General features: G+C 36.9%; 7 protein-coding genes and 2 long non-coding RNA genes across 15 annotated transcripts in view; 7 read left to right on the plus strand and 2 right to left on the minus strand.

The window, feature by feature from the left end:
• LOC18777631 (vacuolar protein sorting-associated protein 51 homolog) lies at positions 325-9,393 on the plus strand. The gene is made up of 21 exons (XM_007210831.2): positions 325-722; positions 1,300-1,439; positions 1,612-1,666; positions 1,810-1,917; positions 2,013-2,111; positions 2,217-2,294; positions 3,203-3,280; positions 3,654-3,794; positions 4,296-4,396; positions 4,486-4,553; positions 5,257-5,330; positions 5,474-5,540; positions 6,029-6,144; positions 6,634-6,900; positions 7,016-7,132; positions 7,273-7,344; positions 7,693-7,743; positions 7,890-8,117; positions 8,198-8,374; positions 8,817-8,945; positions 9,049-9,393. Exons 1-20 carry the CDS (start codon positions 543-545, stop codon positions 8,934-8,936), a joined length of 2,337 nt encoding a protein of 778 aa, XP_007210893.1. The 5' UTR covers positions 325-542; the 3' UTR covers positions 8,937-8,945; positions 9,049-9,393.
• Positions 10,117-13,419, plus strand: LOC18777702. Its single transcript, XM_007209638.2, has 5 exons — positions 10,117-10,391; positions 11,162-11,294; positions 12,215-12,311; positions 12,634-12,720; positions 13,001-13,419. The coding sequence occupies exons 1-5, from the start codon at positions 10,331-10,333 to the stop codon at positions 13,133-13,135; spliced, it is 513 nt and encodes a 170-aa protein (XP_007209700.1). The 5' UTR covers positions 10,117-10,330; the 3' UTR covers positions 13,136-13,419.
• On the plus strand, positions 13,636-16,425 carry LOC18776538 (glyceraldehyde-3-phosphate dehydrogenase B, chloroplastic). Its single transcript, XM_007211123.2, has 9 exons — positions 13,636-13,835; positions 13,919-14,032; positions 14,383-14,544; positions 14,654-14,821; positions 14,970-15,130; positions 15,249-15,310; positions 15,395-15,444; positions 15,629-16,035; positions 16,177-16,425. The coding sequence occupies exons 1-9, from the start codon at positions 13,737-13,739 to the stop codon at positions 16,310-16,312; spliced, it is 1,359 nt and encodes a 452-aa protein (XP_007211185.1). The 5' UTR covers positions 13,636-13,736; the 3' UTR covers positions 16,313-16,425.
• LOC18777993 (serine/threonine-protein kinase/endoribonuclease IRE1b) lies at positions 18,579-23,103 on the plus strand. 2 transcript variants are annotated; one of them, XM_020563791.1, is made up of 6 exons: positions 18,579-18,908; positions 19,009-19,225; positions 19,511-20,970; positions 21,549-21,721; positions 22,001-22,247; positions 22,486-23,103. In XM_020563791.1, the coding sequence occupies exons 1-6, from the start codon at positions 18,751-18,753 to the stop codon at positions 22,934-22,936; spliced, it is 2,706 nt and encodes a 901-aa protein (XP_020419380.1). In that variant the 5' UTR covers positions 18,579-18,750; the 3' UTR covers positions 22,937-23,103. The 2 variants fall into 2 exon arrangements, with proteins under 2 accessions (XP_020419380.1, XP_007211306.1); XM_007211244.2 differs by having other exon boundaries at positions 18,580-18,908; positions 19,023-19,225.
• Positions 23,482-25,745, plus strand: LOC18778110 (glucan endo-1,3-beta-glucosidase 12). Its single transcript, XM_007209923.2, has 2 exons — positions 23,482-24,997; positions 25,422-25,745. Exons 1-2 carry the CDS (start codon positions 23,602-23,604, stop codon positions 25,451-25,453), a joined length of 1,428 nt encoding a protein of 475 aa, XP_007209985.1. The 5' UTR covers positions 23,482-23,601; the 3' UTR covers positions 25,454-25,745.
• LOC18776809 (glutamate receptor 3.3) lies at positions 26,612-31,673 on the minus strand. 3 transcript variants are annotated; one of them, XM_020564322.1, is made up of 6 exons: positions 31,044-31,673; positions 29,571-30,919; positions 29,168-29,445; positions 27,872-27,903; positions 27,363-27,664; positions 26,612-27,251 (listed from the first exon to the last, which is right to left on the minus strand). In XM_020564322.1, the coding sequence occupies exons 1-6, from the start codon at positions 31,330-31,332 to the stop codon at positions 26,772-26,774; spliced, it is 2,730 nt and encodes a 909-aa protein (XP_020419911.1). In that variant the 5' UTR covers positions 31,333-31,673; the 3' UTR covers positions 26,612-26,771. The 3 variants fall into 3 exon arrangements, with proteins under 3 accessions (XP_020419911.1, XP_007210370.2, XP_020419912.1); XM_007210308.2 differs by having other exon boundaries at positions 27,363-27,772; positions 31,044-31,672; XM_020564323.1 differs by lacking the exon at positions 26,612-27,251 and adding an exon at positions 27,762-27,772 and having other exon boundaries at positions 27,505-27,664.
• On the plus strand, positions 45,092-46,688 carry LOC109949098. Its single transcript, XR_002271575.1, has 3 exons — positions 45,092-45,300; positions 45,407-45,475; positions 46,531-46,688. It is a non-coding gene; the product is annotated as an uncharacterized LOC109949098 (long non-coding RNA).
• On the minus strand, positions 54,937-57,759 carry LOC18776948. The gene is made up of 2 exons (XM_007210164.2): positions 56,852-57,759; positions 54,937-55,537 (listed from the first exon to the last, which is right to left on the minus strand). The coding sequence occupies exons 1-2, from the start codon at positions 57,757-57,759 to the stop codon at positions 54,937-54,939; spliced, it is 1,509 nt and encodes a 502-aa protein (XP_007210226.2).
• LOC18777049 overlaps positions 64,211-69,670 on the plus strand; it is a 6,172-nt gene continuing 712 nt past the window's right edge. Inside the window, exons 1-7 of one of the 4 annotated variants that reach the window (XR_002271721.1) lie at positions 64,211-65,167; positions 67,420-67,516; positions 67,736-67,916; positions 68,094-68,201; positions 68,285-68,440; positions 68,560-68,680; positions 68,903-69,670. The exon at positions 68,903-69,670 is cut by the window's right edge and continues 712 nt beyond it. This is a non-coding gene — a long non-coding RNA (uncharacterized LOC18777049). Of the gene's footprint in view, positions 65,168-67,419; positions 67,517-67,735; positions 67,917-68,093; positions 68,202-68,276; positions 68,441-68,559; positions 68,681-68,897 lie in introns of all 4 variants that reach the window. The other 3 variants (XR_002271719.1, XR_002271718.1, XR_002271720.1) reach the window with 3 other exon arrangements.

Below are 69,670 nucleotides of genomic sequence, written 5' to 3' on the forward strand. Positions count from 1 at the left end.
TATTGTTGACTCTCTATAATTAAATACTGCTTTATTTTATTACTATTTTAAATATTTATTTAATATTAATTATTTTATATGAAGAGGAAGCATTTATGCTAAACTAAATATATATATATATTTATAATTTCCTAAACTAAGGAGTATATTTGGAGTTGAAATTTTACAAAGAGCTCTTAAAATAACTTTACAGTGAATGATTGTGGATGCTCTTAACTCCTGTAACTAGGGACTACAGTACAAAATCAGGAAAATTGAAATTAGGGACCAAATTTGATTTTGTGCCAAACTCAGTGACCAAAAAAGTAATTAACCCCATTTTTTTTTTTTTTTTTTCATCATACGCCTTCTTCTTCTCCTCTCTCGCTGTCTCTCGTCTCCTTTCTTCTCTGTGTGTCTCTGTCTCGCTCTCTATCTCTTGTCGTGTTCCTCTTTTCTTCTCTGTGTCTTTGTCTCGCTCTTTCTCTCGTCGTCTTCCTCTTTCTTCCTATTCTAGCCGGAGTCGAATCCGTTCAGATAGTGAAGAATAAGAAAAATTAAGAATGGAGGTGGACGATGTGCCACTGGACGACAAGGCAAAGAGAATGAGGGATCTGCTATCGAGCTTCTACTCCCTAGATCATTCAATGTCCTCCCCAGACACTAGTTCCTCTTCCAAGTACGCCACTCTCGACGCCATTAACACCACCTCATTCGATCCCGACCAGTACATGCATCTCCTGGTACGATCTCTTATTTCTCACTCCCTTATGTTTTGCAAATGGAGGATTCACTTATTTGTTTATTTAATTTTCAAACAAACTTTACTGGGATACCAAATGACTGGTAATTAGGGCAGATTTAGTGCTATGCGAAGAATTTGATGTTTGTAGCTCTGTTAGAGACAGATGGTTTGGAAGATTTTTTATGTTTGTAGCTAATATTTGTAGAGTTAAAAAGAGGTATTACTTGCGATTAAGAAGCAGAGGTCTAGTGCTGAGCTGGGAACATGGGCAAAGGAAAGAAGCTGTTTTTTTTTCTTATAGCACAAATGGAAATGGGCATTTGGTTTAGAATCAGGCTAGTGGACTTTATATGAACACAGATGTCATACAGTAATCTACTCCTTTCTCAGATAACATGATTGCATACTTTGATCCATTTATTTGATGGAATGTATGATAGATAATTAATTATATGAGATACCATGAGTTATGATATTCGTAATTTCAATGATCATAATAGATTAAATTTTCTTATTGAAGATGAGGCAGAAATTTGAACTTTGAATCATAATTATCAGTTGTATGAACTATGCAGGTACACAAGTCAAACTTGGAAGGGCTTCTACAGAAACATGTTGAAATGGCTGCTGAGATAAAGAATCTTGACACTGACTTACAAATGTTAGTATATGAGAACTACAACAAGTTTATTTGCGCGACAGATACAATTAAACAGTAAGTTTTTACTTTTACTTATTTATCTGTGTTTACATGGTTGGCTAAATCTCTGCTACTACCATATCATTTATCTATTTTTGCTTGTTGTGTATCAGCTTCTAGATAACATAACCAAAAGTCTCTTAAAATGTTTTGGCATTAACAATTTTATTGTTATTTTTTCCAACAGGATGAAAAGTAATATTGTTAACATGGAGGCAAATATGGAACAGCTCCTTGAGAAGGTACATCCAATTTTTTTCTTTTTACCCAGGTCATGCGGAAACTGTGTTTTCATTCGAAAGTAAATATAGGGAAGAAAGGACTGTAAAGGAAAGAAACTGTGTTTTCATCCAAGTGGCTTACTTTCACAATGCAATCATTGCAGATAATGTCCGTGCAATGTAGGAGTGATGGAGTCAACACTTCTCTTTTTGAGAAGAGAGAACACATAGAAAAGTTGCATCGCACACGCAACCTTCTTCGTAAAGTTCAGGTTTGAAGCAGTATATATTTATGGTCTTATGATGCAAAGGGTTTTAAGTTTAGGTGTTGGCAGTTACATAAATTTCATTTTCCATGGAAAGGCAGTTCATATATGATCTACCTGCTAGACTTGGAAAGTGTATTAAATCAGAAGCATATGCTGATGCGGTCAAGTTCTATACCGGAGCAATGCCAATTTTTAAGGTAATTTCTTTCTCCTATGATCTTTTGCACGTGGGACCAATTTTCACTTTGTGGAATTTGTTTTCAGTTGTCTTGTTTCTTTTTGGTTGGACTCTTTACTATTAGGCATATGGAGACTCGTCGTTTCAGGATTGTAAGCGAGCATCTGAAGAAGCAGTGACCATAATTATTAAGAATTTGCAGGTTTATCTTTTTCTTCCTATTTTCTTTTCGTTTTATACTATGGTCAGGCTGGTTTTTCTTTCGACCAATGTCTAACCAGGAGCGATTAGATGTCTTTGCAATTTTTCTTTGGTAGGTTCTTGTTAAGTTTCTACAGTTGAGTTAGTGCCACTGTGTTGGATGCTGTCTTAGTTTATGTGTTTAGGTGCACACAACATAGCCCTGCATTTGCATTAATACATAGATTGGTGTTAGAGGCAGTTTTCTTGTGGAAGTAGTACCATCACTATTTGAAATTCTTAATTAATTATGCAGTATGTTAGGTATTATGCCTATATCTCAGATGTAGGATTAGCTTTAGGTTTGCTAGTCCGACATTCTATATGTACTACGTAGCAGTCTGGTATTATCCTTTGTGGTTGATAATTTCTTTTGGTGAAAGGGTTCTGGTTGAAATGTTTGGGTAGCATTTCTTTTGGATGAATACAATGTTTCAGTAACGTGATGCATGGGTCGACCTAAAAAGCTCTTCGAGTGCATGGGCTTGGTGTGAGTCTTGTGATTGAGATGTTCTTGCTGGGTCCTATAAGACAATAAGTAATAGTTATGAATCAAGGGACAACATGTTCACTATCTGTCAAAGTTATTACTTATTATCCGTTACTTGTGTTTCTGGGGACTATTACAGTACTATCTTAAGCATACTTTCACAGAAGAATGGACATTCACCTTCTGATGTATGACTTTTATCAGCATTAATGTAGTGCAGGAAAAATTTAGACATTTTTGTCTCGATCTGTAGTCCACCAGATTTTTAGAAATGCCAAGTGTTTAAAATCACAATTTCATGCCAAATAACTTACTGACTGTAACTTTATCTAGGTTTGTTAGGAAACATATCTTATGATTTTTCATATTATTGTCTTCAGGGAAAGCTGTTCTCGGATTCTGAATCTATACAAGCAAGAGCTGAGGCTGCTGTGCTTCTTAAGCAATTGGATTTCCCAGTTTGTACTGCACTTTTTATTTATTTATTTATATAAGTTTGTCAGTTCAGATTATAATTTACCTTATTAACAAGTTGTTGGTCTAACCAAAGAAAGAGTATTCAATATTTTATTGTTAGTAATGGTGTAAACATATTGCTCAAAATGAAATGGGTAGACATTTGAAAATGAGGTTATTCTCTTATTTTTGTTGTTATTTGCATCCTAATCATTGTAAGTTTTGCAGTAATTGAGGCATAGATGTGTACTGCTTTTTATTGACAAGTGGAATCTTAACAAAGCAAATACATTAAAAAGGAAATTCCAATAAGTTTTCAAGTGTTTTGTATTACACTGATGTGCCTTTGATGACATATTGCCAACATTTTGGCAGGTGGACAGCTTAAAGGTGAAACTGCTTGAGAAGTTGGAACAATCTGTTGCCGGCCTTCAGCTTAAGATAGAAGATATAGGTAATGCTTCAGTGGATTCTAATGATACTTCTACTGACTCAGTTCCTGCTACTGCACATGAGGTGAGTACTTATTTACATTGGACATCATTTTGGTTTGTCATCTTTGGCAAGTAGTGTATGACGGCTTGAACTGAAAAGGAACCTTAAAAAATCATTATGTAGAAGCATCTTTAGATAAATTTTCAATTAACTTGTGCATTAGGGTGATTTAAGTCAATTTATAATCAGTCTTTTAGATTGGAAAATCAAGTTCTCTGGAGACTGATTGGTTTCGGTTACAACTAAGTAATATCTTAAAAGATTTGTTTTTCCTTGCTGGAGAGTGCTTCAGACTTTTAAAGATATTTGGATAGAGTGCAAGAGCAATAAGTTAAGTTTAGAAGAACATGGTACCTGTATTGTACTGAAAGTTTCTATTAAACTTAAATGGGCATTCAAGTGCTTTTCCCCTTGTGCTTCATGATTACTCCCCGCTCATGGTTACATATTCCCTCTTTCTCTTATATATCTGTAACTCATAACTGCACTAATGAATCCCTGACTTGTTCACACAAAATTTAGACTTCTGTTCGTGAGTTTGCGGAGGCTATCCGTGCTTATCGTGTAATATTTCCTGATTCGGAAATGCAACTAACCAAACTTGCACAAGACTTGGTTAGCAGGTAAGGGGGCATATCTTTTTGTTAATTGAGATACTTTGTTGTATGGTAGCAATTTTCTGATGGAGTGTACTTGATGTTTGTTTCTCTAGGCACTTTGAAACCACTGAGCAATACATAAAGACACAAATTTGGTCGGCACACCTGCTAGGTGTTCTTCGTAAGTATTAACAATATGTTATCACACACACCATCCTTAACATTGGTCTACGTCTACCCCACCTTTGGAAAATGGAAATTTTAACTCTTAAGTATCCGTCAACTCTTCAGCTTTTGGTCTATTTAAGTATGTGCTTGGGCATCATTATATTGCAAGAATGTGTGTAATTGTTGTTTTATCCTAAGAAGTTCCAGTGACATGATCTGTGCTTTCTCTATTTTGGTACCCTTTTTGCACTATAATGCCTTTGGCCCATCTTTTGGAAAAATCCAATTAAATTTTACTTAATTAAAAGGAAAAAAAGATTCTCTTGTAGATGAATCTTTTTATACTTGCATCTACTATGCAACAAATGTGAAGGTTTCCAGTGACTACCAGAAGACTACTGACAAAAGCGGCCACATTTGGCAGTGACCTTTGTGTATCAATGTTTTTCTAACAGAATCTTTGGGCTAGCTTTGCTATGCTGCTACTAAGCTAGTCTTTCACTTGGGTCTTCCTAATTGTTAGCATTTAAGAGGCAATTTTCACCTTTCCACCCATTATTGCCCATTTAGATGTCATGTAAGATTAAACTATTTAATGTTTGCAGGAAAGAAAAAGAATCAGACCCTTCCTGTTTTAAATTTGATGTCAGTTCCTTGTCAATTTAAACCTGAAAATCTTCTCTTGAAATGCTTAACCAAAATCCCTCTCCATGCAGGGATTATATGGAGAGATGTACTTCTGATGGATGATGTGTTACATGAGGCTGCTCTCTCTGACTATTCTCTGGAGGTCTCCCTTAAATAAATTTCAATTCTTTTTTTATAATACTGTTTGCAGCATTTCTTCCAAATTCTCAAGAACTGAAAGTAGATTCTTAGTTTTTTGGGTTGAAGAATGGTTCTAAGCGTAGAGGGTAATCTATGTTCTTGCAGCCTGCTCGGGTTGCTGTGAAACTGTATGTTAGCAACAAATTCTCTCATCTGCTAAGCAGTATTTCAGGTTATTCATTTGTTGCAGTTCAAAGTTATTTTTCTTCATAAATTCTTTCAACTCTTAAGCCATAATCTCAACTAATTGGGGCCAGAGACATGGATACTTTTTGGCCAACATTTGGCCCTATCGAAGGCCATATTTTCTGTTAAATCCGTATTATTCCTGCCCCTTTTCAGATTTTTGACTCATATAATTTTAGACTTGCTAGTCAAATCAACTGAAAATGGAAAAAATGAAAAGATTTGAAATTAAATTGATAAAGCAGTTGACCCATTGTAAACAACAAGAGTATAATCTTCAATGGACGAATCTTGTAGAGGAGAATACCTTGATAGGCTTGGAATGGTGTACGTTAACCTAGTCACAGATTTGGAAAAATTGTCATTTGACCTTTAACAACTGAGGATCACACAGACACCCACACTCTCTCTCTCGCGAGTTTTATTTTTTGATGCTAGTGACACAATTTGAGCTGAATTTGTTTGAACTGGCAGATGCCCTCACAAAAGCCCACACTAGACAGAAGGATAAAGGAGAAGAGTATTCCTTGCAAGTTGCTCTGGAGGGAGGCAAAAAAGCAGTGCTCCAAGGCAGCATGGATGTGTTACTGGTACTATATGAGATACTATGTAGTCAATGTTACTGCACTTAAAGTATGCTTGCATTGCATAAATCTACAGCTTCATCTCTCTCATGTCTTAAAATACGCATAACTGATGGAACTGTTCTCCATATATACTCATAAAGTTAGAGCCCATGTTTGTTTGAATGGTGGCTATGTGCTTGTGTGTTTTACACATGCTTCCCGGAACTTATATTTGGATATATGTGGGGGTGACTACATAAATGCAGCACATACATTTTTTTTTCCGTTTTCGGACTATGGGTCTAACAATTTGGCCATTTTTTGTTCAAGTCTTCCTACAGTATTCAAGAAAAAACTCTACATATATTGTTGGTTTCAAACTTTTCATTTCTTTAAAAAAAATTTCCCCTATTGCTGTTGGCATATTAACCCCTTTACAAAAGTGCAGGATTTCTTACTTATCAAAAGAGGGACAAAATGATGCTTATCTCGTCATTCTATCATTTGTTTCAGGACTTCCGCCAACTTCTGGATGATAATTTGGGCCTACTAGTTAAACTGAAAGACTTGATTATTGATTGGGTCCAAGAAGGATTTCAAGACTTCTTCAGGGCACTTGATGGCCACTTTCTCTTGCTTTCTGGCAAGAATAGTTCGGCCACTCAAGATCAGGGTTTGACAGAGGGAATACAAGATGACAAAGTTCTGGCTGGGCTTGTCCTTGTGCTGGCCCAAGTTTCTATTTTCATTGAACAAAATGCTATCCCGAGAATCACTGAGGCAAGTAGCCAACTATAAGAATTATGTTTCATGCTAAAAAAAGTGTCAATACTGTAGTTATATTTTCCCCCATATCCTCAGGGCTTGCATTGAAGTTTCATCTTCTAATTGTCAGGAAATAGCTGCTTCCTTTTCTGGTGGTGGTGCCAGGGGCTATGAATATGGACCTGCTTTTGTACCTGGAGAAATCTGTCGGATTTTCCACTCAGCTGGTGAAAAGTTTCTGCACATTGTATGAATTAAAAAATTTCTGAATTCTGAATTTTAGGTTATTCAAATGCATTTTATTCCTTGGGCCATGATTAAACCACTTTTATCTGTTACTTATACATTCATTTGATAACAAGTAATGTTTTGATCTTCTCTTTTCAGTATATAAATATGAGAACCCAGCGGATATCAGTTCTCTTAAAGAAGAGGTTTACCACCCCAAATTGGGTCAAGGTAAGCTTGTTGTAGGGCAATATTTCAATAATAGGAAGTAGTTAGCATGTGGACTAAACCATTAATGGCATGTTTACTTATCAGTAATGGGTATCGGAATGATTCCAATTCCTTCTTCCCATGTGTGGGTATTGGAATGATTCCAATTCCTTCCCCTGCGTTTACTTATACATACGGGATAAAGAATTGTGCATGGTAAAACCCTTAATCAAATACCCTGAACACGGAATCAGATCAACTTAGGGGGAGTAGTTGATCCGATTCCAATTCCTTATTCCCAAATTCTTAAGTTCCCCAAAATAAATTTACCTACCAATGTAAATACTTTTGATTTTTACATTTTTGCAGCACAAGGAACCCCGGGAAGTTCATATGTTTGTTGATTTGTTTCTTCAAGAGGCAAGTACATTTTTTTTATGCTCCCCCATATATTGTTCTCTCTTGGAATAACAGTAAAGTTGAGGAGAAAATTGTTTGGTGCCTGATTTCTTAAATCTATTTAATGTTGTCAGATTGCATAAACTTTCCTTTCTTTCTTGTGTTAGTTGGAAGTAATTCGAAGTGAAGTTAAGCAGATTTTACCTGAAGGGATTCGTAGACACCGACGGGCTGATAGCACTGGAAGCACTGCCTCATCACGGAGCAATCCATTACGAGAGGAGAAATTGAGTCGGTCAAACACCCAAAGGGCCAGGAGCCAGCTGTTGGAAACCCATCTAGCAAAACTGTTTAAGCAAAAAGTTGAAATTTTTACGAAAGTTGAGTTTACACAGGTAATGAAGTACTTTTTGCTCAAACGAATATTGGTACTGGTTTAGGAACAACATGAACTGTGTCTGCTTGCAAATTGCAGGAGTCTGTGGTAACAACCTTGGTAAAACTTTGCCTTAAAAGCTTGCAAGAATTTGTCAGACTCCAAACATTTAATCGAAGTGGATTCCAGCAAATTCAGTTGGATATTCAGTTCTTAAGGACTCCTTTAAAGGAAATGGCAGAAGATGAGGCTGCCGTTGACTTTCTGCTGGATGAGGTATTGAGAAAACCGTCTAGGCTCTGCATCCTGGACTCTTAACTTTGTATAGCTGCTCCACTTGAGTTCATATCTGTATATTGGCTTTTCTTTTGAATTGTTAATGTTGGAAACCTCTAAGTTTGTATAGCTGGTCCGCTTTTGTTATATCTGTATATTGCCTTCTCTTTTGAATTGTTAATGTTGGAAACCTCACTCTTCCTCTCTAAACCTTTTAAGGACTCATTTCAAGAGGTGAGGGAGAGGGAAGGCGTTCCATTGCTCATGATTCAGAACTTATGTTATTTTTAAAGACCTTTCCTATTGAGAGGGGTGATAATATACTAAACTCACACACACTACACGGATGCTAAGACTTGAACTCAGGACCTTGCCTAGAGGAGCAATTGCTCCATACCACTTCAGGAAAAAATAATTGGTTTGGGCTTCTTTTATTGAGCAGGTAATTGTTGCCGCCGCAGAGCGTTGTCTTGACCCAATTCCTTTAGAGCCTGCCATCTTGGACAAACTTATACAAGCAAAGTTGGCGAAGACCAAGGAACAGAATCCAAACACTCCGTAGCATCTTAAGGTGCAGAAATTTTGTGACCTTTCACTCTCTCTTAGTCTCCTCCCATGCTATATTCTTTAAAACTTGCTGTAGTTTCTAATTTGATTATTTGGTTTTTTCATAGGTTTAACTGTGTAAGACACGTGCGAAGAAAATGATTTTTCACAGGTTTCACTGAGGCTGAGGCTCTGGGATCCTCTTGATATTGAAAGGCATGTACAAGTCTTGTATTTGTTCTGGCTTTGGAATATCACTGCATCTGTAAATGCTTCAAGGCTGCAGTAGAACAAGTGCCAGAATTCTTTCAAATGCATGCTCATCATTCACTCGGCAAATGACATTTTCTTAAGAGTCAATTATATTCCCTTGCTTGAAATGACACTATTCTTTCCTCATGTTTTGTATGTAACATGACAATTTGCTAACAGATAATATCATTAGTAAATAATGTTTCTTTTAATGCCCGAAATAGGCCCCTTTTATTTTGAAAAATAAACACACAAAGGAAAGATACAAGAAGAAAGGACCAAAGGAGAAATGCATCAAACTGGCACCATATTCTAGAACTTCACATTGCACCAAGCGCTACATTTTTGCGGTTTTATTTAACGAATGTTGTCTATGAGATTTGAATTCTCCGTCCCTTTTTCTTCCTTGTACGATAAAAATAAATCTCATCATAAAAATAAGGTAAGTTACAATTAACAAAGCATTTTATCCAATGAGAATGACACATCGAGCATGCAGAGCGTGAGAGGAATTCACTAACTTGGGTCAATTTGGGTTTTCAGATCTCTGTCCATGTCCTCCCCTTCTTGTCTCTCTGTTAGAACCCAATCATGACAGCTCACTTACCATTTAATTATCAACCCATCTATTTCCAATTCTTGTTGTAATGAGAGTTCTGAAAACACGGGTTTAGTCAAGTTGGATAGAGCAGATGTGCTTCCCATTTTGTACCCGAGTTCAAATTCCTACCCTCGTAGTTTAGATTAGCTTAAAATAGAATATTACTTAATATCAAAAAAGAAAAGAAAAAAAGAGTTCTACAAGCTCCTTTTGAGAAAGTTTGTTAGCACTCTTTTGGACTGCTAACAAGATTAATATTTGGGCCTTCAGCCATTGTTTTTAAGTGAAATAGAGAGATCTAGACTGGCCCGTTGTACGGTCCAGTAAACCACATAACCAAAGAATGCCAGAGCGGCAGAGGCCGTCTCTTTCTTTATCCTTCTTTCCCGATAACTAATAATTCTTAATCAAAACTTGAGATATCAAACAAGCAAAAGCATCGGTATCATCGAATCCATAAAACTTTTCTTCAACTCCCAACAGTCTTAACGCTCATTCCACTCTCTTTTTTGTTGGTGTGCTGAGGGTGCAAAGTTGCAAACTTCAAACTGCAAACCATGACTGCTATTGCCAATTCGCTGGCTTTGACTACAAATCCTCATGTCCAGCTCTCTTCTGGTAATTTCCCTCGTGATCTAATCAAACTGCGTTTGTTGGATTCTCAGCTCAATTTTTATATAAGCAATGCTCTTGCTTGCAAGTGTTCTTGCATTTCAATTTGATGGTTACTTAACTTTTTTGCTTTAAATGAAAGATGAAAGATGCAAATGGGCTGTCAATGATTTCATTTTGGATTAGTGTGTGTGATATGGAACCTAGGGGATTTGCAGATGACTTTGTTCTTTTACAGTTCGTGTTTGAGCCCGAAATAAGAACAGAAAGCAATCTTATATTTCCCAAGTTAGTAGTGCCTTGCAAGCCAGGAGAAAAGGCCTTGTTTCTATGCAGCTTTCCTGAGCTCCAATTAAATTACTGTGTAATTTTATGTAAATTTATGGCTATTTTTTCTGCATTTTTTGTTGTTATTAAAACTAGGGCATTGAATCTGAAACAAATTGGCAATAGCTGTAGAGACCCAGGAACTTATATTTGTGAGGCTAGGCTTAGGTTAGGTTTCCCAAGTGAGATTTACACCCTGGGAGTAAGCTGAAATAGCTAACCATCTGCAAATGGTAGTGGAGTTTATTCCAAAGATCTATAGCTGATGTAAGGTTATATATATGTATACATTATTTTCCCATTAACTAAGTGGTTAGTATCAGAATTCACTGAACGTTCTTCTGGCATTTTCCATATCAGCAATGAGTTTATTGCTGCACTTAGTTTCTGTTTATGCGCTGGATTTCGAATAATGTTGCTTTTTCTGTTCCTGTGAAATTCTTCACCAGGGTCTCCTCTGAAACCATCACAACAATATCTTGGGAGTGTGGCCCCTACAAACTTGTCACTCAATTCAAAGCATATTGGGAAAGCTCAGCTATCTACCTCCAAGAGGTCCTTCACAGTTCAGGCTGGATATAGGTATTCTGTTTGTCCTTGCATTATAATCCTGATTCTGATATGTGTTTTGGGTTCTTGTTTGTGATCCGGACATGCTAGTTGTATAATGCAAAATGCATGGTAGCTGCTGATTTATTTGCTTTGAGTACGAGTTTCTCATTTGAGTCCTGCAGTGTGGGATTTGTATATTTTTCAGACAAAATATGTATGTCTATTATACATTTGAATATGTTAATTATTGTTTCTCAAACTGTTAAATCGCAATAGATATAAATCTGGGAATTGGTTGAGACTAATTTTTTTATTTTTTTTTTCCAGTAAGACGATATTAAAAAAAGGAAATAATTCTTAATATTACCACTGCCTGGTGGCTTGTTGATTCTTCAAGATCTCAGTTTTCCTTTTTATGTTTGATTTCTTCCCCATATCCATATAATGTCCTGGCTATTTATATAAAACATTGACCTCACACGTACTTGGAGTCATGACTGCATTAAGGTAACAATTAGTTATTAATAAAACTTTTCTACTTTCCATGTTTCCTGGGATTCAATATTTGTTTGCAGAAGGAATATGTATACTGGATGTAGCTCAACTAGTTCATCCAACAATATAGAAATCAAGGAATATAGTCAACTCACCCTAAACCCTGAAATAATGATATCAGAGTCTATTATTATATGTCTCATTGTGTCTTCCTCTAGAGCACAATCCGCTGTTTAATTTCATTTGCTCATCATAGGGTAGTTTGTTCAGTAATGAATGGTAATATTTTCATTTCCCCAGCCATCATTGGTGGTGCTTTCACGATCTAGCAATATTGTAGATATGATACTGTCTGTTGAAATTCAATTTTGTATTTTAATATGTCATTTTCAGTTTTATCACATGTTTACCTTTCAATGATATTCTAATGACAGTCTCTGCTTGTGTAATTACAGTGATGGCGGTAGGTCAAACAGTTCAAGCATCTTCATTAGTGGCTTTGTTTTGGGAGGACTTATAGTTGGCACACTGGGTGCTGTATATGCACCTCAGGTTTCCACTCATCGATTATGATTGTTTTATGCAAATGCTTATATGATCATTATCTTGTATTGTGCTACTTTATATCTATGTTATTCATCAATCAATTATTACCAATTGTTGAAATGTGTATATTTTAAGACTAACGAGTTACCTACTTTGAAATTTATGCAAGTCTATACTATGTACCTCACAAATTTGCCATGGTTGGGTTCTGTGATTTGTAAATTTTGCTGTTTGTGGGCTACAGAGTTTACTTTACTTGATGGCCTCTTGCATTAAGCCCAAAAATGAAAAGCATTTTTCTCACTGAGAATTTTTTTTCTATCAACAGATCAGTAAAGCACTGGCTGGAGCTGACCGGAAGGATCTAATGAGAAAACTGCCCAAGTTCATATATGATGAGGACAAAGCTTTGGAGGTGAGAAAGCTCCCTTGCTGTTTTTCTGTCTTTTAGTTTTTTTTTTCTTTTCCATATGTTCAGCATTGTTGGAGATGCTGAAGTGCTATTTTGTTGTTATTGCTATGTTGTCCACTTTGTTTCAGTTTCTATCAAATATTTTTTCACTAATCATTGTTTGCCAAAATGCTCGGTTAATGTTTGCTATAGATAGACTCTTGTGATTCTAATCCCATAATATCCTATTTTCTTTATTTTATGTTTACTGGAAAGATCACATTATGCCTTATTTGCACCACAGAAAACACGAAAGGTACTGGCTGAGAAGATAGCGCAGCTGAACTCTGCTATAGATGATGTTTCTGGCCAGCTCCGATCGGAAGATGAACCAAATGAAGTACCCGTGAGCTCTGATGAAGTTGAAGCTGTCATATGAGAAGCTCCCATCAGAATCTGTCATGTATTTCAGTGTTTCAGTATTTGCCCAATAATCAGTGTAGTTTTGTTCTTCTATGTGGGAGCTCCTAGTTTTGGTCAATGTAATTGTACCCTCTGGTCCCAAAATTGCTAATATTTGGACGATGACGAATTTAGGAAAGAAAAAAAAGCTGTTTTTTGCTGTCTGCATTTGCTAGTACGGCCTATAATAAATAATATATTTGTTATATATATTTTAAAAGGAATTACAAAACAGCGGGGACCTGAGTGATGTTGAATTCAGTATCCGTTATTTGTGGTTCAGATCTTCAAGCCTCGAGAGTTGCTGTTTTGCTCTCTTAACCAAAGAAAGTAGATTGTAAGGGCATTCTAGGAAAACAAGTTGGGGAATAACCTGCGGTTCATATTTTGGAAGCCTTGCAAATAGACATGATCTTATCTCCTATATCTTCATGTACCATGCTATAACCACAAGTTCCTTTAATTCAATTTCAACCATATTTTAAAATAAGGGAATGTTCAGATTACTAAAGGCACGAATGTAACTGTATATATATATATATAGTGGCAAAGTCAGTCCCTTAGCTTTAGTTGCAGCCATGGCCTCACACGCAGCTCTAGCCTCTACAAGAATCCCAGCCAACACCAGGCTGCCCTCCAAGTCCTCGCACTCTTTTCCCGCTCAATGCTTCTCCAAGGTCTTTCTCTCTCTCGATGTTCGTGGTGTCACGCTTTTATTAGCTTCCTGGTTTGATATAATTTGCTTACTCTTTTTGTGCAGAGGCTGGAAGTTGGTGAATTTTCGGGTCTAAGGTCCAGTTCATGTGTGACCTATGCAAGCAATGGTAGAGAGACATCCTTCTTTGATGCTGTGGCTGCACAACTTACTCCCAAGGTTTTATCTTCCCATTTTTTTCATTTCATTAAGCAACATATGTGTTTGATTGAACAGATATCAGATTGTTCACTAAACCTGAATTCATATTTTGAGCACCTGAATTTTTTTTGAATTCAGTAAGGCGTAGTGATACATTACAAATCTACAAGTGCTATATATGCCATGCTTGCTTACTATAGCACGTAAACTTATCCTGAGATTATATATCCAGAAAATTCTTTGCTGGACACTCCACAATGACCAAAATATACGAAAGTGCTAATGTTGATCAACGCTATGTTATTGGGGTGGATTTTCTGCTAATTACTTTCGTACTCATAACTTTTGTTTTGTTTAATGCATAGCAGACTACAGGACCAGCTCCTGTTAAGGGAGAAACAGTGGCCAAATTGAAGGTGGCAATCAACGGATTTGGTCGTATTGGCAGGAACTTCCTCCGATGCTGGCATGGCCGGAAGGACTCACCTCTTGATGTCATTGTCGTCAATGACAGTGGTGGTGTCAAGAATGTAAGGGAACTTATGAGTATTAATTTATATAGCTTAATTTAACATGCTTTCGGAGAATCATATTGGTAAAATTATATTACATTAAAATTTAATTTAATCTCAAATACAGGCTTCACACTTGCTGAAATATGATTCAATGCTGGGTATTTTCAAAGCAGACGTTAAAATCGTGGACAACGAGACCATCAGCGTTGATGGCAAGCCTGTCCAGGTTGTCTCTAGCAGGGATCCCCTGAAGCTTCCTTGGGCTGAGCTTGGCATTGACATTGTCATCGAGGTAATCGATTGCTGTGCTGAGACTAGAATATCAAGAATAAGGATGCCAGATATCTATTACAAAAGAACTGCAATCTTTAATTAGCTTGGAGCCTCGGATAATATTGTAAATAGTACCTTATTATACAACATAATTGGATAACCTACAGGGCACAGGAGTCTTTGTTGATGGCCCTGGTGCTGGTAAACACATCCAAGCTGGTGCCAAGAAAGTTATCATTACAGCTCCAGCAAAAGGTGCTGACATTCCTACCTATGTTGTTGGGGTGAATGAACAAGACTATTCCCATGAGGTTGCCAACATTGTCAGGTCAGTATTCTCAAATTGATTAGCGAGATAGGGAAAAAACCATAACAATTATGACTCTGCTTGAGTAAATTGACTAAATATTCTAGAGGTATAAAATTTGTGTTTGTGTGTTCTGCAGCAATGCTTCTTGCACCACAAATTGCCTGGCTCCTTTTGTAAAGGTCTTGGATGAAGAATTTGGTAAGCAGTCGTTCGTATTTTCAGCATGAATCCAAACGGCACACCTTCGAGGACTAATTCTTTGTTTGTCATGAAAACTTGCAGGTATTGTCAAGGGAACCATGACAACTACTCACTCCTACACCGGAGACCAGGTAATGAATGGCACCTTCATTCTCCTCTGCATATAGATTTTGTTCTTGCCTTACAATCAAAATGCACTCAAGGATTGACATTTTGATGTCCTGACGAAGGAACAGTTGTAATGAGTAATACCTATGGGGGCATTCAAAATCAAGTATAAATTATTTATGGCGTACTCTGTGTATGCATGTGCAGAGGCTCTTGGATGCTTCACACCGGGACTTAAGGAGAGCCAGAGCAGCAGCACTCAACATAGTTCCCACAAGCACCGGTGCAGCCAAGGCTGTGTCTCTGGTGCTGCCTCAACTCAAAGGAAAGCTCAATGGAATTGCCCTCCGTGTGCCAACACCTAATGTATCAGTGGTTGACCTTGTGATTAATGTTGAGAAGAAAGGTATTTCAGCAGAAGATGTCAATGCAGCCTTCAGAAAGGCAGCCGAGGGACCACTGCAGGGCATATTAGCAGTGTGTGACATTCCTCTTGTGTCGGTAGACTTCAGGTGCACCGATGTTTCCTCCACCATAGACTCCTCCTTGACCATGGTCATGGGTGATGATATGGTCAAGGTGGTTGCCTGGTACGACAACGAATGGGGATACAGGTGAGTCCACTCGTTATAAATCTAGAAAGAGTTTTTCATTGAACAAAATTAACGTTGCATGGAATGTTAGTCTAAAACTATTCACTATATATTCAAGCTCAACTGTGTCTTGATCTTCCTGTGGATTATTATTTCTGGCAGCCAAAGGGTTGTGGATTTGGCACATTTGGTTGCAAGCAAGTGGCCAGGCACGCCACAAGCGGGAAGCGGAGACCCGTTGGAGGAATTCTGCAAGACAAACCCGGCTGACGAGGAGTGCAAAGTCTATGAAGCATAGACTAATCTTTTTGGCTTTAGCAGTATTTGTTATCAGCAAATGATTATATTCTAATCACAACTGAGGAACGGGAACAAAAGCAAATAAATTACAGATTAAGATTACCCTCTAAATGATTATCAGAGAGAGAGAGTATCTTCTTTTAAAACCATATATATAGGCTAGCTTGGGATGTTTACACCATAGGATTTTAATTAACCTCAATTTGCTTCCATTAAGAAAGTTGGGTTAGTAAAAATTTGTGTGACAAAGTGCAAAATGAAATAAATTTTAAAAAAAATAATAATAATAAACCATTAGGACTCTAAGCGCGTCGGAGAGGACCAAAGGAGCCCTTTTGTCTTGCATATACGCATCTTCAGAAAGATGCAGGTAAAAAAAACACTATGAACATCAATGGACCAACCAAAGTTCACTGCAAGAGCAAGAGTCAAGCAACTGTGGAGTGCTTAGCAACCGGACAATTAATTTAACATAACTATAATTGAAAACCAAAACCAAAACCAACCCCAAAATAACTAAAACCCTAAAACAATTCATACACCATTTTCTATAATTAAGGATGTTTTAAATTGTACTTCAATATCTTTCAATCCTCCTCCCGCGTAAACTAAAGTAGTTTAAGCTATTGTTTGCATCTTCCAACCGTACTTTGATATCTTTCAATCCTCCTCCCGCGTAAATTAGAGTAGTTTAAACTATCGTTTGCATCTTCCAATCCTCCTCTCACGTAAATTAGAGTACCACACACTATGAGTTAGAGGTGTCAAATAGACCGGGTCAGCTCGAGCACAGCCCGCTTAAGTAAGGCCCGTCTGTATCTTTGTGCAGAGAGGTAATTAAGCCCAATGAGCCGGATCTGCCCTTTTAAAGTCCATTTATTAAATTATATTTATTTTAGAGAAAAATAATACATAATATTATTACATTTATATTTTAAATTCAAGTCTATTTCTTTTCTCTAATAATATATATTAAAATTTAATATTTTCTTTAATTGTTTCCAAGTTTCAATTTTTAAAATCCAAACAATAATCTAGTCATTTTCTATTTAAAGGTACTTTAAATAAAGTTATTGGCCTCTTTTTTCAACAAATAATAAATCTTGTTTGTATATATATAATTATAAAAAAGATTTAAACGAAGTTGTAAAAAAATTACAAAAAAATACAATACATAAGTCAAATTTGACGTGGACCAATCTTAACCCGTTTAATGGTTCAGCACGGACACAGAACTAACCTCTAGCTTTTTCACTTCAACCTGCCCACCCACCAACAACCCATGCTCCCAACAATCAATTTACTCAATCTCCCCCACTCTCATCCCGATCAAGGAAACCATTGATTTTAGGAAATATCATCTGAACAAACATGCAACATAAACTCAGGGCTTCTAAGCCTTCTACAAGTTATGAGTGGCAGTAGCGGTATGTCTTGATTATCCAAATTAGAATACAAAAAAGGCAACTACAATGCAATATGATGTTTCTCTTTTTTCTATGTACTCTTTTTTTTTTGGGTAAAAAAGGGGGTCAAACCCCAAAACAACAGAGAACTTAGCCAGAGGCTAAACTAGTTTCTATGTACCCTTTAATCACATTAATATGATACAAAATTCATATTAAATTCCTAATGTGAATTTCCATGACTTATATGACTCATTGAGTGTGATTATAAATATTTTTCTCAATCAAACACAATACTTAGAGATTCTGAAATTATATCTTAGCCCTCTATGAATAAATCGAAGACCATGACAGTGTCTTCAGTTAGGTCCCCGATTTGTTTTATATTTAGCATTTGCAGTCAAATGACAATCTAGCTCTTTGACTGTTAATCAGAGTTCACAAATGTTAAAAATAGGGATGTAAGTGTGAAACTAAAACATATGGGTTCTGAGTGTAATTAGTCCAAACTTCAAGGAGCATAGCTGAAATTCTCCATTTTCGTTCGTTTAATTGGTAAATGGCCACATCACTTTTAGATAAGGTTATATTCGTTTCCATAAAAGTTTAATAATCTATATATATAAAGTAAAAATAAAAAATAGTGAAACATTCAAAATATCGAAAAATGTTATTAATTAATGTTAATATTAAAAATTAAAATTATTAATTAAATAAAAATAATATGATAAATTTACACTATTTTATATTTATAAAAAAATTAAATAATAAATTAACACAACTACCCATTATATTTTTTAATTTTTTAAATAATAAAAGCTGATAATAAAAAATAAAAATAGAGGGACAGAAAAGATTTGAAGTCACAAAAACGTGTAGACGCCCCAAACATCAAATTGGTAACGGACTAAAATTGCCCCCCGGCTGTCTGTCCAAAATTCCAAATTCCAACTGATTAACCAATCAGCCCAAAACCCTAAATTCCCAATTCCTAGATTTCCGAATCTATTGGTGTATTTGGATCTCAGAGATGCGACGATCTTTGTTCTTCCTTCTTCTATTTGCTCCGCTAATTGAATGTTTGTCCAGTCCTTCAGCCATCACTGCAGGCTCAGAGAGCTCAGAGATCTCCCTCTCCAATCCATATTCCTGGGGTTCCAACCTCTTCAATTCTCTTTGGCCCAAACTGTAAGCTCAAGTCTGAATTTTTCGCTTAACTTTTCGATATTTATTGAATTCAAACTCATAAAGTTCACTCTTTGTTTTTGAATTGTGAAATTTGATACAGCGGAAATGATGTAGGTCTGCTGGTTACACTAGATGGGACGATATATATGGTGAACACTACGACGGGGGAGATTCAGTGGGACGTCCAGTCTGGTGCCCCAATTTATACTTCATATCAGGATGTCAATTATTTTAACAAGATTACGAGTGATGATTACTTTTTCATTGATGTTAGTGAAGAAGGGGCGCTCTATAGCCATACCAGCAAAGGAAAAGAGGTATGGCAGCTTACTTTTTAGCCTTATTTTGATGTGATGCTTGTGTTTACAATTTTTATTTTTAATATATTAGAATGTGCCTGTTCTGCATGTAGTGGATGTTCAACGTCTATTTTGAGGATTTCGGTCATCATTTTATTTTTTTGATCTCAGTCTTTGTTAAGATAATGTGGGTATCATTCATGGTCGGTGAACTGGATGGTTTTACATAACTGATGTCTGTGTTGTAATGATATCTTTATTGGGGTTGCATTGTTTATTCTGTTGTGGTTCATCCTATGCCAGAAATTGTCATCGACTATTGAAGAATATATCGGACGCACTCCGATTTGGTCAAAGGATGGGGGAGTCACGTTGGGATCAAGGAGGACCACTGTGTTCCAAGTTGTTGCCCAGACCGGAAAACCAATTCATATATATAATTCGGCTGATACTCCTTCCAAGTTAGTAGTTCGGAGAACTAAAAGTGATGCGTCTCCAAAAGTGAAAGATGCTGACGAGTTGGTAGAGTCTGGTTCCAAGGGCTTGGAAACTGTTGAGCAGCCCCTTTCTATCGTGAGAACAGATTATGAAATCACACATCATTCTTCGGGCAAGCTTGTATGGAATGTGACATTTGCTGCATTTGATTCTTATCCCCAAGTTTCTAATACTGGAAATGAGCTTGCTTTAAAGCACAGCAGGGATTCAGATTCAATATTGCCGTATCAAATGAAGACTATTATCCTCCTAACTCGCGATCCTAGATTGACAGAATCTCTTTCTGTATTAGCCAGACGAACTGATAGACATCCTGGAGGCAGTCTGGCCATCAAGCATGGGCTTCATGATAATCTTCCTGCGACTGTTCAACAGATTCCTCTGCCTCCTCGCAGTGATGAGGGCAGAGGAATTCTTGCTATGTATCGTGAAACCGAGGACCCTGGCAGCTTGGGTACCCATGGTAGAGGTGTTGGTCAAATGAATGCCACAAGCAGAATGGCTGAAGCTGTAACGAAGTTACAATCTCTCTTTCTGTTTGTGCTCACACTTCTGTCCATTATGGTCTATGTCTTACGCCGTTATGTAACATTTGGAAAACAGCGTAAACTGAAAGAGATGGTTGAGGAAACTAAAGTGCAAACAGGGGTTCCAAAAAAGAAGAAAACTCGTCGATTGGGAAACAATAAGAGGAATGTCATTGATGAGAAAAACACCAGCAATGTGTTGCATGAATATAAGGTTGGAGAATCTAAAGAATCTATACACAGTCAAAGAAGCAAAGACAAATTTCTCTTGACCTTTACTGATCATGTTGATGGTCAAATAGAGGGACGCAGGATTGGCAAGTTACTTGTATTCAACGATGAAATTGCTAAGGGAAGTAATGGTACCATTGTACTTGAGGGAACCTATGATGGTCGTCCAGTAGCTGTTAAACGTCTAGTACGGGCTCATCATGATGTGGCTTTGAAAGAGGTTCAGAATCTTATTGCCTCTGATCAGCATCCAAATATTGTCCGTTGGTATGGGGTGGAGTATGATCAAGATTTCGTTTATCTATCCTTGGAGCGTTGTATATGTAGCTTAAATGATTTGATTTATTTTTACTCTGAGTCGATTCAAAGCCAAATCACCAAGAATCAGGAACCCCACTTTTTGACTGAGTATACCGTTCGATTGCATACGATAATGGAAAGAAACAAGGGCATTGAATTGTGGAAGGCGAATGGGTACCCTTCACCCCAGTTGTTAAAATTAATGAGGTTAGTTTAATGCCTTCCAATAGCTTCTCTCTTCTTCTTTCTTTCCCCGTACAATCTGTTTTGCAATTACGGGCTAACCACTGTTTCTAATTTTGCACTGGGGCAGTCATACTAGTAACTTTTAGTGCAGGTGACATGACAGGTACCCTGTTGGGATTAAGATTACTTCTGTCAGGATCACCTTGAAGACAGCTAATCACTTTCTTTGTTTTATAGGAATTTTGGAGGGAAAATAACCATTCATTTTTAAAGGATTGTAGAAAACTTTGTTATAGAAACAATTCATTTCAATGGATTTAATGTTTCATATTTCATCCTTTATGTTGGAAACTTATATAAGGGGACTTATGTTTGACTTATGTAAACGTATATTCTCGATTTCGTTTCCCCTTCAAGTGGGGTTTTAAGTGAGGGATTGAACTTTTTAGTTGCTTCCATTTTTTCAAAGCACATCTTAAATTTGATTTCCCTAATATGTTATCAAGAAATTCGATTTCATTAATATAGAAGAAAAAACAAAATCTTGAAAAAAGTTGAATAAGGTACTTGAGAATTTGACAAGATCATTATTTTTGCAGTGATCTGGTTTCTGGGCTTGCTCATTTACATGAACTTGGAATTATACATCGGGACTTAAAGCCTCAGAATGTTTTGATAATAAAGGGCAGGTCTTTGCGTGCCAAGCTTTCAGATATGGGTATCAGCAAACGCCTACAAGGGGACAGGTCTTCCATAACCCAGCATGCTACTGGTAAGTATCTGGAACTGTTTGAAGTATTATGTTTATTAATTCTGAGGCAACATGTGCTTGTTATGGTTTAGGTCTAGGTGACGAAATGTGGTGAGTTTGAAAACAACCTGGAATCATGATCCAATGAGTTAACCATTTATTGATGTTTATTTGCTAGGCCTTTTGTTTACTTTATTACTGGTGTAGGTCAACTTTCTTACTGGTCTGTTACCCCTACTGGTCTGTTTGTGTGCACAAACTAAACATCCTATTATTTTTCTTTATTGTTGTTGACTGCAGGTTATGGTAGTTCAGGATGGCAAGCACCTGAGCAACTTCGCCATCAGCGCCAAACACGTGCAGTGGATTTATTTAGTTTAGGGTGTCTTCTCTTTTTCTGTGTCACTGGGGGAAAACACCCTTATGGTGATAGTATCGAGCGTGATGTAAATATAGTAAATGACCAGAAAGACCTGTTCTTAGTAGATACTATACCAGAAGCTGTGGATCTTTTTAATCGTCTCTTGGATCCCAACCCTGATATGAGGTAAAGTTCTTTATTGTCATCCATACAAATTTATAATAATTTTTATTGGTTCTATCACTATCTGTCAACCTAAAAGCTAGAGCTTTATGTAGAGTGTCCGCCCCACTCCCTCCTACTTAGACACACGCACACGCACACGCACACACATAGACACATGGACACAGATGTATACAGCCATGTGTACCAGGATACCTTTTGGCTGTAATTGCTCATTCCCACTGAATTACTGATTTTCCAGGCCAACAGCCATGGATGTGTTGCATCATCCTTTTTTCTGGAGTTCTGAGACTATACTTTCATTTCTTCGAGATGCTAGTGATCGAGTTGAATTGGAAGATAGGGAGAGTGAATCGGAACTCTTAAATGCATTAGAAGGTACTGCAGCAGTTGCTTTAAATGGGAAGTGGGATGAGAAGATGGAATCTACATTTATCAATAACATTGGTCGCTACAGGCGTTACAAGTTTGATAGTGTTCGTGACTTATTGCGTGTCATACGGAACAAGCTAAACCATTACAGGGAACTTCCTCAAGACATTCAGGAAATACTGGGGCCAGTTCCCGAGGGCTTTAACAGTTATTTTTCAAGTCGATTTCCAAAACTTTTAATCGAGGTTTATAAAGTGTTGTACAGGTACTGCAAAGAGGAAGAATTCTTCTGTAAGTATATGAAAAGCAAACTACTATAACTGCTCCCCACCCGGCCTGTCTTAGCCACCTCACTTTCTTGACCTGTTTCAACGAATTAATTTAACTTTTGTAATTGCAAATGTATTATATATGTACAAACAGTGATAGTGCAAAAGTGAATGAAGAAGCTACATGTTATAGTGTTTCATTGATAAGAGACTTGCAAGTATAAAGCATGAAGCAAAAGTCATGAACCTCTCTCTCTCTCTCTCTCTCTCTCTCTCTCTCTGTGTATGCATAATTATGTCAGCCAATACTATCAAAGCCCAAACGGAATTGGTGTGAATCAAATTAAATCTCACTATGGAATCAGTCAAGCTCACGCATTTTGGGGAGCCTGCGGCAAAGATTCTTTCTTTTTTATTTTAAAGATTTTTCTGTGATTTCTGACCACTTTCTGTTTCTTTCATGCTACCCTTTTCTACCACATGTACAGTACCAACTCTCCAGCATCCTGGGTTTAAATGACCAAATTGACCCTACTTAATCATTCATCACTATTAAAATGGTGGGTAAATATTGTAATTTGATAAAGCAGACCAGCGACAGACATTTTCCACTAGAGCAGAAAGTAGAAAGTGCCAACTCTCCTTTGAAGGCTTAAACAAAATCTCATTAGCTATATAGCGCCCTCAAACACAAAGTCGAACTTACTTCAATCACCATGGCCACCACCACCCTCCCACTCCTCCTCTTAGTAATTGTAAGCTCGTTCCAAAACGCGGTGGTTTCCGGTGTGGGCATAAACTACGGGACTCTCGGAAACAACCTGCCATCACCAAAGAGAGTAGCTCAGCTCCTCCAGGCCACTCTCATAGACAAGGTCAAAATCTATGACACCAACCCCGAAATCCTCCAGGCCTTTTCCAACACAGGCATCGACCTAATCGTCGCCGTCGAGAACAGCCATGTCTCCAACATCAGCACCGACGTGGCTGCTGCGGACGAGTGGTTTGCCACTCGTGTCCTGCCCTTCATTCCTGCCACTTCCATCACAGCCATTGCTGTAGGAAATGAATACTTAACCACAACAACAGCTGCTACAAAAAGTGACAAAGATCCCCAAGTGGACCCCACAGCTCTGGTCCAGGCAATGCAGAACTTGCACGCAGTGCTCATAGCCCGAGGGCTGGAGCGCAAGATCAAGGTCACCACCCCACACAGCATGGCCGTTCTAGCATCCTCATTTCCTCCTTCATCCTCAACTTTTGCCACAAATCTTGTGCCAACTATGACCTCCATAGCTGCCTTCTTGGCGGACACTGGCGCCCCTTTTATGGTCAATGCCTACCCTTACTTCGCATACCGGGACAACCCCGACATGGTCAATCTACAATACGCATTGCTAGGGAACTCAACCTCAAACGGTGTGCGTGACCCGAAAGGGTACACGTACACCAACATGCTGGATGCTCAGATTGATGCTGTTCGAGCCGCCATTGATGCACTCGGACTTGGACACCGGACCGTGGAGATCATGGTGTCTGAATCCGGGTGGCCATCCAAGGGTGACACCGGGGATATAGCCGCTACGCCGGAAAATGCCAAGACTTATAACACTAGGTTGATTGAGCGTGCCCAGTCTAACAAAGGGACACCCATGAAGCCTAATGACAAGGTTGAGGTATTTGTGTTTGCTTTGTTTAATGAGAACAAGAAGGAAGGGGGCGCGACAGAGAGAAATTTCGGGATTTTTAACGGGGACGGTTCGAAGGTGTACGAAGTGGATTTGAGCTGCAAATTTTGCAGCAACGATGGCAACGGAAATGGAGGAGGATTTGGGTTTGGTGAGAAAGTATCGGGTGTGATAAGGGGTCCATCTGTTTGGTGTGTTGCTAAGCCCCATGCTGATGAGAAGGTGCTTCAAGCTGTGTTGGATTTTTGCTGTGGAGGTGGTGGTGTGGATTGCAGAGAGATCTATGAGAATGGTGATTGTTTTGAGCCTCAGAAGCTTCTTGCTCATGCATCTTATGCTATGAATGCCTACTATCAGATGCATGGCAGAAACTACTGGAATTGTGACTTCAAGGGCACTGGCTTAGTTACTTTCAGTGATCCAAGTAAGTATAATTAATAAATCCTAGACAGATTTCCCATTAATTCACACTTCATACAATTTTGATATTGTTCAACTAATCTTTTCACCCAAAAAAGAAAAATAACATATTTAGCTAATCTTTTTACCAAAAGTATACATTGTTTAACTAAACTAGCTCACATCCCCACCCAAGTAAACCTTGGTTCGATTACGTAGAAGACAATCTTGAGGCAACCTAATGTAATACTCCCCTCTTCCCCTCTCTATAGTGAATGAAAAAAAAAAAAAAAAAAAAACTAAACTAGCTCACCGAATTGGCCTGACACACATGTTAAGTTGTTGATTGTTCTGACTCTGTAAACAATTATTTTTTATGGTTAAGCCTAATCTAATCTGAAATGTGATTGTTATTAATGTTGTGATCTGTTTTTGCAATTTGTGATCAGCTTATGGGAGATGCCGGTATCCTCAACAGTAAATCAACAAGGAAGGAATGACAGAGGGCATAATCAATATGGTTGACAGCTAGCTCTTCACTCTTGAGTGTTGGTATTTCTAAAGTTAGGGCTTAAGATTTATTGGTCACATCCCGATGTAAAAGAAGAAAACAAGAAAAGTTTGATTTGAAGGTTGTTCTGCGGGATTTTGAATTTTAGGCTGGTTTATCCTGAAAAAGGAGTCTTTTTCTTTGGTTGCACATGGTTAAAAGTAAGATGTCTCCACAATCAAAGCCTTTTTTGTTTGACAAAAGTTCTCCCTCTTTTCTGATATGGAATCTTTTTATTGTGACCTTTGAAAAATACAAAATACAAAATAAAATAAAAGAAAGCAATGCATCCTGACATGAGACAATTTGAACAAAAAGGGCCCATTTAGGCACTGTTAATTTCAAAGAAATGAGTGAGTATTTATGAGAAACTCAGAGCATGACCCGCGTGGTTTCTGTTTGTAATTGAATATTTTCCGTATCATAAAAAAAGAGAAAAAAAGAAACATACAGCTATGGCCTATGAGAAATATGGAAGAGAAATGCGCAGTATGATTGTGTGCATTCGGATGAGTAGGAGATGAATACAGTGAAGATGACTAGGAGATCATATTTCTATCTGGCATTTGAGTTTCTTCACAAGACAATATTGCTCTGAATACTGATCAATATTGAGATCTGGAGACGGCGAGTTAATTGAGTTATGTGGCTGGTTTTATTTTATTTTAAGAAAAGGTGGTAATCATTAGATAATCAAATTGTTACAAGATGAACAGCACGTAATAGGTAGCCTCATTTATGACAATTTATGACATTTTACCATGTAATGATGCTGATGATTCAAACCAATTATAGGAATTCTAGCTATCCTAACAATACAAACACGTTATAAATGGCATGCATAAAATGCAAGTTTATTCTGACAGTACATAAAAACAAACCATCTTCTGGCCTATGAAGATTTTGAACTTTTCTTTCTTTGCCCTTTGGTTCTAGATCAGGATGTTCAACTTAATAACAAGAAGGATTGAAAACTGAAAATCAAAGCTGTAGAGGACATCGGATATAAAGAAATACACGCTTCAATTTTGACTCCGAAAATAACACATAAAACAACAATAATTATGATGGGGAGATGAGGCAGAAGGATATGCTAAATATTAGCTTGACATTGGCATCAGAATTCCAACATAAGTTCCCAGAATATAAAGTATATACATATAGATTATTCAAAATAATACTAATGCTAAGGTAAGGTTAAATGAGGACTTACAAGCATTGATACAATTACGATGATCTAATGAATGAGTTAATTGTTGGAGTTAATTTCGCTCCTATTAGTCATTTCTGTTTGTTTCTTTTCGGGATTCCGCCCCAACTTGTCATCCTTATCATTGTCGGAAAACGATCTAACTATTTTCTTTCTTTTACTTCCACTATTGGAGGGGTCTTTCTTCTCATCAATTAATGATAAAAATCTCCGGAGTTGCCTAGATCGTGAGTTACCTGGACTAGTTGAAACACATGGTGTTGGGTCAGCATGGCGTAACTTGTTCAGAATTTGCAAAAAATATATGAAGAGAGCAATGAAGCAAGCTATTCCACATATGAGAAAGAGGCCCCAAAAACTTTTAAGGTGAAGCCGGTCTGACTCAAGTTCAGTGCTCTCTAAAGTGCAAGAGCTTTGCCTCAGCCACTTATCATAGATCCGCTGCAGATCACCATTCTCTGAGAGTTGTAGAAGTGCAGTTGACATGTCAACAGCTAAAGGAGAGTCGCGTGGAAATGCCTATCATGGCAAAGAAAATAAAGACAGGTCATAATTTTGTATTTCTCGTATACATTAGGCTAACATGTAAAAGAATCTCAGAATATGAATGTTCCAAGAAAATATACTCACAAAACCCCAACCGCTTTTGGTGAACTCTTGACCTATAACCCTAAATTTGCACTGTGATGAGAGGAAGACTTCAACATAAGGACGCTCATCAACCACAGCAGCAACACCTCCGGCCTTTTTAGGACCAAGCTGGAGCGCCTGCGCATATGCTTGAGGAGACCCAAGGGGAATAAGCCTGGATTTGGATATGCCAAGTTCCTCACTCAAATAATGTTCAGCAAAGGAACCCACTTGATACCCAATTGGCTCATCACTATTTTTCAAGCTTTCAATTCCTTTAATTGGAGAAGATAGGTGCTGCACTGTAAGAATTGATGTCAGACTGGCAGTGTAACTTGAGTTGATTATCAAAACCACAAAGAGCCATATGATGAGAACTAGACGACCAAGGGTGCTCACAGTGTTCTCTCCTGTGGAGAGGGTGGAGAAGCAAGTCAGTTAAATGAATATTGTTTCAATAAGTCCACAAAAGCCAGATTTTATGAGGAAAGAAGCTAAGTCTCACTTACTATGGGCAAAGAACAGAGTTGAGATGCTAAACCTGCACGGTTGACAAACAAGAAAACAAATCAGAAACCAATATCTGGGAAATATAGGAAGATGTCATATGGACCTAGATGCTAAGTAACCTTAGGAACCTAAAGAAACACATCACATTCTAGAGCCCTTGAGGGACTTCGGGTGAAATAAGTCTTATTCATTAAGCACCACAGCATGCTCTAGACAGATTCGCAATAGTGGTAGGAGACCAAAACCATACACACAGGATTCTTACAATAAGAAGCACAACGTATCACCCTGACCAAATAGAAGAATGGTCGATGAAAGAGGAAATTAGTCACAATTGGACGTGTTTCTGCTCTCATTACTTTTCACACAGCTCTGCTTGAAGACAGATTGTCCTTATCCTTTTTAAATTTTAGAAATAACATTTACAGAAATTAATTTCTTTTCCAGAAGGCTTCCTCTGTTACGTCCTTGCTTTTGAGGAGCACTATGTTGAACAATCTAATCAAAGATTTCCATGCAAAAGTTTCAACAAGGACACATTTACAAACAAGCTCTAAGGGAAAAGGGTTTTTTTTTTTTTTTTTTTTTTTTTTTGGGGTAATCAATTCTTAAAGTATATAAGGTATTTGATCACGACCAATGACCAGTTGATATATCTGCCTATTTTCTATCAGAAAGTGTCACTGCGATCCATAAAGCATTCCTTTGCTACCTAAGACTGGCACTACACCACTACTTAGAGCACTACTATCTTTATGGTTCTCTGAGACATTTTGAAAAAGAAAGTCGAGAAATCTAAATAAGATACATGGACATGGTAAGTGATGACTTGATGTTTATTTTTAAGCCAAAATTAATGATTTTGGCGCACTTTCTCTGTCTCTTGGATAACTATCACTACACTGCAGCTTAGAGCACTGCTAACATCATGGTTATCTATTTGTTTTCAAGCCAAAATTAATGATTTTGGAGCACGTTCTCTGTCACCTGGATAACTCTTACTATACTGCTGCTTAGAGCACTACTATCATCATGGTTATCTATAACTTATTATGAAAAGAAAGTTGAGAAATTTAAATAAAATGTGGACAAAAGTAGTTGAGGTTTATTTTCAAGCTCAAAGCGATCATTCTGGAGCACCTTCTTTGTAAGTTGAGTGCAGGGTGTTACAGTGCTGATCACATTGTTAAGCAAAGGATAAACTAACTAGGTAATCAGTTGGTGCAAATTGGTTAAAAAGAAAAACAGTTTGTACAAGCTAGTAAATATCCTGATAAGATAACTATAGAACTTACCACAAGATGGTTATAAGTTGCTTTTTAGGTGGACCCCTGAATTCATCATTTATCCTATGCTCCAAAATCCACACAACTATACCAATAACAAGAAAGGAAGCAGCAGTGACAACCCACATACGTGCAGTAAATGGCCGAAGGAAAGCCCAAGCACTAGAGTTCAATCTTTTAAATGGAGCCACTACAACAAGTCCAGAGGCAGCATATGGCTGTGAAAAATCCACAATCTTCGTTCGATTTGTAACAATGGCAATGTCACCAACAGCAGCATCAAAGACCTGCAAACAGTAAATGAGAGAATTAGCCAAAGAATGTGCACATATACACATGCACATATTGGCAAATCAAACTTGTCTTTTATGACATGAATTTCAAATATTGAATCTATGATAGATTTACTCACGCCCGTTGCAACAGAATACACAAGCTCGTTGTAGCTTGGGTTTTTCTGACCATCTCCAAAAGGGATAAATCGGTATGGAACAGCATATGGTAACAAGTTTACAGCAGCAATGAATACATCTATGCAGAAACCCTTGAACATATTATCAGTTCCCCGAACCTGTGATACAAATTCCAGGTAACTGACACGAATAGGCACACCAATTCTTAGTTGCTTCCCATTGTTTGGGAAAACCCAACCACGGGGCTTTGACAATGTCTCCCCTGGCCAGATAACGCTGTATAATTGTTGGTTTGCACTGGAACGATTAGGTGGCTTTGAATAGAGCATCTCAGGGGGAACAGTTGATAAACCAGAATAGTTACACCAGTAACCAATTCTTCGAAACCCAGTACCAAGTACATTAATAATATCATATGCTGGAAGAACAAGAGACCTCTCTGAATCAAACTTAATAGGACCTGTCAAACCAAGAAAAGTACTTTGCAATACGTTTTTCAACAGGAGCGGTCCATCATCAAAAATGCTCATTGCTTCAAGGTGAAGACTACCACCTTTTTCTACAGACTTTATCCTAGAATCATTAGAGAATGAAATGATCCCACCCTGGTTAAAAAATGCATCAAGAGCATGAGCAACCAGCCAAACAGAATCATAAGCATAAAGCCCATAAGAATGCAGTCCCAAAGAACCACCAGTCAGCTTGTTCCACTTGGAGAAAAAGGTCCTCTTTCTATCTGAATCTGGGGTGTGTTGGCGCAAAACAAGAACTCCTTGCAATGTATCCATGGTCTCAGAAGGAAGAGGCAAAGCAGAATCTAAAAGAGATGACAGCCAATCTGTAGCTATCCATACAAATCCATCACCCATCATTTGAAGATAATGTGCCACAGAGAGAATCATGAGACCTGAATCAGGATTCACATGAAGAACTATAACTCGAGATTCCAATTGTGCGACATTAACAAGAAGATCCATGATGTCGCCCCGGGTAGCTCCAGGTCCTGGGGGAATTCCCAACTTGTAGGAAATTCTACAGCGCCTCTCTGCAAGTTTATCATCTAAAGCTGACATGCCATTACGTCCATAATCATCATCTATAAAAATGGCAATAACCTCCTTCCAACCATAATGATCAACAATTTGCGCCACTGCACTCATTTGATACAAATCACTACGTGTTGTCCTAACAAAAAAAGGGAACTGAAGGGATGAGAGAGTTGGGTCTGTGGCTGCAAATGACAATAGAGGAACTTGGAGTTCATTTGCAACATGGGATATGATATGGGCAACTACAGAAGATTGTGGGCCTATAATGGCGACAATATCAGTCTCCATGAATTGCAAAGCTGTAAATTAACAAAATTGTCAGCATAACTATATACGATTCATGGACTTTCGACTAAAACATAATTCTTGACCAAACAAACAACCAACCCAAAAATCAAGGGAATGCAATAGAAGATAAAGTACCTTGAACCATTCCATCAAATCCACTGCAATTGGAATTCCGCATTTTTACAAAGAGTTTGGTCCCATGGAGAACGCTGAAATTGGAGTTGACATCTTTCACTGCTTCCTCAATAGCAAGCTTGGCAACTTTACCAATAGTAGAATCAAAGGTGAAAATAGCTCCAATATTAACAACCGCAGGTCTCGAAGAAACATTGTTGCTGGACCCAAATGAGAACACCCCAAGATACAGAAACAGCAATAGAAAAAACCAAAACAAATTCATCTTGAACGACCAACACAACATCATCCTCTCTGTCCCCAAAAGATGATTCTGACCTGGGTCACTATTGGTATGAAGAATTGCCTAGTAGAGCTCTGAGTAAGATGAACCAAGGAATTGTCTTTCAACACTCCCATAATTTCATTTCTTTCTTGGGTTGTCTCATTCTCAACAGCCAACCCCAGATGCAACGCCAAAACAGTGAGACCACCCACCCAAATCAGAATTTTTGCTAAAAACAGAACCTAAAATTCAATCTGAAGTAATTAGCTGACTGCACTCTGCTTTGCCCTGCTGTTAGCTGCAAGTATACAAACAAAAAGCTCGTCCGTGAAGCTAAGTAGTCCGTGAAGCTAAGTATATATTTTTTTCTTGGAAAATGCTAGGGAGACCAACTTTAGATACCAACTTGTGTACCAACTCTCTAATAGAGTGTGGGACCCATTGTATTGGTGGGCTCCACCTCTATTAGAGAGTTGGTACACAAGTTGGTATCTAAAGTTGGTCTCCCTAGCATGACCCTTTTTTCTTTATTTGCCAAGTTACCAAAAGAAGAAGAAAGTATAGGTTCAACATGCAGACCCACATAATGTGACAGGCACCTCCGAAAAGCGGCATCAATAATGAAGGAAATGGTACTGGTCTGGACTCTGGATCAATCAAGGAATTTCCTTTCTGAAGAGAAAGGGTAGCTACATCATGGGTTTGGAAAAAGGCCCATCAATAAATAAACAATTTTAAGAAAAAAGAAAGGGACATTACAAATTAACCGACAAACTGAATTCACGTGGGGCAAGGGAAAGTGCGAATTTTCACTTGTGTAAAGAGAAAGTAACACAATTTTCACTTGTTTGTTGTAGGTTTAGGGATTGTTTGTTGTAGGTTTAGGGATTGTTTGTTGTAGTCCAAAGGGGCAACCTGGGTACAAAATTTTTGAATGGGCCTAGAGGGATTTCTGAATAATTTTCTTTTCATTTTTCTTTATGTGTAATGGTTCCATTTCTTTATTTTGTTCAAGTCATAAAATTGAGTCAATACTCTGTCAAATATAAAAATCATAAAATTCGAAATATCTTGATTCTTGAATGCATTTATATATAGGGCTATGTTTCAATCCTTTTTTTTTATTTTAAGTCTAACTAAATAGTGATGCAATGATAAATTTTCACTAGTTTGTTTAGGGTGGACCATAACAAAGTTTTTATGGAATTCACATCCTACAAATTGATGCTTTCATCGAGTGTTTGTATATATTCGTAGTAGTCTTTCTTCTTTCACTAAGCTTGAAAACCTAATTAAAACACACAATCAACTTTGAAATGGAATGCACACCAGCTAGGTCAAGTCATGACGTTGAGGCGGACAAACCTCAAAGGGCTTCAAAAGGTTGGAGGGTGGCAGTACAATTTCCCATGTATTATTAAAAAATTAATTACTAATATTCTCATTAAACATATTTAGTTTAATACAATCTTCAACTTGCCATATCATCGGTTTCCAATTGAATACATATGGGACTTATTCTTTCTTCAGAGAACTGGAGATTTTTTTATCGGCATATGTAATTTTTTTTTAACATCAAAATCAGCCACCGTATAAATATTATATTTACAATTATCTTCTACCACGAACATGGAGCCTTACCAAGTCAAAAGCCCACGCTTCTCATTCTTTTAAAGCACCCTTCACGTTCACTGTTGTAAAACAATTCCCAAAAACACAAGCCATCTTGTCTTGTTCCCTAGAAAACCCACGTTTCATATTCTAAGCATCCCTCACTGGTTTGTTTCGTTCTTTAACTCCACCTATGATTTTTTTAGTTTTTGATTTTCTCTTTCTATTGAGTTTAATGGTTCTTCAATTTATGTGCAAATTACCAAAGAAGAAAAGCTTTAAAGATATTTCCAAATTCGTTATTCAACTCCAAATATGTAGTTTGCAATCCCTTGCAATTTTTCTTACAAATAATGATTTGTTTGTTGCAATTGTGAAATTGTGTTTGTAACTTTTTAATTTAATTCATTCCTATCCTATTCGCTATATATGATTCTCTATTGATTTAAGTTTGAGAAGATGTTCATACATGTTTGAATTTAAATTTGGTCAATATATGTTTTTCAATTATGGAAACATATTTCAACAGTAAATCAAAGTTTGAGTTAGTGGAGTCGTCACTTCTAAAGAGTCAAAAGAACAATGAAAGTAGTTCAAAGCAAACTTGTATGGAAGTTCATTTGGAAAATCTACGAGCTGATCCTGGATTACGTAATCGAATATTGAGTTACCATCCAAATATTCAAGACCAAGTTCGAAGAGCTTATTGTAGGGGCTTTTTTTTTTTTTTTTTTGGGCCTCAACACTTATATCCAAAAAGGTCCTTATTAACCTCGAGGGCATAATTTTCCTTAAAAAAACTTTGGACCAAAACCAAGATGATTGAATCCTGCTTCGTTTAGTGAGTTAGTACAGCATAGAAAAAGATGTTGCCTTTTGTCTGTGTTGTTATCTCTTTAAACCTGATATTGGAGACCAATCTGGTGGTGAATCTTTTAGTGGTGTTGGATTTTCGAATTTGAAGAAGAAAGAGAAGCTACAAACTCATATTGGAGGACCTAATAGTAGTGCTCATAATAATGCTTGGAAAAGTTGTGAGATTTTATTGAACCAAAAGCAACATATTGAAACCGTTCTCTCAAAACACTCCACCAAGGATCGAATTGATTATCAAACTCATTTGGGTGCATCAGTTGGTGTTAGTAAGATTATTTTACAACAAGGGCTTCTATTTTCGTGGGTATGATGAATCTAAAGATTCAATTAGTCAAGGGAATTTTCTGGCATTTTTACGATGGCTATGTCATTATAACGATGATATAAAAGCTGTCACGCTATCCTACTTGGTAGGAATACAACAAAGAAAAAGATGTTGCGTTTTGTTTATGTTGTTATCTCTTTAAACCTAATATTGGAGACCAATCTAGTGGTGAATCTTTTGTTGGTGTTAGATTTTCGAATTGGAAGAAAAAAGAGAAGCTACAAACTCATGTTGGAAGACCTAATAGTGCTCATAATAATGCTTGGAGAAGTTGTGAGATTTTATTGAACCAAAAGCAACATATTAAAACCGTTCTCTCAAAACACTCCACCAAGGATCAAATTGATTATCGCACTCGTTTGGGTGCATCAGTTGGTGTGAGTAGGATTTTTTTACAACAAGGGCTTCCATTTAGTGGGCATGATAAATCTGAAGATTCAATCAGTCAAGGGAATTTTCTGGCATTTTTACGATGGCTATGTCATTATGACGATGATATAAAAGTCGCCACGCTAAAAAATGCTCCTGAAAATATGAAGTTGACATCACCTGATATCCAAAATGACACTGCAAGTGCTATTTCAACTTAAACATCAATGCAATCATTGAAGATATTAGTGATTCATTGTTTGCCATTCTTGTTAATGAATCTTGTGATATGTTTTTGAATGAGCAGATGGCCATTATACTACGTTATGTAGATAAAGGTCATGTAATTCAGCGCTTTATAGGTATTGTGCATGTTACAAATACTAAATCTTCCTCACTCAAGTTAGTCGTTGATGATTTATTTTTTCGAGACATGGATTGAGCATCTCTAGGTTGCGAGGGGAAGGTTATGATGGGACAAGTAATATGCAAGGTTAGTTTAATGGTCTTAAAACACTCATTCTAAATGAGAAAAAAGTCTATTTTTAAGTTCATTACTTTCAGTTACCTCTGGTAGTTGGGCCAAAGAAACATTCAGAAATTGCATATTTATTTGTTATGGTTTCTAATGTGGTGAATGTTGTGGGTGCATCAACTAAGCGACATGATATGATGAGAGAAAAGCATGCTGATGCATTTTTGAAGCACTCAATAATAATGAGCTTTTAAGTGGACAATGTCTGAATCAAGAAACTAATCTTAAGCGGTCTAGTGATACATGATGGAGCTCTCCCTACAATTGTTTAATCAGTTTGGCTAACATGTTTTCATATGTGATAGATGTGCTTCATATTATAAGAAAAGATGGATCAAGTCATGAAATTTTTTTTTGAAGTAAGGGTTCTATTAACTTTTATGGAATCATTCAGCTTCATTTTTTCTCTACACTTGATGACACAAATTTTGGGAATCACAAATGACTTATCACATGCATTACAAAAGAAATATCAAAATATTGTGAATGACATGGACTTGGTCAAAATATGTAAAGGAAGATTGTAAAGTATGAGAGATAATGGTTGTGATTCTTTATTTGATGAGGTTTCTTCTTTTTGTGATAAGCATCAAAATGAAATTCCTAAAATGGATGATATTTTTTCTAGTGGAGGGAGACCAAAACGTAAAGCTCAGCCCATCACAAATTTACATCATTATCATGTTGATTTATTTGTTGATGTCATTGATATTCAACTCCGAGAGTTAAATGATCGGTTCAATGAGAAAAATATTGAATTACTTATTTGTATGACATGTTTGAATCCAAGTAATTCATTCTCTACTTTTGATAAAGCAAAGTTTATGCGGTTTGCCCAATTTTATCCAAGTGATTTTTTTGTACATGACCTCGGGCTACTCGGAGAACAACTTGAGAATTACATTTGGGATTATTGATCTTGCACAAAAGATGGTTGAGACAAACAAAAAAAAAAAAGTTTCAGATTTGCCCTCTGGTATACTTGCTTTTGACATTAGCACTAATCCTACCTGTTGCAATCGCAAGTGTTGAGTGGGTATTTTCTATTATGAATATTGTGAAGAATCGAATGGGGGATATATGGATGAACAATTGTTTGGTTGTATATTTTGAGAAAGAATTTTTTAATAATATAGATGACGAACCTATTATGCAACAATTTCATAAACGAACCTTTGCCACTGCTAGACTTAAATATAATTTTTTTATACTTTTTGGTTACAAAAAAGTAACTCTTAAAACTCTCGCTACTCCAAATGGACCATCTCTTATCTCTCTTTTTTTCTTTTGTTTTTTGGGTTTTGCTCTCTCTGTGTCACTCACTCTCCCCTCCTTCCGTCCTCTCTTTTCTTTTTCCATTGAAGAAATCGTTTTCTTTGTGATATCCCGACCCTATTTTTATTGTTCATATAAATTAATATAATTATTTAATTATGAAATTACAATTTTGCCCTCGAGGATGGGGTCATTATGGTCACTTTTTAATCCGGTAGAATTTTGGGGAAATGAATTGTAAGGTTGCATAGAGCGCGTCAATATAAGTTTGTAGACATGTAGTAAGCTCAAATCGGAGTTGTAATGAAAAAGTTACAATCAACGGAAGTGCAATGGCACAACCGTAAATATTTCGAAGTTGGGTTTTGAAAAATCAGATCTCTCTCTCTCTCTCTCTCTCTCTCTCTCACAATCTCCCTTCTCTCTCTCTCTCGCACGAACAACCCCCCGTCCCTTGCACAATCGCCCACATTTTAGCTGGCCACCAAATCCGGCTGGGCCGGTACCAAAACAACCACCTCCATCTCCTCTCTCCGTCCCACCCAATTCCAGCCTCCATCCATCGCTCTAGTCGCCGAAAAATTGTGAAAAATAAGCATGATTTTACGTAAACTTTCCGGCGTTCGTTCCGGCAATTTCGGCCACCATTTTTATCGATCCAGGCATGCTTTCTTATCTTCTCAATGTGATCTAGCTGATGGTTGGGTTGATTAGGATCCATTTTTGAGTTTTGAAACTCGATTTACAACTTCAAGTTTGATAGGTTTTGGGCTCAAGTTTCTAGCAAGTTCCGGTCACTTTTTGGCCATGGTCCGAACAAAAGTTGCTCCACTCGTTGTCCTGATCATGTAGGTATAGGTATTGTTGGGTGATTTGAGAATTTTCCTATTGCAGGAATTTCTCAAGACACCCAAGCGCTGCCGAGCGGTGTGACGGTGCGTGGGCCAGGTTTGGTGCTCCATTTAGTCCTAAAATGATCCTCATGTCGTCCCGAGCATGACAGTAAGCTCGGATCTGAATTTGGTTACCGACTGTCGATCAGATTTAAGCGTATTAGACATTAATCGGGTTCAATATCTTCGAGCAGTTGGATCGACTCCATTTTTAAATATGTTGATCTAGGCACCTCTAGGATAATGTAGGAATTCGCAGATCATGAATCGGAGTCACGGATGCTCTGATTCAATGACTTAAAGTTTGCGTGAAACGGTGATCGTCTGATCGTGCGATCGTGAGCAATCTGACAGCTCGATCTGGACCAAACTTGCAAGATATGTTTAGTGAACTCTATTGAACCCGTAGGAACTTTTGGATCAGAATCGGAGGTTGTGGGTCCCGCGACCTCGGTTGACCAAATTTGGAAAGTTTGACCACTCCGTTGACCGAACGTCTTCCGAGGTTATTCCCTTATTCGAAACGCGTAGTTGGACCTTAGAAACTTCTCGTTCGTCGTACACACACTTTGGATCCCGGGAAAACTAGGGTTTTATTTTAAAGTCTTTTTCGAAGTATTTTATTTTAATCTAGTCCTCGTATTTTGAAATAGGTACTCCGGCCCAGTGTACCCAGCAGGCGGGACCCTAGCAGATTCAAGCAGCATTTAATTATCTGTGAGTGGACTTTGTTTTCAAATAATAAACATTATTGTATGACGGAAAGCTATGCATAATGATTTATTTGTTTATTAAGTTTATTATATAATTAATTGTTGAAACGTGATATTTTTATAAAAGTACTTGAAATGCATTTGGGTATTGGCATATTGCATTTGAGTTGATAAATACTATATTCGAGAATTTCTATCTATGCTTGGTTATGTGTGGGGTACATGGGTTGGTTGGTCATGAGGTTATGGAATGAGAGTGGATTGTAGTTTATGTCATTCCTTAACCTCATGTTGAAACTCCGGGGAGGTACAAATAAAATCCACTGGAATTGGATACTTGGAATTTTGTTATACTTGGATATGTCAGAACCCAGGCACCCTTAATGGGGTGTTTCATAGACCCTTAGTGGGTTTAGTCTACGCACGTGGACTTGTCACTGGCGTACGAGTAGTGATGATTCTGCTGTACGTGCTGGTGAGTTAGTCCCCGATTGGATGGCTCGTTCCTTAGCCACATGGTCAATTGCGAATTCTTCCATGTGGTCTAGTCAAACAATCCCTTGGTTGGATTGTTTCCCCAGTACAAGTTTGGTAGTGGTTATACTTATATATATATATATACCTATACTTTCATTCTTGTTTATCAGTGAGGATACTTTCTCGCTCGCCATTCTAATGGGCACGAGTTTCAAGAGAATAGTTTGGGAAGGGTTTTGGAATGGGATGGGTGTTAGTATACCATTACGAGAATATGGATTTCACTATGATTTTGACTTAACTATATGTACATATATATAGCTACGTCAGTTTTGAATGCATGTCGTTTTCAGCATCGTTTTCTAAACGGTGGGGTTATTATATGTTGTTTTCAAAGATAACAAACTTTGTTTGGTTCACTCACAATTTTCTGTTTTGCGCCCTCCAGGCAGTAGATAGTCTCGAACCAAGCGGCCGTACCAAGTTGTGAACTTCCGAGCTCGAGCTTGTGCAGGACAAATTTTTATTTGTTTCTTTTTCGTTGAACTTTATTTCCATTTGTAAAGTGAAACTCTTTAGACTGCTTTGTTACCGCCCATACTAGGGTTGAATGTAAGGATGGATGCCTATTATTTAATTGTGTGCTATGACATTTTGCATGTTGCTAGTCGGTTTATATTTGTGTTTTTAACAGGTGCATTAAATTTGGAAAATGCCCGTTTTTCAGGGGAGACTCTGCCAAAATTTCGGCAGTAAGTCTTGCCCCTTTTTGGTAAGTGGGCCCAACATCAAATTGATGTTGGATAACCCACATGATTTGTCTTGGATTCCTAGGAATTCGGGGCGGGTCCTTTCATTCTTCCTTTCAAGCTATTGGAGTTGGAGGAATGGCGTGGTAGTGATTTAAGTATATGCTGGTTCAAATTGATAGGGAGATTAAATTTGGGGGTTTTCTTTGCTCTTTTTAGTTGTGGGTGATTTGGTTCTTCTTCTTGAAAAAAGGCCCCTGTTCTGGTGAGACTTGTGTTCCTATTTCTTTGGTTTGTTTGATGGGTCTGATTTGTGGGTATGTATTTATCTATTGCAGGATTGTTGAATGTTTTTTGGAAACTTAAAATCCAAGTCTGTTTCCCTTTTACCCTTTTCTATTATATGGTTGTTCTTTGTTTATTGTTGAATAAAATTGTTCGTAGTATTGAGAGTATTGGGCTTTTATATATGTGTGAGTTGTTCTCTTATTTTGTTTTGGTTGACTTGTTATTTGTTTAAGCATCTAGAAAGTTTTTTAAAGGTAGTTTAATTTATTTATGTTTTCTTGTTCATTATTCTTTATGTTCTTTTATTTTTTCAAGTATATTAAAAACAGAAATGTAGAGATCCAGAAGACTATTGTCCTAAGTTTTTAATACATAATGCAATTCATCATTGTAGAGTTTATTAGGCTGCTTATTCTATGATGACCACAATTGGATGGAGAAAGATAAATTGAATATTTATAATTTTTTTGTTAGGCTGAAATGTAGGAAAAGTTGAAGAGATTAATTGAAGATGAATGTCTTGATAATTTAGAGACACGAAGAAGGGCTATGTCGAGGCAATGGGTCTTAAGACAAATAATAGAGTTCGTGGTGAAGCACTTGGGATGAAAACCCATCAGGTGCCTTGGATTCAGACGAAGGCAATGGGTCTTTTGTAGTATTGGTAGAATATTTCATAGTTTTGTATAGGTTAGGCAACTATAGTTTTTGAACTCTACTAATGTAGGCAGACCTTTGTAATGTTTGAATATTGTAATTGACTTGACTTTAGAGCATCCACAATGATGCCCTCTATTTCTTAGCTAAAATTTAGCTAAAAATATAAGAAAGCTATTTTAGGAGCTCTCTAAAAAATTTCAACTCCAACCATACTCCCTAATTTGGAGAGTCATAAATGCTATAACTCTTTTTTGATTGATCCATCTCTATTAAAAAATAAAATAAAAAATAGTTAGCATTAAATAAAGGTTTGAAATACTTATTAAATAAAGCAGCATTAAATTATAGGGAGCCACTAGAAGTCCTTTCTCTCTTCTCAGATTTAGAAGCTCCTAGAGGACTACCTATTTTAGGAGGTAGATAAGGAGCATGGTTGGAGTTGCATTTTTACAATTCATCCCTAAAATTTGTCTAAGGAGGTAGTTTAGGGAGCTCATTGTGAATGCTCTTCTATTTTTAAGGATGGTTGTTGTATGGTTCAATTTTTGACCATTTATAATAGTGTACTTATAATTATTATTACAATTTTAGTATATCAATTAAATTTTTAAAGAAAGAAATATGTATAGATAATATTACAAAACAAAAAGCATTAGAAAAACATATTTAATGGCGCTTAAGCTCACAAATAAATTGACAATAATCTTGACAAAAGCTTGTTTAATACTGGCAACTTGTTTTGTTAGTAATAATTTGGAGTCCTTTTTGACTTGTGTCAGAGACAGACCTCTACTAATGAATAAGTTGCAGAAGTTGGTAAGTAATAGTAGTACTGACAGGAGTTTTACTGACAACCCTCATTTTCACCATTGTACTCGCCAGGAAGCCAATACTGATGAAATTTTGCCAGTAATAGGGTTTCTATTGACCATAGAGGGTTGCCAGGACAAGAGAAAATTGTAATAGTGAATGAAAATAAAATCATTTTAATAAACAGAGGGGTGGGACCCACCCACCCTTTCTTCTCTCTCTCTACGACCAAAACCTCTTCTTCCCTCCCTCTCTCTCTCTCTCTCTCTCTCTCTCTATGCAACCAAACCCATCAGCCCCCACCCTCCAAACAGCCCCATTTATTCAGATCTTGAATACATTGATGGGTTGTGCGATTCGGGGTCGAGATTTTAGGTGAGGGGGCAATGAACTTGTGAGGTGAAGAGGTTTGGACCTTTAAGGCTAAGGGGGAAAAAATCATAGGGGAAAGGGGGCAAATGGGAGGGGGCCAAAGTTTAGGAGCAAAATCATCAATTATACTATAATATTTAATGTTTTCCAACATATCTCTTTCAATGCATAATATAGCTAGTCCATTTAGCCTATCTTGAGCCATGGTGGTCCGCAAATAAGATTTTAATAATTTTAATTTAGAAAAACTTCTTTCAACAGATGCCACAGTGACAGGTATAGTCAGTAATATCCTATAAGCAACCATTACATTTGGAAACATATCCACACTCTTTACAAATTCTAGAATTTTAATGGATGTCCATGGTTAATCTGTTTCAATTGATTCACTTGGTAACATCACTTGCAACACCTGTAATTCTAACTCTAAATCTCTTTCATCAATATCAGTATCATTGTCATTTTTTAAAGCATTTTCAAGATTCACACAAAGCTTCTCAATTCATTTTCATCCAAAGAAGTCAATTTTGCAGCATCAAATAAGAACCCAAAAATGGATTCAAAGATATGCAATTGTTCAAACCTACTTTTCAATTCACCAAGAGCAATATCTACTATGACAAGAAAGTAATTAGTTCTAAATGATTATTCAGATGATTGTTGTTCCCTCTCATTATTGGAAATCTCATCAAAATGTCTCTTTCTATAGGTTTGACGTTTTTTAAGAAATACATGCTCAATTTCCATATCTAAATTACCTTAGCATCAATCATGGCAGAAGTAAACCCATTTATCCTATAGTTTTCAAAAAATGAAACAAGTCCTTCCAATTGTCTTACAGTAACATCAAGACGCATGTCTTCAGATTGTAATTTGTTACTAACTAAGTTAATCTTGTGCAAAATGTCATACCAAATAACCAAGCTTAATATAAACTCGAAACTTGAAAGCTCTCCTGATGCTAAACTTTCAACATCCCTACTCAATTTAGCATCTTCACTAATTTCAGCTAATTTAAATAAAGCTTCTCTGATTTTAGAATCTTGAGATTTTATTGCTTTAACACTTTCTATATGACTTTCCCAGCATGTAGTTGACAATGATTTTGAAGTTAAACCATCAATATAATCAAGTAACACATTCCACCTTTTCGTTGAATTAGATAATATTGTATATATGCATTGACATGCTCCAAAAAAAGATTTTGTTTTGACACATGACTTGGCCATATCACAAAGTACTAAGTTAAGACAATGAGAACCACATGGCCTATAAAACGCTCTAGAATTTATATCAAGTAATCTTTTTTGTAGACCCATATTTTTCCCTTTCATATTTGATCCATTATCATAGCCTTGCCCCCTTACATCATCAATATTTAGTTCAAGCTTTTTTATTACATCTTGCAATTCATTAAAAATTCCTAATCCAGTTGTATCTTGCACAATTAGAAACTCTAAAAAGTACTCTTTTATATTTATCGGAGTACATGAAACATCTACACACCTTAATATTAAAGTCATTTATTTTTTGTGACTTGCATTAGGAGTACAATCAAGAATCACTAAAAAATACTTTGCCTCTTTGACTTTTTTAATGATTGTTTGTTTAACATTTGATGCTAAAATATCTATCAACTCATTTTGAATTTTATGGCTAAGATAATGATAATGAATTTTCTTATCTTGAATGAGACGAAAATGATGTTGCATAATTGGATCAAACTCTAAGATCATTTCAAGTAGGCCTAAAAAGTTACCATTGCCATCTTAAAAACTTTTTCATTTGTTCCACGGAATGCCAAATTATGTGTAGCAAGACATTTCACAACAACAATGATTCTTACCATAACATTGTTTCAGTGCAATGCGTCTTTCTTGATTAGCTTCTGTAGTTCTTTATCAATTGTTTAACTTGTTTTCAATCTTATTTGCAATTCAACACAAGACCTCAAGTTAGTAATGTGTTCAACAATTTTTTCATGTTGTTTAAGCTTATTAGCAATATGTTTCCAGTCTCTAGATCCTTCACTTGCTAACTGACTTCTAGCATGCATTGTTTTAAACAGCTTACAACAGAAACAAAACACTTTATCCAACTCCTACACTAACCATTTTCTATCATGAGTCTCCCCATTTGGTAATGTTTGAAGATAAAAATGGAGAGAAAATAGCTAATTTTAAAGTAATTTACTTGTTGTGTTTATTATTAGAATACATTTCTATTGGATTCCATATGAAAGTCGTCGACATGTCGTTTCTATACACTCGATGACGTTGTAAGTTGTAACTAATTGAAGGTTGCGCCGATTGATCAATGTTCTAAAAATAGTTACGCGGCAGGCACGGGCCTAGCGTCTAGAGGAGTAATCGACTAGGCGATTTATTTATTTATAATTATTTTGTATTATAAATTATAAATTTATACATAAATAATGCAAAAATAAAAGGACATATAAATAATAAAGTACCATAATCTATATATATAAAGCAAACGGTAGAGAAGGATAAAACATTCAAAATACCAGAAAATACTCTTGGTTAATGCAAACATTAAGAATTGAAATTATTAATTAAATAAGGATAATATGGTAAATTCACTCTTTTTCACATTGAAAAAAAGAAAGAGAACAATTAGATAAAAGATTCTATTTTTATGGAACACAACTGCCCATTATCTTTTATAATTCTAAAATAAATTTAATTTTTTTTAAAAAAAGCCTAACGCAGGCGCGAAAGCACTTGTGGAGAGGCTAGTTGATATAAAACATGGGAATAGTTAGGCATAAAACCTAGGTTTTCTTTATAGGGTGCATTTACTAACGCGTGGGTTGAGAATCTCTTAATTGTATTTAACTTTTCAAACTGACTTCAAAAGCACTAGATTAACACACCAACATGAAATATCGTTTATCGAGCCTCCCTTAGTGTAAAAGGACTGTGACTTCATTAGCTGAAAATACTTTAGAAAAAGGATTGACCTCGAGTTCATTGACATCCTATTTTTTGTTGTTGAATTTAAACCCGTGTTATTTGTTATAAATAAAATCTATTTTTTTAATGCTTGCCCAATGGGCTAATAGATGGAAATCATTAGAATGAGAGGTATTGAAAAGAATTTAAATTCTCATTCCCCAATATTGTTTGTACAAATAAAATAATTGAAGAAATAGTTCTAGTCCAATGGACTAAAGTGGTATTTCAGCCCCAAACCTTAAAATGATATTACAAAATTGTATACTTCAAGCGTATAGCAGGGCGGCTATACTCGCCAAATATATTACAGAATTTTAAACGTATAGCCGGTCGGCTATACTTTCTAAATACATTCGAATATTTTAAAAGTATAAATGTTAATACGTTCGAATATTTTAAGCGTATAGCCGTGCGGCTATACGCTTTTAATATATTCGAAACGAACACGAAGCTTGCACTCGCAGAGGACGGAGGTTGCAGTCGAAGTTTCGCTTCTCTATCAACTCAAGCTTCGATTTGTTTTCTTCGGTTTCAGCTGCTTCGTCCTCCAGGTACGGCAACGAAAAAAGACCCAACCCGCCTAGGAGGCTCGCCCACCCGCCTAGCGCCCGCCTAGACGGAGGTTGCAGTCGAAGTTTCGCTTCTCTATCAACTCAAGCTTCGATTTGTTTTCTTCGGTTTCGGCTGCTTCGTACTCCGGGTTCGGCGATGAAAAAGGATCCAATCCGCCTAGGAAGGCCGCCCAGCCGCCTAGCGCCCGCCTAGCCGTCTCGCCGCCCGCCTAGCCGTCTCGCCGCCCGCCTAGCCGCCTAGCGCCAGCCTAGACGGAGGTTGCAGTCGAAGTTTCGCTTCTCTATCAACTCAAGCTTCGATTTGTTTTCTTCGGTTCCGGCTGCTTCGTCCTCCGGGTTCGGCGACGAAAAAAGACCCAACCAGCCTAGGAGGACCGTCCAGCCGCCTAGCGCCCGCCTAGCAGTCTTGCTGCCCGCCTAGGCCCTTTTTTAGAGTCTAAAGCAGAAGATGCCGAGGATAGACCCGAAACGGCTGCCTCTCAGGCTCAAAAGGTCATGCACTGATGTACTCAATCCATCTTTGGTCTGTGGCTATGAGTGTGTGATGTTGGTAGTGTGGTGTTCATTTTGCCATTGGCTTCTTTCTCTTTGCTTTCAGATGGCTGACATTGCTACAGGACAATGGATTCAAATTCAGTGCCTTGAGCAGGCTCTTCATATTACACAAGTAAGTTTTTTCTGCTTGAAACTGGCTTCAGGTTCTTTATTTGCTAAATTCATAAGTTTTGCTGATTCACTAATATTTGCTAGTTTCTTCTTGTTTGGACTGCTTTTCATTCTTTGGATATTGCATTTCTGTTATAGATTTTGACATTTGATCATGCCCTCTTGTTTGCTGAGGGAAAAAAGAAAAAAGAAGAGATAGAGGTGTTCATATCACTGTTCTTTATTTGCCCTCTTGTTGGCTAATATGCCGTTAGAGAAACAGAGATAGAGGTGTGCGTATCACTGTGCTGGTTGTAACATTTGGCTAATATGTACCTACAGGAACTATGAATATGTCTGTTTTCTAACTGTCCAGCATTCAGTCCCATATAGCATGGCTGGTCTAACAGATGTTCTATAAACTAAGCTTTCAATTCTAGCAAAATATGATGATCGCACTATATATATGCTTAACAAAACCCTCCATTTTACCTATCGTGCTTTGATTCTATGAGCCGCATAATCTCCATTCTCCCCTTGTACATATGGATGATTGAGTACATGCTAGATAGTGAAAGTTTTTGCTTTTTGATATACTCTTAGTGGTGCAATTGCTTGCTCTTATGTCTTCGTCAGAACCAAAGGCCCCTAGTGAAAGTGTTGAGACAGACTTGTTGTATCTACTCAGCTTTTTTTTTTGTTCAGAATATTTTGGATGTGTTATTAAAAGTGTGAAGATGGCATTTTATTCCTATGGTAAATGGATGCTATATGTGCAATGCTTATGATTTCTTATGTCTGTTTTCTAACTGTCCAGCATTCAGTCCCATATAGCATGGCTGGTCTAACAGATGTTCTATAAACTTAGCTTTCAATTCTAGCAAAATATGATGATCACACTATATATATGCTTAACAAAACCCTCCATTTTACCTATCGTGCTTTGATTCTATGAGCCACATAATCTCCATTCTCCCCATGTATATATGGATGATTGAGTACATGCTAGATAGTGAAAGTTTTTGCTTTTTGATATACTCTTAGTGGTGCAATTGGTTGCTCTTATGTCTTCGTCAGAACCAAAGGTTCCTCTTGGTTAGCAGAATTCAAAGGAATGTGGTTCCAGTGACCATCTAGTAGATGCAACTTTGCCTGCTACTGAAGTCAAATCATCAGAACTGAGTATAAGGAATGGTACAAATAATCTTCACTATTATTATCAACAGTGTCTTCTGCATCACGATTCTCTTTCTTTGTTTTAATGAAAGTTTGTAACTTAAATTTGTGTTTCTTATAAAAAGAAAAATTATAAATTGCTCACATATCACGATTTACTTTCTGCAACTCACATATCCCTGCGAGGGCAAAGTCAGTTTACAAGCCTGACAATGTTAAAAAAGGACAAACAATAAAGGAAAACGGATAACCCTGAGTCAGTTAGAAAACAGTCTCTTGACATCATGGTGCAGTGACTCTGTGCTCCACAACTAAGAATTAATCCAGTGCTGCAAAAGACAGTCTTCTCATAACCCATGACTTATAACCCATGACTTATCAAAATCATGTTAGGATATTAATAAAATATATTACTATAAATTCATGTTATGCAATCAACTAAGGTTTGATATGCGTCACATATGAAACCGGACGTTTGAGCGTTCACACACAAAAGAAGACCATCGATACGGATCTCTGCAGATCATGAAAGTCAGCATTGTCCATTTAGTACCACAGCCCTAAAGATGAGTGGTAAAATTCTATCATATAGAAGGTTTAACACAATTTGTGATAGGAGAAAGTTCAAGGTCATTAAAAGTAAATGAAACGCAGATCGCAGATTGGGTGTGTCCAAGACCTCATGAAGAATTCCTTGCTAGATTTTGAAGCCTGCAATGCAGAGAGACCAGCGTTTTTTTTGTCATTCGTATGAATTTTGGAAATATTTCAACAACTCATGTTGTGATTTGTGTAACTTAAAGTTTGTTCCTTTATTCTGTCATGATTTCAACAACTCATGTTGTGATTTGAATTAGAGTTGATATATTGTTTGGTATTAGAAGTTGATCAGAAATATGTTGCTTGACAATATGTGTGGTTTTTTTTTTTTCAACTTAAATCTTCCAGTGGGATCGCTTTTACATCCTATGTTGATGTTCTGAATGCACTGTTTTGTCATGGCTGCTGTTTTACATATTTACATATATCAAGTTAATTAAGTGCTCTCAAAAGCTTCATTGATGTTTCTTTCTTTAGGGGAGGCTTCATCCTTGATGCAGCCACACCTGGAGAATTCATTGGTGGGTTAAAGACTACCATGTAATGCCAGGAACCAAGCCAAACAAAAAAAAAAAAAGAAACTCAGAGAGAATGAGAGGGGAAATTGACTCTTTCCAACTAACAGGAACAAGACATTTTCATTAAAGACTACCAATAGATTGATAGTGTTCTTATGGTCAACAAGGACAAGAATTCCAGGGCTGCTTACCTTGAGTACACCTGATGAACCAGTGAGGGGTGTGTTTCTTTTAGTCTGCACTATATATGGAGAGTCTGACTATGATTAGAAGATAATTGTATTAATTTGATAAAGTTTTCTGTAACTGTCTCTCACCTTAAAAAAAATCTCACAATTAGCAGCATTGGAAAATTGATTAGAAATTAGAAACCCTACAGTATATAGTTTAAGTTGAGTAGCTGGGAAGACAATTAGTAAGATATCAATACTAAAGTTGAATAGTGGGGAGGCAAATTACTAAAGTTCCAAGGACAGATAAATAGGATGAATTTCTCATAAGGGATCCCCTTTCACTGTAGCTTGGAGTAGATTTCGTTTTGACACAATATCAATTATCAATGTAAACATGTTACTAATGCATTATTGACAATATCGTTGCACGTCATATCAAATTTAGATGCGTAATTGAATGCAAATAAACATCACTCTCTCCAGTGTGAAATGGAGTAAATTCTCTTCAATAGAAGTACCAATAAGAGCATCTCCAATTGGGAGGTGCTATCCTATAATTTGACACACATTTCTTATTTTTTTTCAATTCTAACATCATGTCATCTATATCGCAATAGGCCATTGTAGTTAAATTTTCAAATAACCAAGTTGCTCTCTATTTTCCAAAAGAAGACTAGAAAACAACTTACCATCTATCTGGTGCTGCTTCTTCCAAACATTAGAAAAAACAGAGCTACACACAGGAGGAGCCCAGGAGATGACACAATACTGCCTACTATGATTCTTCCTTTCTTCACATTCAATGAGACTATAAAATATAACCCAAGTGGTCTAACCCCCGGGGTGGAAATTGCGTTTAGCAGGTTTAGCACTGATTGTTGTATAGTCTTCATGATCTAGGCAGGAAATATGTTTGAAAGCAAAAAGAGTGAGAAGTTAGATATTGATAAAGAAAGAAAAAAAAAAATTCTGTAATGTCTATCATCCATTGATCTTAGCAGACGAATTTTGAAAGTAGAGTTTGATAATTGTGTCCAAATCCAAAATTATAGAGCAACAACCTTTGGGTTTGATATGTTTTGACTTTACTTTTTGTACATGATCATGAAGAGATGGATAACTCCAAATTGACTGTTCCATATCCAAAGATGTTTCTTTTTTCTCTTGTTTTCTTTAAAATTTGCATTACGAAACTGACTTTTGAGATTAAAAATGACTCGATACCTAGTTCTGATGCTGCCATTCTAAAATAAATATCTTGCCCATTTTCAGTGAAATTTCTTACATCAATCAGCTCACTAAACCACAGCAGGCACCCACTTCCTCCATCCCTGGTATCCAAGTTTGCAAAAGCTGTGCAGGAGCAGTTCTTCATGCACAACATCTCACATTCCTTGAGTTCCATACTTCTGTTAAACCCAGATACATCATTTGCAGAAGATCCATCATTTGCAGTCTGTTTTGTTCACTCTTAAGGTTTGTTTCCCGTTTCAGCTTAAAATCTTCAGCTTTCAAGTATATGCTAAATTGAATGCAAATATATAATATTTGGTTGCATTTGTATGTCACAGAGAGACTCATTGGCTAATGATGAGAGGCTTAATGCCCTAGAAGAAGTGGTTCACATCTTTTTCAATTTATTTTTTGCAATTTTCAATTCAATGAAAAAGTAGCAGAAAGGGTTTGTTGGATTTGAGAAATGGGCTTTGCAATGCATTTTAGGTACGGCTTCTGTGGGCTGCATCAAGAAAGTACAACTTCGATCTTCATGTTTTAGAGTCTAAAGCACAAGATGCCGAGGATAGACTCGAAACGGTTGCCTCTCAGGCTCAAAGGGTCATGCACAGATGTACTCAATCCATCTTTGGTCTATGGCTATGAGTGTGTGATGTTGTTAGTGTGGTGTTCATTTTGCCATTGGCTTCTTTCTCTTTGCTTTCAGATGGCTGACATTGTTACAGAACAACGGATTCAAATTCAGCGGCTTGGGCAGGCTCTTCATATTACACAAGTAAGTTTTTTCTGCTTGAAACTGGCTTCAGGTTCTTTATTTGCTAAATTCATAAGTTTTGCTGATTCACTAATATTTGCTAGTTTCTTCTTGGTTGGACTGCCTTTCATTCTTTGGATATTGCATTTCTGTTATAGATTTTGACATTTGATCATGCCCTCTTGATTGCTGAGAGGCAAAAGAAGAAGAAAGATTTGTCTCCTCCTCCTGTTGCATTGGAACCCAAAACCAACCCACCAAAGAAGAGGAAAAAAAAAAATTTGGAATATTACACCACCTCAAGTGAAAAATCTAATTCATTTAAGCTTTTATATTTGTTCTTGTATCAGCATCTGTGTTTCTGTTGCGTAAACTCCACCTCAACTCCAAAGAACACAAATAAACAAATTAGAGGGTGCATTTGCTAACACATGAGTTGGGAATCTCTTAATTATATTTAACTTTTCAAACTGACTTCAAAAGCACCAGATTAACATACCAACATGAAATATCATTTATCGAGCCTCCATTAGTATAAAAGGACTGTGACTTCATTAGCTGAAAATGCTTTAGAAGAAGGATAGACCTCGTGTTCATTGACATCCCCTTCACTATAAAAACCAGGCTTTTAAGGTTAGGCAATGACCCTTCAATTTTGAAGCATAGCAAAGATTATTCAGCAAACATCTCCAATTTTGAAGGATGCAAAAGGTGACGAATATTTTAATCTGATCTCTTAACAATTTGTGTCGAATAATGGCTAATATGCCGTTAGAGAAACAGAGATAGAGGTGTGCATATCACTGTGCTGGTTGTAACATTTGGCTAATATGTACCTACAGGAACTATGAATATGTCTGTTTTCTAACTGTCCAGCATTCAGTCCCATATGGCATGGCTGGTCTAACAGATGTTCTATAAACTTAGCTTTCAATTCTAGCAAAATATGATGATCGCACTATATATATGCTTAACAGAACCCATCATTTTACCTATCATGCTTTGATTCTATAAGCCACATAATCTCCATTCTCTCCTTGTATATATGGATGATTGAGTACATGCTGCTAGATAGTGAAAGTTTTTGCTTTTTGATATACTCTTAGTGGTGCAATGTGCACGTGTTATAAGGTATGCAATTACAGTCACTTCAATCATAAGCATTTAGCCAGTTAGTGATAGGGGAAATCAGTCTAGAATTTTCAGATTCTTTAGAGAGCATGTGTTTTTTTGTCATTTTTGTCCATTGTGTGATATTTATTATGTGTAGTCCGAGATGGCTATTTTGACTTTAAAAACTATTTTGAATCTCTATGTGATACTGTGGACTGTGGTGAAGACTTCTATTTGCCTTGAAAGCTATTTAGAGGCTCAGGTGATTATTTCTGTTTACTTGGCGGTCCCAACCCAAACCATATATATGCAATTTGAGTTTGACGTTATGGACATATAAATGATAAAGTAACATAATCTATATATATATATATATAAAGCAAAATGTAGCGAATGGTAAAACATTCAAAATATCAAAAAATACCCTAGGTTAATGCAAACATTAAGAATTGAAATGATTACTTAAATGAGAATAATATGGTAAATTCACTTTTTTTCACATTGGAAAAAAAAAATTCAGATAAAAGATTCTATTTTTATAAAACACAACTACACATTATCTTTTATAATTCTATAATAAATTTAAATTTTTTAAAAAAAAGCCTCACGCAGGTGCGGAAGCGCGTGTGGAGAGTCTAGTTGATATAAAACATGGGAAATATTTAGGCATAAAACCTAGGTTTTCTTTAGAGGGTGCATTTGCTAACGTGTGGTTTAGGAATCTCTTCTTAATTGTATTTAACTTTTCAAACTGACTTCAAAAGCACTAGATTAACACACCAACAGGAAATATCGTTTATCGAGCCTCCCTTAGTGTAAAAGGACTGTGACTTCATTATATGCAAATGCTTTAGTAGAAGGATTGACCTCGAGTTCATTGACATCCTATTTTTTGTTGTTGAATTTATGGATTAAACCCGTGTTATTTGTTATAAATAAAATTCATTTTTTTTTAATTCTTGCCCAATGGGCTAATACCTGGAAATAATTAGAATGGGAGGTATTGGAAAGAATTTAAATTCTCATTCCCCAATATCGCTTGTACAAATAAAATAATTGAAGAAATAGCTCTAGTCAAATGGACTAAAGTGGTATTTCAGCCCCAAACCTTAAAATGATATTAGAGCAACTCCACTCATTTGCCCTTTGCCATGGCAAGGGGAGGCTAGGGCAGCCACTATTCACGTGAATAGTTGCTGCCCTTGCAAAAGGTTGTGGTGTTTCCACCAATTGCCATAGCAACAACTATTCACATGAGATATGAGGAGAGAAATTTGTATAGAGTTTTGGTGTGGGAAGTGAAAACTACAACTAAGTATTTATTTTTAAAAAAAATTTGAAATTTTTTGTATTTTTTGTAGATTTTTGTTGTTGCTGACATCATCAAACTGGGGCTGGAACTAAGGCAGATCGTGTCTGAGGGCTAGCCTGGGTTCGTGGGCCCCATCTTTTGCCAGGGCTAGCCCTTGCCGCTGGAAACAAGATTTTAGCCCAAACACACGCCCCCAGCCCTCCCCTTAGGCGCATCGGTGGAATCGCTCTTACAAAATTGTATATTTCAAGGGTATAGCCGGGCGGCTATACTCGCCGAATATATTAGAAAATTTTAAACGTATAGCCGGTCGGCTATACTTTCTAAATACATTCGAATATTTTAAAAGTATAAATGTTAATATATTCGAATATTTTAAGAGTATAGCCGTTCGGCTATACCCTTTTAATATATTCAAAACGAACACGAAGCTTGCACTCGCAGAGGACGGAGGTTGCAGTCGAAGTTTCGCTTCTCTATCAACTCAAGCTTCGATTTGTTTTCTTCGGTTTCGGCAGCTTCGTCCTCCGGGTTTGGCAACAAAAAAAGACCCAACCCGCCTAGGAGGCCCGCCCACCCGCCTAGAGCCCGCCCAGACGGAGGTTGCAGTCGAAGTTTTGCTTCTCTATCAACTCAAGCTTCGATTTGTTTTCTTCCGTTTTGGCTGCTTCGTCCTTCGGGTTCGGCAACGAAAAATGACCCAACCCGCCAAGGAGGGCCGCCCACTCGCCTAGCTCCTGCCTGGACGGAGGTTGCAGTCGAAGTTTCGCTTCTCTATCAACTCAAGCTTTGATTTGTTTTCTTCGGTTTCGGCTGCTTCGTCCTCCGGGTTCAGCGACAAAAAAAGACCCAACCGCCTAGGAGGGCCGCCCAGCCGCCTAGTGCCCGCCTAGCCGTCTCGCCACCTGCCTAGCCTTCTAGCCGCCCGCCTAGGCCCTTTTTTTAGGGTCTAAAGCACAAGATGCTGAGGATAGACCTGAAACGGCTACCTCTCAGGCTCAAAAGGTCATGCAGTGATGTACTCAATCCATCTTTGGTCTGTGGCTATGAGTGTGTGGTGTTGTTAGTGTGGTGTTCATTTTTCCATTGGCTTCTTTCTCTTTGCTTTCAGATGGCTGACATTGCTACAGAACAATGGATTCAAATTCAGTGCCTTGAGCAGGCTCTTCATATTACACAAGTAAGTTTTTTCTGCTTGAAACTGGCTTCAGGTTCTTTATTTGCTAAATTCATAAGTTTTGCTGATTCACTAATATTTGCTAGTTTCTTCTTGGTTGGACTGCTTTTCATTCTTTGGATATTGCATTTCTGTTATAGATTTTGACATTTGATCATGCCCTCTTGTTTGCTGAGGGAAAAAAGAAAAAAGAAGAGATAGAGGTGTGCATATCACTGTTCTTTATTTGCCCTCTTGTTGGCTAATATGCCGTTAGAGAAACAGAGATAGAGGTGTGCATATCACTGTGCTGGTTGTAACATTTGGCTAATATGTACCTACAGGAACTATGAATATGTCTATTTTCTAACTGTCCATCATTCAGTCCCATATAGCATGGCTGGTCTAACAGATGTTCTATAAACTTAGCTTTCAATTCTAGCAAAATATGATGATCGCACTATATATATGCTTAAAAAAACCCTCCATTTTACCTATCGTGCTTTGATTCTACGAGCCACATAATCTCCATTCTCCCCATGTATATATGGATGATTGAGTACATGCTAGATAGTGAAAGTTTTTGCTTTTTGATGTATTCTTAGTGGTGCAATTGGTTGCTCTTATGTCTTCGTCAGAACCAAAGGCTCCTCTTGGTTAGCAGAATTCAAAGGAATATGGTTTCAGTGACCATCTAGTAGATGCAACTTTGCCTGCTACTGAAGTCAAATCATCATAACTGAGTATAAGGAATGGTACAAATAATCTTCACTATTATTATCAACAGTGTCTTCTGCATCACAATTCTCTTTCGTTGTTTTAATGAAAGTTTGTAACTTAAATTTGTGTTTCTTATAAAAAGAAAAATTATAAATTGCTCACATATCACGATTCTCTTTCTTTAACTCACATATCCCTGCGAGGGCAAAGTCAGTTTACAAGCCTGACAATGTTAAAAAAGGACAAACAATAAAGGAAAACGGATAACCCTGAGTCAGTTAGAAAACAGTCTCTTGACATTATGGTGCAGTGACTCTGTGCTCCACAACTAAGAATTAATCCAGTGCTGTAAAAGACAGTCTTCTCATAACCCATGACTTATCAAAATCATGTTAGGATATTAATAAAATATATTACTATGACGATGAACGATATGAACAGACTTAGTTTCAATTAGAAGAGTTTCATAGAAAATACGAGGCTTATTCAAGGGAGAAAGATTATCCCTTAAATATTTTTCAGCCAGAAAATTTGGGTGTTTATCTAAATAATTCATTTCAATGATTGTTACCGACATCTTCGTATATTCACGAACTGAATTTTCAGCAATCTACTTCTCCTTAACCTTATTATATGGAGAAGAAGACATCAGTGGCTTTGGATCATTAGGGGATGACTTGGTAAGAGCTGATGAGCTCTTACTTGCAGTCATTTGTCTGAAACTTCTAGTTCGCACCCTGCAAAAATTCTCGAGGTAAGAAGTCCAGGAGTGCGTTAGTTTCACCTTTAATAAATTCAATATCAAAATCAAAAGCAGAAAGAATTCCTTGCCATCTTTCAAAAATTTGTTTGGATGCTAGATTTTTAACATCCTTGAACAAAATGTCTTTGGCAGCCTTGCAATCTACTCTTATCAAAAATTTCTTATTGAAAAGATCACTTTCAAATTTAGAGACAGCGTGGACAATGGCTAGCATTTCTTTCTTAACAGTAGAATAATTCTTTTGAGCTGGTTTCCAAACTCCAGAGGTGAACCTAACTAATTGTTCTGAGTTATTAACCCTCTGTTTTAAGATTCCCCCATACCCTATTTCTGAAGCATCAGTTTCTACGATTTTAAAGGCTTCTGGGTTGGCTAAAGCTAAACAAGGAAGTTCTTTGACTTTAACTTTCAGTCTCCTTACAGCTTTAGTGTGTTCATCAGACCAAGAAACCGGGTTCTTTTTCAACCTTTGATATAATAATTTTGAGTCCTGAGCTAAATCTTTATAAAAATGCTTTATGTAATTGAGACTTCCTAAGAATCTTTGTAACTGTTGCTTGTCCCTAATTCCATCAGGGAACTTATCAACAAAGGATATTGCTTGATCAATCGGAACTACTAGTCCCTTATTAATATTATGTCCCAAAAAGTGAACTTTTGAAGAAAATAGTTTCCTTTTCTTCGCTGATACTACTAATCCTGCATGTTTCACAACTTTCAAGAAAATATTCAGATGTTTAAAGTGTTGTTCCAAAGAATTAGAATAGACTAAAACATCATCAATATAAACAATGGTGAAAGCAGTGTAAGGATTAAATATATCATTCATAATATTTTGACATTCAAAAGGGGCATTTTTCAATCCAAAAGGTAGAACATTCCATTCGTAATGTCCAAAGGGGACATTAAAAGTTGTTTTGTAACTGTCTTTTTCGGCGATCTGGATTTGCCAATATCCTGATTTCATGTCAAATTTTGAAAAGATGACTGCCTTATTTAGTCTGTCCAAAAGATCCTTCTTATTAGGTATCGGATATCTAACCCATTTCAAGGCTTTATTCAGGGTTTGTAATTTAACACCAATCTGGGTACTCCCCTTTCTAATTCAGCTACGTTTTCAACATAAAAGGCAGAATAGCTCCAAGGAGATGAGCTTTTCCTAATTAACTTCTTATTTAATAAATCTTGAATTTCGGATTTACAGATTTCCATTAGCCTAGCATTCATTTGAACTAGCCTGGCTTTGGTTGGGATTTTATTTTCATCAAACTCAGGCTCATAGGGTAATTCAATTATGTGCCTCTTTCTATTCCAGAAGGCATTGTGTATTTCAGCACAAACTTGACTTTCGAACATCTTTTGGATTTCATCAATTTTTTCTTTTATCTTGCTATTTTGCAGTTGTTCTTCTATTCTCTTATGCTGCATTTCTTCTTTCAAATGGTATAAATAGTTTTCTTTCCTTTTTATTTTTTCTTGAATTTCATTAATATAATTATGCTTTGGTGGTTGAGAAAACCTAAAGATTATAGGTTGACCTTCTACCTCAGTTTTAATTCCCTCTTCAGAAATAGAAAAAGGATAAAGCATATTAATGAATGGTGTTCCTAATATAAGATACTGGTTTAAACCTTTCTCTAGAACAAAAGGAGTTTCAAAACAAATACCCTGATTGAGCACAGCAGCGTCAGACAATTTAAATTGAATTCCCATTTTTTTGGCTATTAACGGCTGTATGTAGAACTTGGGTAGTCTTCTTAAAATACGTTGTGGGTACCACTCCCTCATTTATACAGTTAAGATCGGCCCTTGTATCGATCAGCCCTTCAACGGTAAATTTATAGGTTCTATCAATCACAATAGTTATCATCACATACCATTTTAGAGCTATCACTCTATCTATACTATTAACAAATTTCATGGTATTAACCTGCTCTTCTTGTAGGGATTCTTTTCTCACAAGTTCAATTTTCTCTTGAAATTCTTCCATTAGATTTTCAAATTCTAATTGCTCCGATTTTTCTTCTGTATCTTTTTCCGAAAAAGGGCGATAGAGTTCTAGAATTCTAACCCTATTTTTTATCTCTCTAAGTTCTTCTTTCACATCATGAACTTCGCACTGCAGATCATTGAGAGTAGGTTCTTTCTTGTGAATTTTGTCATTCATCCTGTTCACTATAGTTTTAAAGCTATAGTTTTCAACTGGTTGTCTCACATTAGTTACAGCTGGCTGCAGGTTACTTGGTCCTACTTTAGCTAGTGAGATATAACTTTCAAGCGCCTCTCTCTTTTTCTCTGGATCCTCTATTTTGTCAATTAAGTCTATTATCAGACTTTCTTCTTTGGTTAAAACACATATTTTGAGATCATTGAATTGACAGGCGCACTCATCTTCACTATCTGAACTAGTTTTAGTATCAGATTCAAATAATCCTTCATTTTCTAGCTGAGCTAGTTCGTTATCACTTTCTTGCTCAAAATCGGAGGAATTAAGCATTATTTGGCAAAGTTGCTGCTTAAGTTCTTCACTAATGCTTAAGTTACTGATTTTGTCCTTCATTTTACATTCGGATTTATAGTGTCCGACTTTTCCACATTTGTAGCATGTTGGGACCGCACCTTTCTTTCCTTTACTAGCATTCTTACTAGTTTCCCCTACGTATTTCTTTTTCTTAAAGGTCTTATATGGTTTCTTAGGCTCAGACTTAGACTCGTATTTATCATATTTCTTAGTCTTGTACCTGTCTTTTTCGGCGATCTGGATTTGCCAATATCCTGATTTCATGTCAAATTTTGAAAAGATGACTGCCTTATTTAGTCTGTTTATATATATATGGACTAAAAAAAATTTGTGTGTCCCAATAAATTGTAGGCCCAGGCAATGGCCTTAGTTGCCCTGACCAAGGGCCGCCCCTGGGCAGTAGGAAAGTGGGTGCTCTTGGGTCTGGGGTTGGGTCGAAGGTCGAATAGGTGCTACGCTGGTGAAAAGAGGTGTGATGGCAATGGTGGGGAAGAAAGGTGACGGTTGAGTTATAGAAACGCAAAGCATTTTGATATTGAAGGCAAAGAATGAGGGTTTCTGGCAACCTCAAATTGTTAAAGAGTTTCACAGTAAACCATTCTGTTTATCTACACATAGAAATTGATATATGTTTATGTAGAGAAATCTCTGTTTTCTTTTCCAGTTTTGCAATCTCTTGTTCCTCTCTCTTTAGTTCATTGTCTCTGCACTCTCTATGTGTAGGTCTTCTCAATTCGGAATACCAAAGATTAAGATAGAATGAAGTTTGAAAAAGTGGTAACTTTGAAGTCCTTGATTCTCCAATTCGAACTTGGGTTTAAGGCTCTTTCTCGTTCGAACTTGATTTCATCTTATGGATTTCACATATCTGTGGCTGGTCTTCTGGGTATTGCTGGTTTTGTTTTAGCTCTCAAAGACTCGAAATTGAGCAGGCTAAGCAGCTTAGACTGGTTGCCCAAGACTGACAATGGTTCAATTTTATTATTTTTTAAAAAGTCAGTGGGTAAATTGATAACTAGGTACAGTTCATAGGGCATTTCGGCAGTTTACCCAAGTTATGTTTCTGTTAAGTAAAGAGACACGTGTCACAAAACTAAAGAGGAAACACGGAGACACAGAGAGATTTGGTAACATGAAAATCGGACTCACCCTCACCATCCTCCTCAACACTTGATACATGTCCTTTAGTATAACTATAGCTAATTCTTTACACTTAATTATGTTTAAAGTTTAAAATAAAAAATTAAAGTAAAATAATAATAAAATAACATTAAAAAATAAAAACAAAAACTCTATCTCTTTCTCTCTCTCCCTTCTCGATGTAGCCTCACCCCTAGGCCCTATCATCTACAACCACCCCCTCAACAACCATAGCCACCATTGCCCTGCGGCAACCCAACCATCATCCCCTCCACCTTGGCGTGAGCAAAACATGATTCTTTATACACAACGGCTTGACCTTCTCTTCCAAAGCCCAATTCAATTTCCGAATTTTCTCAATCTCTTCCCTGTTGTCTCTGGGCCTCTTCACCATCCCAACCTCTATGGCGTCCATTATTCTTCTCGCTTTCCACTTCCTCTGAAGGAAACATGTACTTAAATTTTCAAATCTCTGGATTTTAGGCTACAACATACATGAATCAAACATTCGAAGAGGCAAAAGCAAATTTTTGTTCTTATTGACCTTAATGCTATCCAATTTCCCAAGTATCTTTCTAGGTCTAATCTCATATGTGCCAAAAAAACAAAAGTGGAGGAAATGATTAGACTTTCTTACCCTTAAAGATTGATTGGATGGCATCTAAGTTATGAAAGACATTCTTCCTTGTGCTTGCTTCATAAATTCTTCTCAAAGATACCAAAATACTTATCCTCTAGTTCATACACACCAAATAAAGAGAAGAGGTTAAGAAGATGACCAAGAGGATGTGATGTGCTAGCCCTCTCTTCTTAGAGGTCAAGTTTGGCTCATGGTAGAGAGTGGATCTATCATCTCTCAACATCACACCTAATTTCTGAGGAGGCTCAAACCCCAGAGAGTGAATGGTATAAATGTGGCTTATATAGACCACACCACAAGTAAGGAAACCCTCACCTGCAACCGCCCATAGTGTGATTGGGCTTCTCTTGGGCTCACTTTGTGTTGTCATATAACACTTATTCTTGAGCCTAATGGGTCCTTTCCTTCTTCATTTGTTCCTCTTATTACATTTATTGGTATGCGATCCATAGGTTCCAATTAGTGAGGTAGTGGCTAGGTTCGATTCCTCTGAACCGTGTGTGAATTAAATCCCATCATTTAATTCTCCCTATTGGTTTTAACAACTCCAATGACTTCCACATCTACTTGCTCTCCATTCCCCATGAACACTTTAACTTCATGCTTTCTTCGCTCCATCCTTCTTGTGAATTCCTCCACATTATGAGCTATATGAATCGAGCCACCTATATCTAACCACCAAGAATTAGAAGGAACATCCACTAAATAAGACTCAAAACTCACTAAAACCAATTCTCTAACCTTTATTCTTCTCGAACCACTATTTGTCATGGTTGCAGTTCCTCTTTATGTGACCCTCCTTACAAAAATAACATTTGAATTCAATAGTTGGAGTCATGCCAAGTGGGTTGTTCTTTTGAAACTGATTCAACTTCTTCACTTCCTATGTTGCAGCACCCTTATTCTCATACTTCTTGGCAACGACCATGTTAACAACACCACTATAAGCTTTTGTTGTATTTTCCTCAAGAACAGTAATTGTAATCAAGTCACCCATTGTCCAATCTTCCTTCAGGGTGTTGTAAGTGGATTTCATCTAATCATAAAGTAGAGAATCCAGTGCAATGTGCACTAGATAAGTCGGATCAATAGGTACTTTCAGCTTGTTCAGTTTGGCAGCAATATCCAACAGTCCCATGAGATGTTCTCTCATGCTCCCTCATTCATACTTCATATTAGCCAGCCTAGGCATTATGTTCTTTGTTTTAGCCTTGTTGGATTCCTTAAATTTCCTTTCAATGAATTCCATAAACTGCTTGGCATTTCTACAACTCCACCAAAAACAACTTCCATAATAGTCTTCTTCATTACCAACATGCACTTCTTATTCGTCATCCTCTAAGCTTCATGCACCCTTTTCACTTCAACAAGGGAATTCACAATGGTTTTGGTTGGCTCATCTTAGGTGATAGCATAATCGGTGTCATACATGCCAAGAGTAACTTGAAGATCGAACTTCCATCTTTTGATGTTTGATCCAATGAGGCTTTCAATTTGCGAGAAATTAATTGAGGGAGTAGTCAAAGCTGTAAGGATTTGCAAAAGAAAGTATAAGTACTTCCAAGAAAACCGATTCTCAATTTGTTAAGAGAAACAGTTTTTCAATTTATCTTTAATTCACAAAACTAACAAATAACATATACCCAAAAAAAAAAAAAAAGTATCACACCTTTGTGGCAAGAGATTACTTATAGCTTACAAATAAATTACGTGTTATTTTGTGCCATCATAAACAAATTATATGAAGTAATTTCGGTATGATGCAATTTTAGTTATTTCTTTAGGGTTTGAGTATTTAGATTTGGTTTTGTTGATTCTTAGAACAAAAACTAGTTCCTATCTGACACAAAAATAACCAAACAAAACACAATCAAAGGATAAAACCCTAAAATTGGCTTAAATAGTGTTTTATGCAGTGAATAGTGTTTTAGGTATCTGTTTCGACCCATTATACCTTTCCAAATAGGAAATTGTGTGATTAACAGTACTCACTCATTTGCTTTGACATAAGGCCATTTTTAGGGTTATGTCAAAAACGGGTTTAAAGTTTTGAAGATATGAAAAATCAATAAAAATATGATTTTTCCAGATTCTTTAATATTAATAGTATTTAGGAAAAAATTTTAATACGTCATCAAATTTTTAAACATAACAAAAATAGTCATGGCATCAATGGATAAAGAAATCGTGATAGGCATGCTTGAAAACGATCTCAGTATGTGTGAGTAACTATGTGCTCTGATACCAACTGTTAGATTTTCCGTATATGTGTTCATGATCTTTCACACAACCTAAAATACATAGAAGACATACCTGACGTCATTTTTCTTGAGTACACGATCTCATAACTCTATCTCATAAACTGTTTTAGCTCTTTCTTTATGATGAGATTAGGGTTAGAGAACAATTCTGACGAGAGCAGGGTCTTAAGCTTATATAGGGCTAGGTTAAGTAGTCTCTACCCATCACTAAGGGCCGACTTAACTAACACTCTAAGCCCATTGTAGGGGCTTTTTTATTCCAATAGCTACAGATGACCCTAGGTTGTTATAAAGAGCAAATAGGTGGAGTTGCCCCTATGTCTGAGTTCAAGAATCAGGCTCTAAGAGTGCTTCAAAAGGGTTCGTGGAGCCTTAGGAATTTTCTTTCACCAACAAAACAAACAACTACTTACATATCAATATTTTGGCTCGGCTTGAGAAGCTTGTGACATGGGAGCTGAGCAATCATGAGCTTAGCATTAGAGAGAGAATGCTTGGATTTCCCATGAGAAACAGAGGTTCAAAGCAAGGGGAGAGAGAAATTTGGGAAGATTTGTTAATAGAAGAGAGGAAAATATGAGGATGGAAAGATGGGTGGCTTGAATATATTTCCAGCCGCTTGACGAAAGCTTCGTCACACTCTTGGAAGGTTCACCAAAAGAGAAAAAGGAAGGAGATGAGAGAGCATAGCTTGAAATTGAAGGGTTCCAGTAGTAAGAGAGGATGCTTGCTCGCTTTGGATGTGTTGTTTTTGCTGGGTAGGAGATACCCCCTTTTTATGGGCGCTGGAAGCTCCTCCTTTCCAAAAAACCCTAGCTGGTTCTTCCTAATTTTGTCAAGTCTTCTCCTCAATTTCCCTCTATCCATTTTGCTGTGTTGTTTTAGTTGAGTTGGTGTTGGAACCCTTGATCTAAACGCTTCTCTTCAATATAGAGAGCCTTTAGTTTGGACCGAGAGAATATTTTCACAGCCCCTCATTAAATGTTTTTGACACCCTTCTAATCACCTATCTCCCCTTATGACTTAAGCTTTTACTTGTAATTGGTCAAAAGACTCATATGTTGGAAGACAAAGGCAGCCATATGACAACTCTGTTCTTTGATTGGACGAGCTCTGGCACTTTGGGCAGTGACAAGCTCTTCCTTCCTCAGCTAGGAGAAACACTTAGGGTCAGTTGGGCATTGCTGTGCTGTGAAAATAATCACTGTCGAATTTGCTGTATGAGAAATCAGCTGTGAAAGAAAGCAGTTTGGCGTTTAGTAAACTTCTTGTTATAAGTGATTTTGGTATAATAATCAGTTTCTGAGTGTTTGGTAAATTTTTATGTAAAAATGCTGTGAGCTGTGTATAATGACACAAAAGGGTATGAAGTTATTATTTAAGATTGCAATACCTAAACTCTAGATGTTACGACAGGAACTCACAAATAGATATAATAACAACTTAAAATTGTTAAGACCAATTGAAATTCACATATGGATATAATAATAACTCAAAATCTTCCCATCATGCTGCTAGTATTCAATGCCCTCCTTGCCTCTTTATCCATGGCCAACACAACAACCAATTGCCAATTAATGTCCAATTCACTTTGACCCCTCATTATCACTTTCCATATGTGTTATGTGTGCTCATATTGCCTTGTTTTTGTTTTTGTCAATTAATATAGCATTTTATTGAAACCCAGAAAGAAAGTAGCAAAATACACCAAAGATCCAAAAAAAAGAAGAGGGAGTTTCAATTAATATAGTATATATGCACTCCTTTCCATATATTTTAAGTAAATTTAGAAATTAAAAGAGTATAGATTGATGATGTTTTCAATTATCCTCTTTCAAGAAGGTATGATGAGCCCCCTCACAAACTTAGATCTAGGTAGCATGAATCGCGGAGACAATTTCAAGAAAAAGGTATGAAGAGAAGATGAGGATAAAAAAAGAACAAGATGTAAGGGAAGAGAAAGGAGGGTTCAAAAAAAGTGAAGAGGATACTGGATGTCATTTGTAAAAGCCTAGGAGGATAATTTGGGCATTTATGAAACATTCATTAAAGAGCACCATTCCCCAAACCGCTTTCCGCATAAGCAGAAATTAAATCACCCTCCTAGCAGCTTTGTCAAATCGCTGTGGCTGACAGCAATTATTCTTAAAATCATATTATTTTTTAATTTACCAAATAGGTAAGTGGAAGAAAACTTTCCAAGAAAGTGATTTTTGCTCCAAATAAGCAATGCCAAATAGGCACTTACATGAAACGAGAATAGCATTATTTTGCTATACCCGGCCAATCACAGTATGCCACGCGTGATAACTTTTTTACGTGGCAGATTGTTTTTAGTTGAGGATAGCAAAATAGTGTTATCCCTGTTTCATACAAGTTTTTTTGCTCGACTAGTGATGTCTACCTTCTCGGTGATGCAAACCTTCCTCGGCTAAAGAATCAGGTCGAGTTTCCTCTTTTTTATTAGGCCACATTCGTAAGGCCCAATGTTTTTTCAAGTCCAATGGTCCTTTTAGGCCTTTAACTTTCCTAAAAGGCCCAAAGTTCACTATCTTTTGAATTGGATTGATAGGGCCTGCCAATTCTTCTTGGGCCCATTAGTATAATTTTCCAGGTCCAAACTCCAAACACAGGGCAAGACCATCATCCCTTTTGCTTCGTCTTCTAGAAAACCTGACCAATTGGAGGAGCTGGGTTTAGATGGCCTGTGGAAAGGGACGGCGTATTTGTTCTAAAATATTGGGTTGTCTGATGATGCTCCGCCACGAGCTTCTTTGAGAAGCCGATGCTGTGGCCGAGAAATTGCCCGGTTATTTCGACGTCATCATGGATTTCGGTACTGTGAAATCCAAATTGGAGAGAGGTGCGTACTCCAAGGCTAATGGCTTTGCTTATGAGCCTTGTCTTCTCAAATGCTTTAAGATATTATCCGCTTGGGAATATTGAGCATGCAGCAGCCAAGAATCTCAGTGGTGTTTTTGAGACCAAGTGGAAAGAAGATACGGAGAAAAAGCCAAATGCTATTTGTCCCCCTCTCCGCAGGGTTTGTCAGTGTCACCCAAACAGAAACAGGGCAAGAGGTCTTTTACTTCTAGGGTTCTTCAAACTCAAGGGCTTGGGATTCTCCCCCAATTGATTCAACCGAAGATGATGACTTCGCTACCCTTGTTCATCATGCCATGGATCCGATCCCCCTCCCATAATCTTTCTCCATGTAAGGCTAGCCGAATTCAGTCACTTGAAGATACGATTTTCAGATACAATATTGAAAGCAAACAAGATAATTAAGGGTCCACCTGATTCTCCACCAAGCAGAAAATTGATGCAGTGTAATAAGGAAAGGGGATCGGCTTGCCGTACCATTTTGAACATGAAGAAGTCAATGTATTTTGACAACAAACAATTTACAGGATGTCAAACAATTTGAGATGCTGTGTGGCTGTGCCAGTGAATATCCTTTTCTACAGGTCCACCTTAGACTTCACTTAAGAAATTGGGTGTATACCCTCAAGGAAGATGATGAGTTGGAAGGTCAGGATGAGGAGGCTTTTGTGAATCGAGATTGGAAGGAATGTGAGATCCGCTGGGAGGAAGAAGGGGATTGAGAGGAAGGCGTGATTCATTCATGAAGGTAAGTGCCATTGGCTCTGCTATTTTGTTGTAGATATGTATATATTTGGTTAGTTGTTGATTAGCAATTGATGTGATTCTGAATTAATTAAACAATTCTTTCCAAGTTGAATGATATATTGGCAAAACCAGTTTCTGTTTCTGTTTCTTCTCTAATGGTACTTTGTTTATTGTTCTATATGTTCTATCTGTCCGATTCCTTCCACTCAGTTTTCTATTGCAAAGTATATCATAGTTGAATATACTAGGTGGATCTAGAATAAGTTTATGGAACCATAAAAAGGTTTGTTTTTCGTATAAAAGATAAAAAGAACCTCTTTAACTGTAATGTGCCCAAGTCTCCAGTGGAGCAGAGTTTCTAAAGGGGATCAGAAACAGTTGTGCATGTCTGATTTAATCCTGAATAGCCAGATATATTGGCAACTTCACCGTAGTTGAATATACTCTAGTAGCTTTCACTTTCTTTTTAATTACTGTTGATCACCAGTGCAATTTTTGTATTTCACCAAAATATATGAAATTTTGATCACCAGTTGTGTAGTAAATATATCCAACCACAGCAAGCTTTCATCTTGCCTAGTTATTCATCTGTTATTTCTTCTTATAAATAAAAGATTAAAAAGAAACTCTCTTTTACTGTACTTTCTGATGCCTAATATGTACTGGAGCAGAGTTTCTAATGAGGAAAGACAGATTTAAATGCTCCAGCTCCTGCTAATCAAATTATGTGTATTCAAGTTTTTTTTTTTTATTGAATAAGGAATGATAATAATAGATTTTAGCATCTGTACAAACAAATGATTTCTTATAAAAGATGTTCAGTGTCTGTGCCCCTTTATTTTTTTTGTGAAAACATCTTCTTCCCACTTGTTTCTGGGTAATAAAAGTTCTCGGCAGCTAGAAATCATAAGATCTGCTTAACTTTCTATCACATTTGGTAGAGCCTGATTGTTTTCTTTCCCTATGAACTTGAACCAGAGTGCAATTCCAAATTCCTGCTAATCAAGTTTATGCATCTTTAAGTTTAGCATTTGAGGAATGAAATGAAATGAGGAATGAAATGATGAATGCTTCTGAGTATTTAGCATTTGTACTATCTCTTTGCATCAATAATGTCATAATATGAAGGAAAACTATGGTGTGTGTGCCCACTCGTCTAATCCCAGCATTGGCATTTGCTTCAGTAAAGTAACTCTGATAATCTAGTACCCCATCTTAATTTCTCCTCTAAATTTATGAAATAACCCAATTAGTGTTTTTTTTTTCGTCTTTTGTGGCTTAGATTTCTCTCCCCTGTTTTTTGTTTCCAGGGGTCTCATTTATGTTGTTGTCACTATAATTATGTCGTCATTTGTCACTATGGTTATGTTGTCATATGTCACATATGACATTTCACTATGGTTGTGCTTTAGAGTTTTAAGTTACATGTTCTCTGCACGTATCCAAATTTCATATCAGTATGATTTTTCACTGAGAACTTGGGTTGATGAAGAAGAGAGGTTATAGTTTTTAGAGTATACTATCTGCATCTTTTGAGATCTTGAGATGGTGTGAGCATTATTATAGATTAGAATCCCTAGCAAGCAGCATTGGGTTTTTATTTATTATATAGAGCTCTAGTTAGAGTTTATTTAGTATTGTATTATTTCTTCCTTTTAAGTCCTGTCAAATTTTCTTTAATTATACTTTTCCTGGCTCTATAGTTTCTAACTGTTTGAGGTTTCCAAGTGTTATGTGTATCAGAGTAGAATACCTAGTAAGGTTGGCATGGCACATCATAATATGACTAGTTTTACCCTTTTGCAGTTTAATCTTCTGCTCTAAACGGGCTGTGATTCATATTAATTTGTTGCATTATGTACAACTTGAGTGCCCTATTTTCTGAGATAAAATTCCATCCGATTTCTAATTTCATATGGATGATTTAGAATCTTGATATCAGTCACTCTCTTTTAAGAGCACCTTGTTTGTACATGAAGTTTGTATCTTCTGTTTGTGTGTGTGTAGTTTTCTTGTGGCTTTCCAGATAGTTGATGAAATGCCTTTTCAATAGGCTTCCATGTATGTAATCACCATTAATTGTCCATTTTTCGTTAAGTTTAGGATTGCAACTTATAATGCGTGGTCACATATACAGTTCTGTAATCTTAATCTTTTCATTTATTCCGATGTTATGCTTAACTCTCGTGTTTTATTCATTCCGTTTGATATAATTTGGTGTTTTATCATTCTGATGCAAAAAATTTCTCTCAGCCTTGTCATTATGGGTAACAACACTGAGTTTCAAAGCTCAGTTGTTTGGCTTTCTGAAAATTTAACGCTTGTCGATGCAAGAGTTAATCTTGTTGAGGTATGTATTGAGGAGCTTGTGGAAAAAAATAATTTTGGTTTAGTTATGCTGATCCTAGAAATGAATTATTCTTGTACCTTCAGATTGCTCAAAATGTGATGTAGCTACTGTATGTAGATATTATTTTGAAAGTAATTCAAGAGTAATGTTTGTCATTGTCAAGTCATGTACTTGAGGTGTTTTAGTGGTTCTCTTTTTCATTTGATTGCTTTTGTGCAGTGCAACATAAGAGTGCTTGGAGGACTTGTCTCTGGTCATCTACTTGCCACTGATTCTACAGACAGGTTGGGTGAAGGTACACAAGAATCAGCGGCTTACTTTGGCCGAGGATTTGGGGAAACACTTTCTACCTGCATTTGACACACCGACTGGATTACCATATGCATGGGTTAACTTAAAGGTACCACCTGAGACATGCTGAGGTCCAACTAAGAATTACGTTTTGATTTTTAGGATGTGTGCATGATATGATTATTTCTAAATTGTTATCATCAGTCTAAAATACAGTTAGGTGTACTTTCAAAATCTTTCCAAAGGATTCACCTTTCAAGTTTTAAAATTATATGAAAACATTCAGGTGGTTTTGTTTGTAAGAAGGATATACGACTCCCCATCAATGCAAAATTCCGTGGACCGTATGGAGTGATGGAGAATGAGACTACTGAAACAAGCACTTCAGGGTGTGGTGAGTGGCTTTGTTTTGCTGTATTGAGATGAGGACATCAATAATGGATTTCCTGAATGTCTTGATTCTCTGTAGGAATTCAGGTTCTCTAATTCTGGAAATGGGAGCATTATCCCAATTGACTGGAGACCCGAAATACGAATCTGCAGCTTTACGTGCTCATCGTTGAATTTACTTGGTACAAACACTGGATGTATCAACTGGGGAATGGATTGAATATTCAACTGGGATTGGGGCTGGTAGGTTTTCTCAGGACTTTGAGTTCTTCAACGTACTACATTTTATGATGCATGGTTTATTGGCTTTCCCAAACAGAGTTTGATGTTTCTGATGTTGGATTATGTGTTGCTTCATTTAGGGGTTGATTCATTTTATGAGTATCTATTTAAGGCTCGCATTCTTTTTGAAAAGGGGAAGTTCTGGAGAATGTTTCATTCTGCTTATATTGCTGTGCAGGAATATTTCAGACATGGTCCAAGGTACAGCACTATTCCCTAGCCTTATTGAATGCCATAAACAAAGTACCATTAGAGAACAAACAGAAATAGAAACTGGTGTTACCAATATATCATTAAACTTGGAAAGAATTGTTTAATTAATTCAGAATCACATCCTTAATTTCCTTGTTTCTAGAAATTAATAATGAATTGCTAATCAACTACAAAGTGGAAACGCTAACCAAAGAATGACTGCCAGTGCAGAACATATACATCATCCACAACAAACTAGCAGAACCAAAGTGGCCCTTACCTTCATGAATGGATCTCCTTCCTCCCAGCAGATCTCGCCTTCCTCCCAATCTCCTTTCAGAAAAGCCTCCTCATCCTGACCTTGCAACTCATCATCTTCCTTGAGGTATACACCCAATTTCTTAAGTGGGAGTCCAAAGTGGACCTGTAGAAAAGGATCTTCACTGCCACAGCCACACAACATCTCAAGTTGTTTGAGATCCTATAAATGGTCCTCAAAATACACTGACTTCTCCATGTTCAAAATGGTACGGCGAGCCGATTCCCTTTCCTTAGTCCGTTGCATCAATTTTCTGCTTGGTGGGGAATCAGGTGGACCTTTAATTATCTTGTTTGCTTTCAATATTGTATCTGAAAATCGTATCTTCAGTGACTAAATTCGGCTAGCCTTACATGGAGAAAGATTATGCGAGGCCTGATCCATGGCATGATGAACAAGGGTAGTCAAGATCATCTTTGGTTGAATCAACTGGCTGAGAATCAAAAACCCCAAGCCCTTGAGTTTGAAGAACTAGAAGTAGAAGAGCTCTTGCCCTATTTCAGTTTGGGTGACACTAACAAACCCTTGACTTTGCACAAAGGACAAGTAGTCTTTGGCCTTTTCTCTATGGCTTTTTTCCACTCGATCTCAAAAACACCACTGCGATTCTTGGTTTCTCCATGCTCAATTCTCCCAAACCGATAATATCTTAAAGCACTTGAGAAGATAAGCCTGACATT

Source organism: Prunus persica, chromosome G5, assembly GCF_000346465.2.
Source record: "Prunus persica cultivar Lovell chromosome G5, Prunus_persica_NCBIv2, whole genome shotgun sequence".
Taxonomy (NCBI): Eukaryota; Viridiplantae; Streptophyta; class Magnoliopsida; order Rosales; family Rosaceae; genus Prunus; species Prunus persica.

Bases quoted from the DNA above. Each gene is read 5' to 3' on its own strand.
- LOC18777631 (XM_007210831.2), top strand. From the start codon at position 543: ATGGAGGTGGACGATGTGCCACTGGACGACAAGGCAAAGAGAATGAGG. The intron at 723-1,299 runs GTACGATCTCTT...TGAACTATGCAG, and splicing joins ACCAGTACATGCATCTCCTG to GTACACAAGTCAAACTTGGA. The intron at 1,667-1,809 runs GTACATCCAATT...CAATCATTGCAG, and splicing joins TGGAACAGCTCCTTGAGAAG to ATAATGTCCGTGCAATGTAG.
- LOC18777702 (XM_007209638.2), top strand. From the start codon at position 10,331: ATGACTGCTATTGCCAATTCGCTGGCTTTGACTACAAATCCTCATGTC. The intron at 11,295-12,214 runs GTATTCTGTTTG...GTGTAATTACAG, and splicing joins ACAGTTCAGGCTGGATATAG to TGATGGCGGTAGGTCAAACA. The intron at 12,312-12,633 runs GTTTCCACTCAT...TTCTATCAACAG, and splicing joins GTGCTGTATATGCACCTCAG to ATCAGTAAAGCACTGGCTGG.
- LOC18776538 (XM_007211123.2), top strand. From the start codon at position 13,737: ATGGCCTCACACGCAGCTCTAGCCTCTACAAGAATCCCAGCCAACACC. The intron at 14,545-14,653 runs GTAAGGGAACTT...TCTCAAATACAG, and splicing joins ACAGTGGTGGTGTCAAGAAT to GCTTCACACTTGCTGAAATA. The intron at 15,311-15,394 runs GTAAGCAGTCGT...GAAAACTTGCAG, and splicing joins GGTCTTGGATGAAGAATTTG to GTATTGTCAAGGGAACCATG.
- LOC18777993 (XM_020563791.1), top strand. From the start codon at position 18,751: ATGCGACGATCTTTGTTCTTCCTTCTTCTATTTGCTCCGCTAATTGAA. The intron at 20,971-21,548 runs GTTAGTTTAATG...TTATTTTTGCAG, and splicing joins CAGTTGTTAAAATTAATGAG to TGATCTGGTTTCTGGGCTTG. The intron at 21,722-22,000 runs GTAAGTATCTGG...TGTTGACTGCAG, and splicing joins CATAACCCAGCATGCTACTG to GTTATGGTAGTTCAGGATGG.
- LOC18778110 (XM_007209923.2), top strand. From the start codon at position 23,602: ATGGCCACCACCACCCTCCCACTCCTCCTCTTAGTAATTGTAAGCTCG. The intron at 24,998-25,421 runs GTAAGTATAATT...ATTTGTGATCAG, and splicing joins AGTTACTTTCAGTGATCCAA to CTTATGGGAGATGCCGGTAT.
- LOC18776809 (XM_007210308.2), bottom strand. From the start codon at position 31,332: ATGATGTTGTGTTGGTCGTTCAAGATGAATTTGTTTTGGTTTTTTCTA. The intron at 29,446-29,570 runs GTGAGTAAATCT...TACTGTTTGCAG, and splicing joins TGTATTCTGTTGCAACGGGC to GTCTTTGATGCTGCTGTTGG. The intron at 27,904-29,167 runs GTAAGTTCTATA...TCAACCGTGCAG, and splicing joins CAACTTATAACCATCTTGTG to GTTTAGCATCTCAACTCTGT.
- LOC18776948 (XM_007210164.2), bottom strand. From the start codon at position 57,759: ATGAAATCAGGATATTGGCAAATCCAGATCGCCGAAAAAGACAGGTAC. The intron at 55,538-56,851 runs GTATGTGATGAT...TGATGGAATTAG, and splicing joins AGAGTGATAGCTCTAAAATG to GGACAAGCAACAGTTACAAA.